Here is a 66,103-nt window from a genome sequence, read left to right as displayed (position 1 = left end):
CTCTCTCGCTCTCTCGCTCTCTCGCTCTCTCGCTCTCTTACTCTCTTACTCTCACTAACTCTCTCACTCTCTCACACTCTCTCACTCTCGCTCTCTCACTCTCACTTCCTTTTATTCTTTCCAAAATCTTGATGCCACACTAATATATCGATATGTTTACGCGTCCACGCATTACTACTAATGCCCTGAGACATGTGGCTCACAGTGACGACGCCGTCGGTCAAATTCAAGCGTTACGACGCGGCATTACAGAAAATTACGCATCCTTTAGTATAATGATCCTGCGACCGTATTTGCTCGTTGGGTTTCACGGCGAGGATGTTGCTTGGATGTTGCACGATCAAAGTCCAAACACTGTGTTCGTAAATCGTTGTTATTTTGGGCAACGATAAACTTATGTGATTTTATAAGATCCGTTACGACTGAATATAAACTCAATAGACAAATATAAATTAAATAGTAAAATTAATCTTGGCAATAAAGACAATACCAAAATTTTTACTGCTAATTAAGTCGTTGTGTAAAGGATATTTCGTATCGAGTATAGATTGCTAATTAATGTTTAAGGACGAATATCGAAAGATTTCTCGGCGAATGGATCGCGTATAAAATTGTCTATACTAATGTACGAAAGGGATTTACAATTGTAATATTAATAAGTGACAGAAACACTTTGTGTTCAACCTTGTATTTGCATTCGATATAAATGGCTCTAGTTAATATTCGAAATTATCAGTTCGTGATTTGAACTTGATATTTTAATAGTAGACAGTAATTTATCAAATAGAAGACAAGAATTTGTACGTAACTGGCACTTTTAATAAAGCACAGTTGTGTAAAAAAAAAAAAAAAAAAAAAAAAAAGCTATTGATTGCATTGGCAATAATTTTAGGCAATTATTTAAGGATCCAATTATATGTATTTATTCGATTATTTATAGAATGAAACATGGTAAAATTGTATGTAAAATTAATAAAATATTTTACACGCATAAGAATCCTTTTTGCACTTAAAGTCCGTTTAAAAATTAAAAATAGACGAATAAAACGTCGTTACGAAATTTCGTATTTTCAGCATTCGTATCGAACACTTTTAACAATGACAACAAAACGTACATTTTTGACAATCGATTTCAATAAAATTATTTACTATTTCAATAATTTGAGCGATAATATATTAAATAGACGTACACCTAAGCCTTCGCTTAATTAAAAATTATCCTAACGACTATCACTATGACATTCGCATAAAAATGCAAAGCATAATTTAATCATAAATGAATCCTTGTTGAAAAATTTTGTCCAACGATTTTTTAACGTAATCTTATTTATTTACGACCTTCTATCGAGTTGAGTTTCAAGTCTTCCGCGATTTATGCAACAGTGATTCAGTCGTCGAAAATAGAAGAGTGAGAAATAGAGAAGCGTAGGCGAAAATTTTTTTTTAGACATTCAGAATTCAAGTTTCTTTTTTTTTTTTGTTTTTGACTTCAATGTGAGAATGTGTATACCTCCAATAATCGTTAAGAAATGATATAATGAAGTCGTTACCTCCAATAAAATTGATAATATTGTCGTGTACAGATGCAAAAAAAAAACTTTCTTTGCACTTCATATAAGGCATAAAGAAGATAATAAATTTAAATATCTTAAATTCTCTCTGTCTGTTTAAAACTTGTACACTGAATTTCTAAATGTCAATTTAACGATATTTTTATTATGGAAATATATATTTACAAAATGAGTTTCAATTTAAAATGATGAGATGAAATGGTGAGAAAAAAAGTGGCGGTAGGTGTGTGGGGGGGGGGGGGGGGGGGGGGGGGGGGGGGGGGGGGGGGAAGAATATTATACAACCATAATGAATATCTAGTAGACGATTAAACTTAGAAATTTGTGTTTTATTACAAAGTAAGCAAATAGCTAATTGGCGAGGGTATTTGAAATGTAGACATAGACATCTATTAAGAATGTGTACTTAGTCAACTTTCATAAAACTGCTTTTCTTTTAAAAACCAGTAAAAGCAGCGAGCAATATTTTATAATTTTCAGTTCCCGAATACATGGAAAGTATTGTTGACGTAATATAATTTGTCGAATATTTACAAGTGGAGTTTCCTATGTAGATTCCGGTAATTATATATGGGGCAAATTTGATAAATTTTATCATTTGGCTTTTGTTGAATTAACGATCGAGTAATAACTCATTAAAGCATTTAATAACAATTTAATTATCACTTACATAAAACTTACTCCATAATATTTATAGACAAATTAACTTTTGAACGGATATGTAAATTGAAATTACGAATAATTTAAGCAATAGGAACAAAATACTACGCTGCAATAATGTGTTCCGAGTTAAAAAAAGAAATCTAACTAAGCAGTCCATTTAATTTATGTCAAATGCCATGCGAAACATGTCGGCACTGAAGGTTATTGAACGATTGCAACGATGAGCGGAGGTAAGACGAACGTAAATATAAATTTTATAATTATTCTATGTTGTTATGAAATATCTGTAATATCTTTGACTTTTCCTATCTGTGAACAAAAAAGTACTATCCATACGCCATTAACTGTTTTGAAAACGATTTTATGCTGTTAATGAGTATCTATTTTATTTACATATAGGTTGAACGATTGAAAATTTGTCTGCTGCCTTAAAGCTGATAATGTTTCTTGTTTATCTTTTCAATTACGCGACAGACGACGGGTAAGCATATTCAAATGTCTTTCCGAAGCTAGAATATTGTCTCTCAGGACAGACGGCTAGTTGCATTGCATTCATTCCTTATTTATTTACTTATTATGGTAATCATTTTAACAATAGATCATGACTGTCACGTATGTATTGTATATATATATATATATATATATATATATCGGTATGTGAATGTATGCATATTTTAAGAGATTTTAAATTATTGCATAGAAGACGGTACAAATTTTAGAATCTTTGCCAAATTATATTATAGAGGTGTAATAGTCTTCTATTTTTTTTTATTTTTTTTTTTATTTTTTTTTGTCATTGGTACGAATTTTTTGTTATAAGATATTTATAAATATATGTATAAAATTGCAAAATTCTTAAGTCTTAAATTCATTATTAATTAAAGAAGTTATATTCGTCAATACGTAATGTAGACATGTAATTTCTTATGTAATTAAATTACAATATCTTCTACTTTACTTATAACTTATATATATTTTTTATTATTCATGTGAAGTCAATTAAAATTATAGATTCGTTATAACTTTACATACGACAATAAAAATTGACATTTAAATTTTTGTCAAACATACTATCTCAGCTCATATTTTAATGACATTTATATAAGTACAACGTTCAAAATTATTTTTCTGTAAATGACACTTCATTTAAGTTCAAATATACATTCAAATATACAAATATAATTTCACATTATACATTCAAATATAATTTATTTGTCATTATTGTCGAAAATCTACGTAGTATCGATTTAATAATAATTTTTCAAGGAATATGTTATTATTTTTAGATATTTGATATCCTTACTTTATTAATATACAAATAAAAAATCTATTTTGATTTATGCGATTATTTATATTTCTATACATATGTATATATACATATATATAAAGTGCGTAAGAACTTTATTATTACAAATTATTTACAAAAATTTTATATCAACAATTTGTCTTTAATTCAAACAATTAATATAAAGATTTATGACATTACATCGATAAAAGTAAGACGATACTTTAAGCTATAAATTATAAAAAATAAAGAATAAAAAAAAATTGGAGCTCTGCGTTCATAAAGATTTTTCAAACATTCATCGCATAAATATATTTAAAGAGACGTTTAATTTCATTTCTCTTTCAATTCCCAATATAATAATGTTACGCGCTTATTCCGTATCATTTTAATAGAGTCGAGTGAATATAGAAAACAGTCGTTTAAGATAGTATTATATATCATTTGCTATACAATAGTAAATCATGATAACGTTTCGTCGGAATGACAACAATACAAGTACTTCAATATTTTAATGAGACATTGTAGCAACACCAGGATCACTCGTATCCAAAGATACGACGAATAGTAGTGGGACAATTTCCGCCGCGACAAAAAATATATTTCATATGAAAATAGTGTATATTATAAATATATATATATATATATATATATATATAGTGCACGGTTATAGAAATTGTTTCTCCTTATCGGAGCAGACGTCCAGGTGTCCCATTGAGCAACAGACTTCCACGTATTTCCATATAATTAGAGAAGTCGTATATACAGGTGGCGTAAGAAATAGTTAAATGGCTAAGCATATTAACATGAAAAAAAAAATAAATAAATAAAATAAAAATATTAGCTTTCGACTTAAAAGAACATTAGCGAAAAGCCATCGTTCGGCAATTTCACGATCCTCTCCGTGCACGCATCAACAAGCAGCGCGTGAAGAATCTTTAACGACGTGGGCGATCGTTCACCAGGAAGCTGCGCTAGGCTGACGCATCCGGGCTAATATTCGTATCTCGTCGACCCCGACGTAGATGCCAACGTGAACGGGTCCATTCCGCGCGCATACGACAGCAGCTCCTCTCTCTCTCTCTCTCTCTCTCTCACGTGTGCGCGCGCGGTCTCCCGAAATTCCAGAGCACAAGAGAGAAGCAGAGATACGCGGATAGACGGATAGATGGATGGATAGATAGATAGATAGATAGATAGATAGATAGATAGCGAGAGGGAAAGATAGAGACAGAGAGAAGAGAGTGAGTGAGTGGGCAGACCCCCTCCCTTTGTTACTTCACGCATCTCGCTCACCTGCCAACTAATAGCGCGCGATTTTCCTTCCTCTGCTTCCTCGGTCGCCCACAATCTCTTCGTCTCCTCTAGTGCTGGTCATGGCGGGGGATTTACGCGACCTCAGCGCCACCTGTGACTCCCTTCTCTCCGCCCCTCCCCGACTACCAAACACTCGCACGCACTAACACAAGGCCGTGGCGCACTCACACGCATAGCACGATGCTCAGCCTCGCGCTCCTGCGCCGTCGTCCGTGATCTCACCGCCCGGGTTCTCAATCCTCCCAGCGCCGCTTCCTCAGTCCTCTCGCTCGGCTCGGCCCGGCTAGTCGTTCGTATGTGCGCGCGCGCCTTGTCTTGTTCGCTGCCGCTCGTTTGCTCGCTCGTTCGTTCGTTCGTTCGATCGTTCGTTCGTTCGTTCGTTCGTTCGTTCGTTCGTTCCTTCCTTCCTTCCTTCCTTCCTTCCTTCCTTCCTTCCTCCCTTCCTTCCTTCCTTTCTTCCTTCCTTCCTTTCTTCCTTCCGACTTTTCTTTTTACAAACTTGCCTTCATCCCTAGTACTCCTCAACACATCTTCATCGTCTGGACCCTGTTAATCGGCCGCTATCCGTCGCCCCGTAGAGACCATCCACTGTGATCGAGGAAACGGAGAGACGAAGAGAACGACTCGCTTTTATGCGCGTCCACGGTGCCGCTGGACCGGGTCGCTCGACCCCCCGAGGGCCGTCGACAACGAACCGCAGCGAATGAGCCCAGTAGTGCGGAGGGGACTATTAGCGACGGAGCTGCGGCGACGGGAAGAGAGCAGCGACAGCAGCAGTCGCCGACATCGCCACCGCCATCGCCACCACCACTGTCCGCATACGGAGAGGAGCTGCTGGTGGAGCGACGGAGACGAAGATAGAGAGCGCGCGTGAAGCACTGCCAAGGAAAATGGCTGCGCGCCTAGCTGGACGGCGACCGGCCGTCCTCGGGGCCAGCCAACGAAGTCTGGCTGGGCTCTGGTTCGGCCTGGGGATCCTCGTCGCGAGGAGTCTCGCCGGTAAGCACTGCGTCCATTATCAAGGAGCCCTGCTAGAGCGCGCGTACATATCCTAACCTCCGTTGGTGCGCGTCCGCCTTTCTCTCTCTATCTCTCTCTCTCTCTCTCTCTCTCTCTCTCTCTCACTCTCTCCTCGCTTTTTATCAGCGCGACGCTCGTTCACCCCTTCCCTCGTTCCCGCACTCCTGCTGTCGGCCGTCAGCCTCGTCGTCCCGGAGAAAGCCAGCCTTTAAAATCCATCGGCTCCCCGCACCGGGGAGAGCCTCTTTCTTTCCCTCTCTTGACTCCAGCCCGATACCCAGCCTCGACCGATGGCAAATTATTACCAAGTGTTTTGTCAAAACAATTGTCGCAAACAAGCGTGGCGCACTCCACGTCCGATGTTCATCGTTACGTACACTGTTGCACCGTTGACAAGGCGCTTTTTCTCAATTCAGCGCAATGAACGCGCTCGCTTTCAAAACATACGAGAGGCATTTTTGTCGTAAGCTCGCTCTTTACGACAACATTCGTCCCCCGAAGCCGTGCATTCTAACCTAAAATTCATCTCCCCTCAATGACGGAGCGCCCGTCTCATGTGCTCGTTGGCTTGCTTTTATTTTTATTTTCGCAGAAACGCCGCTAGCGATAAACGCACACTCTATTATGAAAACGGCACACACGTGTTACAATGGCTACTAAATTGAGATGCGTTCTTGGCCAATTTATTAAGCACGTTATTAACGGTACTCGCAGCATCGTAGCGTCGCGCTTTATATTTGGTTATGAATGCGCTTTGACGACTGTGATATTGTCCAAAAATAAATTAAAATGCCAACCCGTTAATTCGACGTCGTTATAAACTTAATGCATCGCATTGGATTATATGGATCGATCGATAGATTATTGCTTCTCGTATCGTTAGGAACAGGAACGTTAATAACAACCGTCGAGTTTTATGAAAGGCGATTTCAGCATTTATGCCCATGAATAAATTGACGGAACCGAGCACCAGCCAAGCTCAAAGTAACGAGGAATTATTTTACTCCTCTCTCCGCGACAAGTTTGATAAAAAACAAAAATTAATAAATAACTAAAACATATAATATAATAATTGGCCATCGTATTAGAATCTATTAGTGATATTCTCAGAATTATCATTATTAGATATGTCACGGAGGAGAAAAGAAAAACATGCTTGGTATTCTCAAACGTTTAGAGTTTCATTCGCAAATATTTTTAGACCGTACTTTCGTACCTACGTATACATTCACTGGCAGTCGAAATTCATTTTCACCACCGACCGACAGCTTCTCAACTTTCCATTCCGTAGTTTTTATTCATTGGCTTGTATAGGCCGAGTGAATCGGATTTCATTACAAATCATATATCGTCAGTCAAAATAAGTCAGCGTGTTATTATTGTAATGTATATGTTTTTAGGTTTCGCCCTTCTCGCAAATTATTCACGCGCGTATTTGTAAATTCGATGGCGTTCCGCATTACTGCAACTCGATTTGTTTGGGCGCGCGGAATTTTCATTAATAAATCCGAGCGACAATGTATTGGCGCGGCGACTTGAGTTACTTCAATATATCCAGTTGCTAGTTGAACTTTATAAATAATTGGACGAGTCGTAAAAATATTTATCACGCTTAGATGGATTCGAGCTAATACCCCGTTTCAAATCTTCAATGCTCACGAAAATTAGTTTTACTTTGACGTCATCGTTTGAACGGATATGATATAGTGATGTCATGATTTAAAGTTTTTCAAACTTCTCTGATATCTTTATCGGTTTTATTGCCATTAAAACGAAAAATAAAAGAAAAAACCAACAATAAAACAACAACGACAAACAAACAAAACAAAACAAACAAACAAACAAACAAACAAAAATTTAACAAAACAAAAAAAATCAAGACGTCAGTAAAGTTAAAAATTTAAAACACATCTCGAACAAGCGAATCAAGAGCCTTTAATTCTAAGAACACAAAAAAATATTTCCAAGTACATAATTTGGCCAATGACGTTGTAAAATTTAAGTGATTCGAATATGTCTCTATTGGCTTTACTGTTGTATCTTAATGTTTAAAAAAAAAAATCCTTTTATGATTATAAGGCTAATTAAATACAAGGTTTATTAGAATTTTATTGGAACTATCATATTATATAATATATTTTAATGAGAAAAATTGGCTCGTATATTAATGCCACTACTACATGCTTCATAAAATGGTTGGTTTTTATTACCTACTTGGAACATTCTCTTACAGCACAAAAAAAAAAAACAAAAAAAAAAACAAAAAAAAAAATCAATAACAAAAAAGAAATAAGTGAAAAAGCTAATGTATAGATTACTTTTCAGTCAAATTTATAAAAATACCTGTATGCTATTCAAGTTTTTTCAACAAAATTGTCCTGCTTACGAATATTCATAAATAACAATTTTAAAGTCATACTTCGTAGAATCGTATAGTACCAAGAGAGAATAAATAGTCTTTTCTTCACGAGTACCCGAGCACAGTCGTCTCGCAGAACCTCCACCAGATATAGCGATTGTGGTGGAAGAAAGCCTCGACAATTTCTTCAAAAATGCTTTCATCTTGAAAATGCTTTCAAGTACCCACATTCGCCACGATGGCATTCCTCGGTTATACCAGTAAGATATCGATTGCGCTCAGATATATCCCTGCTCTCCCGGTTCCCGACCAAGTGATTGACGACGATTTGGGCGTGAATCCCCGGAGCCGGATAACACCCACAGTGCCGGGGAATACACGTGACAAGGAAAACCGAGCCCTGATTTTACATGGACACAGGAAATGCGTGCCGCCTGCCTCCGTCGCGTGTGTTCTTCGTTGGAATGTGCCCCTGCAGATGCGCATCACCACGCTCTCTGATAATTATTCATCTAAGAAATCATCCGACCCAAGGATACTTACTTCTCCCAGATGAATCCAATATTGCAATAAATTTCAGTCGCTCGTCGTGGGGTAAAAAGTGACCTCGTCTACGCATTGTAAATCTACGCGTTGTTTTTGTTTTGTTTTTTTTTGTTTTTTGTTTTTGTTTTTTGTTTTTGTTTTTTTTTGTTTTTTTTTTTTGTTTTTTTTTTTGTTTTTTTTTTATGTTTTTATTCCCATCTATGTGCCGCCGCTTCCCATGCGAAATGTGTCCAAGCATTTAGTCCCGATGCAGATGTTACTCACATTTGTGTATTACAATATTTCACATCGATCTTTATCATCATCCTCGGTTATTAAACGGTTATTGTCGCCTTCGCTCGACAATGTAGTCGACTTGCTTTTCGCTCATAAATGGCGAATAGCTTTTATGCGCTAATATGTCTATTAAGAAACATCGTTATTTTTTAACGCTACTCTTTAACCGGCCAAAGCAACCAATTCTCGTTCTCAAATAGCTACATTCGGCGCAAATGGCAGTAGATCTTTTTAAATTTCTATTGGATTGATGATTATTCTCTAAATAACGACTCTTATTTTAGGCGGACGAAATAAATCGTTTAATCTAAATTCCAAAAAGACTCGTGTGATTCCCAACCGTTGCCCCGAATGTATATTCGATCTATCTTAATTATCATCGTTCCTCGTTTTATTTAACTTCCTTCGTATTAAGGATCTTAAGAGTATTTACAAATGTTCTTAAATGGCTTACTGCTTTATTACCCTATTTCATTATTTCATTATTTCCTTAAATAAGTTATATCCATGAGCGCGCAAAGTATTGTAATGTCGATCATTAATCGATAAAATTAATCGAAAACCCATTGGTTTTCATCGTCTACGATTTCATCATTTGCTCGGCCGATTTCTATAATAATTAATTGAAAGAAGATAAAAAATCACGATGAAATAACTCTGAATGATTTTTTTTTTCTTTTTTTTTTTTTTTTCTTTTTCTTATATTCGTCGCCCCTCTCGTAAAGGATGCATTTTTGTCTTCCGGTGGCAGCCGTCGCGATAAGATCACGTCGTTGAAAATAAGGTGCAGCAGCAACAGATCGGCTGCTCTGTATTTCTTTGCCATTCCTTCTATTATTCTCTCTTCATTTTTTTCTTCTATCTGTTTTTTCATGTACGCGCGTCCCTGTCCGTATGTGTGCGGGTGGGTGTGGGTGCGCGCTCACGTATGTCACTATAGTGAGCAACTGTCGGAAGCCGCTCGCATAAGTAGCGAGTGTCTCCGCGCAGATGCTGCGATTAGACTCTCTCGAGCTCACTGACTTAGCCGTGACTGACGACGACTCCCTTTTGCTCATCTTATATTTCAAACCTTTTTATGGCCTGTGCCATACGTAAAGGTATTTCGTTTATTCTTGGCTATGCTCGGTACAACGTCAAAAACTATTGGGCTCGCGTCGGCTCGTGAAACGCCTACTAATAAAGCAGTTGTGATAATATAGCCTTCGATGTAAATTTTATTGGAGCTTTAAGGAACGAGCACAGGGATACGCACTTTCGCTTTCTCAATATAATTCCTACATACATTAGAAATGATCTAGCACATAATCTGATAGAAAAATGAAACTAAACGAGCCACGTACAGCCGACGATCAATAATGGCTCTTACACGCAATACTCGTAACGAGGCATTTTTATTTTAATGGGAGAATTTCACCGATACGGCCAAGTACAACTTTAAATGGATAATAAATACATTCACAGCAAATGCCTTATAAGAAAATGATTCACAATTAATAAGAAACTTCCTTATTTACATTTAGTTCTATTGAAAATTTGCATTACTCTCAAACATTTTATGTTACTAATTTTTTTTTTTTTTTTTTTTTTTTTTTTTTTTTTTTTTTTTTATTATTTTTTATTATTATATCGATTTATTTATTTATTTATTCATTGTTATGACTTATTTTATTTTTGACGAAGAATCAGTAGATGATTTAGCTACTTGCGATAACTTTAGCATCGGTTTTAATCGTAATGCACACCAAAGGGAATTTGGAGCAGTCGTTCAAAACAAACTCGTCTCGTGATTTTTCTCTACTTTTGGAACGTGTTGATATAATCGCTGTACGAACCCATTTTCTTACTTATACGCATCTAAATTAATATAGCTGAATGTTAATAATAAATAACACGAACCAAGACTCGTCATTAAAATGTATGCATTATTCTTAAATAATAAGACGTCGTATCGAGAAATTGCGTAAAAGTTACGATAATAAATTGAGTACATCCTGAAGAATTTTAATTAGAATCTAGAAATCAATTATTTGTCGTTGAAAATGATTATTTGTAATGGCCATTCGTAAATAAGCTTGGTTAATCGTATTTAATAACTTTGAATAGAAGTCACTGTCAACGGAATTTTCTTTTAATACGTAAATAAACATTCACCGCGGGAAAAATAACTTCGATATGGAGAAAGCGATGCTTCAGTCATTGCAAAATAGAAATAGTAGCGCTTGTAAGACATGCTGCGTATATAACATTGATTAGTCTACGTAAAAAAATTATTTTTATCACAGATATATATATATATATATATATAATAAATAAGCAGTGAACGGTTAACGCCACGTAATTCAATTAAATACGCAGGATTCGAAAGATTTAATTTAATACGTCCCACGATGTCTTTGCCTCTCGCTTATCAGTCAGTTCAAATCTGTAAAATTTTTTCTCGGAACATCTTAAATTATTATCGGACCGAGGGCTCTTTCAGCAAATTTCGACTCTATAATGTCAAACGACACCTAGTGAAACAACCTTATCAATCCATTAAGAATATTGAAATAATTTTACGCATACGCGCCACTCGCCACATATCACCACCACCCTTTCGATCAATTCTAGTTCAGAATCTACATTAAACGTAATAATCGCGTCAAATTTCTCTAGAGAAAATTCATACGTCGCGTATTGACACCGCAGGCTCGTTGTACACCGCCAGACTCTGACTTATCTCTCTGTCTGTCTCTCTCTCTCTCTCTCTCTCTCTCTCTCTCTCGAGCTAATTTTATGTAAAAAAAAAAAACATACGCTCGTGAGAGACGTCGATAACGTGCTAAATAATAACGCAAGATCAACGACACCCTACTTAGTAGGCGAATTATTTCGTATTTCTTTCATTCACCCCTCGTACGAGAAAAAATGCACTTTCGTTCATGTTTCCTCTATGGTCTTTTGGCCTTGCGATCGCTGCACGTTGTGCGATTGCGCTCGCGAAAATTCCACGTCTGACGTAAGAACAGTCGCGATAGAGACGCGCAATATGAAACATCTTACAACCATCCTTTCCTCAGCATTTCCTTAACATTTTCAACGAAAAAGGTTTCGCATGCCTAGTCGCATTTTTCGTTCCCGCTTCAGATCATCGAGCTTTCGCGCCTAATTGAAATAAACGATTAACTTAGAGTGCTATTGAACGTGGAGGGGGCGTGTTCGGTGCTTTGCATGTAAATGCACTCGGGGACGCGTATCGAGTAAATCAAGTAAAGGAGGGTGGGGACGATCGTTGGTGAATCGTTGGCGAAACAATTAAAAAAGCAATCACGTTAAAGTAAAAATATTCGAAGCCAAGTTGAACGGGGTGCGAGGGTGACGAGCAAATTGCGAGATTCCTAGGAAGAGGGGAAACGTGTCCGAATGGGGATGACGAATTAGTGAATCATTTGAATCGTGCGGTTTTTTTTTTTTTTTTTTTTTTTTTTTTTTTTTTTTGCCAATTCACAATTTATATTCGCGCAGCTTGTAAATCACGATATTTTCAAGTATTTATATAAGCGACGTAGCTCAACTGTCCGTTGGACGAGACAATATGTTTGCTCGTTCATGTATTTCACATATCAATGTCGTGTTATTCAAGTTCACTTAACATTATACGATCTGTTTATCCCGAAGATGAGCCACAACAAAATTACCACGTAAAAACGCGAACAACGGTTGACCTAAAAACGATATATCTGCCCTTCCCACCATTCTCTATAGTACAATATATGGACAAATCGAATTTGACGATAATTTATATTACCCGCGGGGACTGTAATTAATGAAAAGAGCAAACTCGCGAGTTGTAGAGAAGGTTGTGCGTGCGTGCGTGCGTGCGTGCGTGCCACGTACGTCCGTGTGCCCAGCTGCTCTCACCCAACAGCAGTTGCCATGATGATAACGGCACTGTTAATGCGCCGAGTGGGGCGAAAACAGCGCGCTATCAGCCAAATTCGAGGGAGCACTAATAAAGCAGCCGGCTACTCCCACGCGATGAATTATGCAAACGGAATTAATGCACGTTCCAGGACGGTCATTAGCGCCACGGCGACGAGGCCGAAATATACGAACGGCGACGGCAAGAGGAGAAGTGAGTGAGATAGCGTGAGCGAGAGGGGTGAAGAGAGCGGGGCGAGCGGAAGGGGGTGAGAAGAAGAGCAGCAGCACCAGCACCAGCACCAGCACCAGCACCAGCACCAGCACCAGCACCAGCCTCAGCCTCCCTTTCTCTCGAAATAAACGTCGCGGTATGCGCGCGCGACCCTCCACCGTCGCCTCGTTCCTAGGGAAACGCCCCCTCGAACGTGCCGAGGCTGCACCAGCGGGAAAATGGCCCCACGTCCGGCTATTCCGCGCTAATTAATTCCGGGAAATGTTGATCAATGAGCGAATCTTGACTTCGGCTGAGTAGCTGTCGATGAGAGCGAGAGAGAGAGAGAGAGAGAGAGAGAGAGAGAGATATTGGGAGATTGGCTAACGTAATGTTGTGAGACGGATGAAGTGTATGTAAGTATTGCCTTAAGTATGCGAGGTCGTCACGTCCCTTTGTTCGTGTAATGAGAAAGTGCTCGATGAAAAATCTGTCGGCTAGCTCGAAAAGTGCATTGTGAAAAATTGCTGGACGAGCTGCACTTTATTCATTAGAGAGAAAGCGGTAGAATAAAGAAGAAGAAAGAGCTCTAAGAGGGCAGTGAGGAGGAGTCTAGGCGCGAGGAATCGAGTCCGAATGAAACTGCGCAGACGAGAACGTTGGCATTGTGCCAGGCTTTCTTTCTTTCCTTCGTGCTTTCCTTTCTTCTATCATTCTTTCTTTCTTCCTTTCTTTCTTTCTTTCTTTCTTTCTTTCTTTCTTTCTTTCTTTCTTTCATTCTGTCTTTCATTCTGTCTTGGTCGTGTTCTTGGTCGCCTCGGCCCAGAAGCAACAGAAAAGACTCGCTGCTGCTGTTGTTGGGTCGGAAACGCCTGCAGCGCCGCAACTTGATAAATTGCATTTCCTTTCTCTCTCTCTCTCTCTCTCTCTCTCTCTCTCTCTCTGTCTCTCTCCTACACACATACATGCACACGCGCGCGCCCATTCTCACTCTCACTCCCTAACTCGCTCTATTCTCTCGCCCTCCCCCCATTTTTCATCTTCGACTACGGTTTAGGATCCTGTCGAACTGCTGCTGGGGCCTTCTTTACTTGATTCTCCATCCGTATGTTCTGGCTTCGGTTTTACGTTGCATTTTTTTCTCCTCACCTCCCTCTGCATATTCCTCTGTATATTCTTGTATTCATTCTGCCCAATTTTCTTTTCGAGCCCCCCCCCCAATCCCCATCTCATTCTTGCTCCGTTCCTAGCGTCTATACTATACGTACGACCGCTTTCGGAATTTTTCCACGCGTATACTCTGGCCTTTTGTTCAAATATTTTTCAATCACTAATAACGTGCCAAATTTGAAGCCAAACGATTCGACTTGTTTATTATCAACGTGCCCTTGCTTTAGCAAGTAATTTCTCATTTTATTCGAATTTATCTACAAAGTTGAGGTATTGTTATGACATCTAGGCCAATTAGTTTTCTCGTAAAATATTTAGTGATAATTTGCTTTCGTAAGAAATTAGAGAGATACTTTACTCCACGGTACAAACGTACACAAATAAAATTATAAAAACTTGTTGGAGAATATAATATCCTTAGTGGAAATAAGTCCATATACGTCACTTAACATTGACGATAAAATCAAAGTACCAATTATTATAATTGAGCCAGTATATAGATGTTGTATTATATTTCATGACCCACATTCACGTTTGCAATTTCGACGCATCTAAAAATTATGATTCCATAAATCGAAATAACAATCTAATAGTACAAAGGAACTTCTTTTTTATCGTTTATATAGTTGGAATACCTCCCGATGTATCTTTATCCACTAAAATTCAGTCTCCCTGAATGGTTTACAATTTACCGAAACAATTTGTTTTAATTTTCTTTATTTTTGTTTATTTTGCGTGCCAATGCCTAATTGCACTTATCGTAAAAATCATTGGAATGTTTAAAAGAGTGTCTAGTAAGTAAATTTTTCACTCGCGTTTTTCCACAATTTTTGTGGCCGATCCTTCATTTGGTTTTTTCCTTTCTCTCACATTACGTATATATGGTCTTGCGTGACTTTTCACCACGTTTTCAGGAATTCTCCCCTCATGTTCCGAAGCCCGTCTGTTCATCTCCATTCTCTTTTTACGCTCTCTCTCTCTCTCTCTCTCTCTCTCTCTCTCTCTCTATCTATCTATCTATCTATCTATCTCGTATCTATGCGTTGTTGTCGTTACGATCGTTTCTTTATCCGTGGTTTGTCAAACTTGCGTCTCGTTTGTTTTTGCACAAATTCAGCGATAGTTGCGATGACAAAAAATGCGCGGAGAAAATTTTTCGTTAATTTGCTCTCGACGCTATGTCGTCTTCAAGGGTGACGGATGAGCCGTTGCTTCAACATCCCGTTACAATCTCCAACAGCTTACTCTTGCTATATTTCAAATTTGTCCGGAGTTTTTTTTTTTTTTTTTTTTACTTTTTCCTTCAAGTTTTTAATGACAGATGCTCGATAATGTATGTCTAAAAGTTCGTGACACTTTAGAAAGACGAAGCTCAAAGGCGAGACTTTTCGTTACCTTTGGAAAAGTCAAACGAGCGCTTCAGATGTTTCTCGTCGTATATGAATTTATGTTTGGCCAAATAACTAAAATTCTTATCGGAAAGTCAATGCTTTACAACAATATACACAAAAAGATCATATAACATAGATATGGTTTTATTATTAACGATACCATAAAACCATTGCCAATTTCAGGGTGCAGGGTGAACAAAAGAAATCTCGAGCTCAGCTTGTTCTCTCTCGAACAAATGCGCGTAAAATTACATAGGCGAGAGCGATCGTCTTAACGCATTAACGAGACACTTTTTAAAAGATAAATACGCGAAATGTAATGCAAAGCCTGGGAAATAATGTGTGTTGAGCCTGCGAGCAAACATTACGTTTTTTTCTACTTCTCTTTCTTTTTCTTTTTTCTTTTTTTTCTTCTTTTATTTTTTTATTCAGGCTCCCGAAGGGAGATATAAAGCGCGCGTTATTCTCGTGCAGCCGTCCTAAACAAATATTATCGCTTTCTTTCAATCTTCATCCTCCTCGATATGGCCAGGATTTTGTTTCTTCAAACAACACGAGCTCACCACGAGTTCCACTAGAGGACATTCGAGGCGCGTCCTTTCTCGGGATTTACTGTTGGGAAAAAGAGTTTTTTGGCAGACGAGAGAAACGTTCCAGACGCGCGCACTCCCGGCAATCCGACACTTTTTACTGTCGAAATGTGTTTTCTCTTTAACCATAACTTTGCTTTTCTTAAAGGACAGATAGATAGAGTGCATAGAAAGAGAAGCAAAAAGAGAGGAGAGAGAGAGAGAGAGAGAGAGAGAGAGGGAGATAGCGCGCTACGGAAATGTGAATAAAGATAAAAAAAAAAAAAGTACCAAGATTTTATACCGAGAAGTCTTATCGAGTTTTGCTTCCTGTACTATATCTTTGCAGTCAATTCGGCTTGCTTTAATTTTGCTTTACACAAATTCATAACGAAATATCAAAAGGCTCAATAAAAAAAAAAAAAAAAAAAAAAAATTAAAGAAATAAATAAATAAATAAAAAAAAAATAATAAGTTTGTCGCATTTTTTACGACGACGTAATACATTTTGTACGTAAGGAAAAGTCAACCCTTGCAATGCATAAATTGAATGCTCGCTCAATTCGGCTTCCGCAGTAAAATAATCTATCGTGTATAATGTTTCGATCAACTCTCTTCAATGATTAGCGTTCATCTTTTTATAACAAATCGCTTATCAGAATTTGGAGTGAAATAATAAGGATACGCTTGAAGATTGCGTTTACGAACAGTGATAATGTAATGGCTCGCATGAAATTCTAAACGCGTGAGAATGAAAATATACTTTTAGAAACATGACAAACTCCATACTTTCGTAAGCAGCTACTTTCTATACAAAGTTTGAATTTCACCAAATTAACTTAACAATGATAAGACAATAAATAACTCGATTGCTTATGACAATAACAATTCGTCCGCGTCGTATACGTTAAACGATATTATCATCGAATGTAGACGTATTTTAATATTTATACTTTTGACGATTATATGCTAGAAAATGTTGTTCAAGTTGATTAATAGTAAATGCACTTTATAAGCGAAAATTACGAATACTTTATATAATCGCATAAACGTAGTAAATAATAAAATGAAACCACTCCATAGAATACCTAATAACATAGGCTATTCAATCCACCCCCTTCACCCCAAGGAAGACTTAAAAATTGTCGTTTCGCGCGAAAGAACATCTTTATCCGAGATAGTGGAGACGAGAGGCCGTAAAGAAAAAAAAAAAAAGAAAAAAAAAATCCCTGAGAAAGCAATAAAAATAGGAAGCAACAATAATGCGCACGGTCGAATAACCAAAAAGCAGCTTAGCGCTTGCGCAGCGGTCGCGGTGTAGGCGGGAAACAAGAGAAGGGAGATGGATCCCAGAGATAATCAACAACTACTCTCTCGAAAGTAATTCAACTATTTTTACATGCAAATCAATGCAGCTCCTTATATGCAAATTACAGTAGTAGAAGGTCTTTACACCCCGAGAGAAGCAAAACGACGCGCTTTTCGCTCTCATGGTAGGGCGAGGCGATGGTCTATTACAGAGCTCCTGGGGAGTTACTTACTTTTCTCTTATTACCCACCAATCCGTATAATTGAAAAATGTAAAATGAAATTCGATCCGTGGATTGGCTCGCTGGAAAAACCATTTCTCAAATGAATCCCAATCACTCAGTCGGCGGAGCGTTCCTCCCAGAGCTTTTAATTAAGACGTTGCGCTTGCAATGAGAAACGGTGCTTTTAAGAGAAGCGGTGCTAGCCCCGCGACCCGGAATATCGTTGCTTGCCGATACCAAAGTATCGAAGGTATTCGCGATCAAGTCCGGCCACCGAGACAATTAATTAAGGCCAGTTCACGAGATAATATCGATCATCGATCGGCAGTCCAGTAGAGCCGTGCGCTGAAATTCATCCGCTAGCCAAACGTACACTCGTCCCATGGATTTCAGCGATGGACACTGGCGCGTGTTGTACCCACGCACTGACCCGCATACCCTCCGCCTCTCAAACAAGCTTGAGCACGCGATAAAGGCTATGGGCCCCGGGCCGTTAACGTGGGTTAGTGGAGCCTCTGCTGGAGGGGCGGCGCGAGGCCTCGAATCCGTGGCCAATCGTTAATTTACAACGAATTAATTCACCATTGCCATCCGACCCTGCCAAATTACGAGATAAAGCCGAGATTGCAAAACTAGCGACAAAAAGCCGAACTTCACCGCTGATTTATTAGATGTATTTAAATGTAAGGGGTTACATTGTATCGCGAATAATGAATATCAAGTATCTTCCGTTATGAAATAATGTTAAAAACAAAAAATAAACGTTCATCTTCCTGGCTCGTCGTACGTACATCGCTGAAATTCGCGTTTGTACGTTAAACTAATGTTTTATGCACACTATCGTTCGCCGTTCGGCTCGCGTCCGATGTACGTTGAACGTTGAACGTTGAACGAAGCTGGAGAATCCGACCGACCGATCGATCGCCATCGATTTCCTTGAATGAGCCACGGATGTTGTAATTTACGTGATTCGAAGCGTATAAAGTAGTCACTTCTATGAAAATTCGTTGGGAAATAATTTTTCGAAATATACATATGAATGAATAGAGGAATCGCAATTAATCATTGTGCAATTAATCAATTCCGTTGAACGAACAATCGTTCGACTTTGTTGTTCATTTAAGCGTGCATTTCCTCCGCCTCGTTAACTTTCCGATAAAAACAAATATAAACAAAACGAACAAAACAAAAAGACCAACAAAAAAAACAAGAAAAGAAAAAATAAAAAATCAAAATAACTGCACACATTTGAAACATTAAAAATTCCGATTAACCGAAACCTCACGCTTGTTCACGCTTGTAAGAAAAAGAAGGAAGTCGTTTAGCTTTAGCTCGACGTGCGTTTTGTGAGCCGTTCGAACAGCCTCGAAAGACTGCGATTCAATATTTCGCTCAATATATATTGCCTGCGCACTGCCTCGGCTATCCAGTATTGAATTCGAATTAATTTCAATGTATACGCGCGCGCACCCACACGTATAATCGAATTTGTCACGAATGCACGCTGTTACACGCTATTTTTCGGTCTTTCGGCTTATAATGCAAATTTGTCCCTCTCTACTCGTATCCAATAAATCCCTCGACGTAAATCACCAGTACTTTTAATTGCACGTCCAAGAGCATAATAATCGAATGCTTGTTCCTCCTTGGACGCATCCAAGTATTATCGCTTTCGCTTTAAAGTCCACTTTAAATACTTTAAATTGTCGTATTTTATTAAAAACTGTAGCCCCTAATGGTTTTCGTTTCAATTCAAAGTTTTACAACTTTACAGTTGTCGCGCAGTGATGGACGTCACGACGTGTAAATGCCCGGAATGCCATTTACATTTACACGCTCCCGGTAAATTCCATAAGATCTCACGAGTAATATAAATCATTTGTATTGCTCTTAGTGAATGCCCGACGAGCGAAACAAAGACGGCGGACGTAGATAACCGACCGTCCTCCTTGGATTCGAAAGTTACGAAATATAATTACGGAGGCTGCATCGAATTAATCTTGAAAAGGTCGCGCTCATAATATTTATTACATATCATTGCTCAAAGTTTAGAATATGGACGGGAAGAGGCGAACATTCGAATGTGCCGCTCGAAGCTTTTCTCTTCAAAAGCTTCAAGGTTCCCATTTTTCTTTCATTTTTTGTTTTTGTTTTTGTTTTTTTATCCTACACGCGATCTACTTAGAATTGAAAGTAATCGCCAGTAATTTCGTTACTCGAAACGTCATTCCACCCATATAAAGCCTCGTATAATTTTTTTTATCCCGAGCATCGAGTAATTTGAAAAGAACGATAAAACAATAATGACATTTTCATTTTAATGGCAAGCGCGCGGATATTTCGTCCAGCATTCTCTACGATACAAAACAGCCCAGTTTGGCTATTAAAGGGGGGGGGGGGGGGGGGGGGGGGGGGGGGGGGGGGGGTTGGAGTGTTGTTGGATGTTCCACATTACGAGTGCAGTGTGTGGTGGTACAGGTTCGTGCCGGCATGAATGCGAGAACCAGGGCGTCATTGCGGCACAGTGACTTGCGCGTTTGGTTCTATAATACGGCGTGGGAGGAGGCGCGGGGTGCAACTAGTCAGCTGAAAAAGGATACCTGCCGCACGGCACAATGAAAAGAGCACCGTGTACATGTGTGCGTGCACGAGCAGGATGAAAGGGACCGCGCAATTAGCAGCCGCGCCGCGAATCCAAGAACGACGAGGACTCCCTTCCCCCTGTGCCACCCTCGCACGCGCAAATGTGACTTTCGTGTCGTCGTCGCCGGCTGTCGAAAAAGCTGCGATTACAAGGGGAGGGGAGAGGAACGGCATCGATTCAAAGACCGCGCTCTAGGTAGTCCCGCCGAGGTAGGAGAAAAAAGTCCACGGCTCCCGGAATCCATTGATTTATGCGCGCGAGATTTGTTGGAAAGAGAGGCATCGCGACTCGAGAATGGCATTAGTTATACTCTCGTAGACCTATGCGTTTTTGCCTTTTTGTTAGCTGGATGGTGATCGCATTACCTACCTCCCCCCTCCCCGGGTAGGATTTCGATCGAGTGCTATTGTCGAGTTGTGCTCGCTGCATCGGCAAGGGATTGAATAATTACGCTTAGACTTTGTTGTTTGCGCAAAGTAAATTACGACGCGGCGTGCACAGCCGCTTATCGTCGCCTATCGCGGAGTGCAAAAAGGACTCGTTTTAAAATGCGCAAACGCTTTTACCGCCCCGGCAGCCAATAAAAGCACGAGGCTCATGGACGTGCGCATCGCACCGCCACAACGAGCGCGCCATACATTTTCAGCGGCTGTTTACACAATGTGGTAAGCGTCCTCGAGTCACGTGATGGCAATGCGTTATTGCACGGGAGAAACTTGCTCGTAACAACAAACCCCGAACATTAGCATTGTTTATAACACGCTTCTTGCGCTGGTTATGGCCGTTTCGCTCGCCCCCGCTTGGCCTCCTCTATTACGCTTCGCAAAGCCATTCGTTCGGACGTCGTCCTCTCCCGACTCTCTCCTTGAGAGCCTAAAGGAGCTTAAGCCGTTATAAAAGCACGATTCCCGTGACGCCGAGTGGTTGATGTGGCTCCAGGACGAGTCACGCCGTTACGAAAAATCCCAAGATGCTCGATAAATAACTACTACCTCCACGATTATTAAATCACACTCTTAGCGCATTTAGCGAATTAATAAATGCGCGCACGCTTGGTTCGCATTTTTTTTTATGCGCACTGGTTGCAATCGCAGCTAAACTTTTGCGCATTAACTCGTATCCAAAGCATTAAATTCAGAATCGATCTTTTCTGCATAAATTATCATTGGAATTTATAGAATACGGCCGTAGCTGTTGCTTATCTCGGACACTCCGCTAATAAAAGCCTTACACGCTCATTCTCTATCGTTTCTCCAACATTCACCAGTAAGAATTTATTATTTGAAATTATTGCCACTCGTATTTGCCCTTTATTTATGAAGGTAAGGGTTGGCGCGATGGGGGAGGGAGGGAGGGAGGGATGAGAGAGAAAGATAGATAGATAGATAGATAGATAGATAGAGAGAGAGAGAGAGAGAGAGATGGATGACGGCTTGGCGGCTCGGTGGCTTGGCTAACATTTCGGTCGAATGTCGGAACAACTTTTTTCTTTTTTTTTTCCACTGGTGAAAAAAGACCCGTCACAGTCAATATCCGCGATTGTTATAAATAACAATTGATATGTTATTTTCGTCCATAGTCGCTCGTACACATTCTCGAGACTTTAGAAATAGATCGCATGAGAATGAATAGCCGGGGCATCGAAAAACTTTGATTCTCGATATTAGCCACATGAATAATTCTTCCCCTCCTTTCAATGAATTGCCATTTGCTCATCTCAATCAATCTCCGTACCCTCCGAATTTCTTCTTCCGCACATGAAGTGGAAATGTCCGGGCCATAAATCATTTGGCCGAAAGTAGCGCGTCGATAATGATCCATTCACGAGGAATGCCTGATTTTCCGTATCCTGCGCGACTCACGCGGCCAACCCGAATACTTTTTGATCATACGTAATTTTCAGTTTATAAGAGGGAACACCGCTGCTCTCTTATTCCTCTTCGCGTGTCTGTTATACAACAATATTTTACAATTTAATTACATTAATGCTCTATGTATGCCAGACACGATGTGTTATTGATAAAAAGGTCACACATTCTCCTAACGTCACGCTACTTTAAAACGTCAAGTCGCACGTAAGACGACGAATACGAGTGTGTTCGTGTACTCAATTGTTCATAGCAATAGTCAAGTATAACAACAATGTTGTAATTTACATGCAAACGACTTTTCGATAAGAATAGGCATAGAGCTAAGAGACGGGCTTGTGGCGGAGGAAGGGGGCGGGCAGGCGGACGAGATAAGCAGTAATTATTTTCGCGCAACGTGATATAGCACTAAAAGGCTTTTCCAATAATATCGTAAAATCAACGAGCTAAATCTAAATCCTCCATCTGCATCTGCTGCGTCTTGCCCCCTTCCCATCCACTTTTCCATCAGCCCTGGAAAAGTCGTCGCCCTCGCGTCTGCCACCTGAGCCGTACAATCGACCCGCGGAATTCCCAGTTCCGTCCAACGAAAAAAAAAGAAAAAGAAAAAAGAAAAACACGAAAATACACGAAAATAGTGGCGTTGATGACGGCGGGCTGGTGGGCGGTGGGCCGGGTGGTGGTGATGGTAGTGTGGTGGTTAGGAGGGTAAATAAGACGCTAACCGCGAAATTAGAAGGTGCGGGGCGCCGCAACGTCGCGCCTCCGCTCCGGCTTTCATTCGTTTTCGCGGTGCAGCGCCCCGCAATGGTGCAACGCCAATGACGCGATGAGTAACGCGACTCTTCTTTTTTCCTCCTCCTCTTTGTGTGTCTGGCTGTTGATCATCGCCTCCGCGACTAGTCGCTGGCTATTCTTAGGGCCGACCCCGGACGAGCGCACCTCGGTGATCGCCCCGACGATGGCGATGCCACGTACGAACGCCCGAGGATGCGACGACCTCGCGGCGACGACCCTTCTTCGTCCCTTCTTCGGCCCTTCTTCGGCCCTTCTTCGACGGCTGGACCGCCGCTGGTGAAATAATCCCCGAGTTCGTCCCGAGGGTCCGTATATACGTTTGCACAGCAGCCCTAATGTGCTGGCCGAGGTTGAGTGTTGGATTAAGAAGGAAGGAGGGTGGGAGGGAGGGAGGGAGGGAGGAGGAGGACGACGACGGGTCTACGCGATTTTTTCTTTTTATTTTCAAAGCGATCTATCGACGAGGATTATCGAGAAGTGAGTGAAATAAAATTGATGTTGCACAGGCTATTGTGAAATAAGCTTGAAAATTCATTTGGTCTCGTTGCGTAGAATAAATTAATACGCCATAGGTGGGGGTGGGGGTGGGTGGGTGGCTTGAATAGAATAAATTAAATATTGAATCAGAGCCGAGTTCGTATGGTTTGCATATTTCAACTATAATTAGTAATTGCGTTGGGATTTCCTTGTTACATCAGTCGGTGTGATTTTTAAGCTTCCCTAATAAATTTCCTTGATTAATGATTGTCTACGGTATTAAAGAATAGTGGAATAATAATCGAATAATTACTGTATGTGTTGGCGATTGTCTTTGTACCTGCATCTTTGTTTATGAAAATGTATGCTTGTGTCGTGCATCATACAACAAATCAATCATATCGATGATCGTAGTTGTTTAATCTCGTAGAATAATATAATATAATCATATAAATTGCAAATAATTATTTCATAAATGCCGCCAGCAGCTGCACGAGATAGAATGAAATTATTTTTCTTCTTATACGAATGTCCTACAATTTTATTGATTAATAAATTACAAAGAGTTATTAATGTTATACTATACATTTAATTATTTAGATAATTGTATTTTATCAGGTTTCCTAGCTCTAATGCACAGTTCTTTACTCCCAGCAGAAATTGGAACGAAATAATTTTATTAATATTTAAAGAGATGTATATAGATTCTCCTCCAGTCACACTGGCCAGTTAGGCCATATTATGATGATATCATGATATAAATATCAAGAACCTGCGGTTTAACAATATTTAACAATAAAAACTCTAAATTATAAGTGAATCTGGATCATTAAATTAAGATTAGAGGGGAAAATACTGAAGTTGGGTAAGTCGGATGGCTCGGTCATTAGCCATTCGTACGAATATATTGATGATTGGTGTTTGCGCACCACCAGGGAGCTCTTGCAAATATTTTCTTAAAGCTTTTTTATCCAATTTCTGTCGTCGATCAATATTTGCAGTTCTTATGGAAGAGCACGATACTTTTAAAGACTACATTAGACGCAAAATTTTTTAGGGCACAATAACGCAAAAATGGCGACTCTCGTGTATAATATTAAAAATAAATATCTTTTAACCAATTATGGCTCGTGTTCTTCGTGCATTTTTGCTTGTTATAGGTGAGATGAGCAATCGGTTGAAAAGTAGTACAATATTGAAAAGAGTGGTACTGGAAATTAACTAATAATATACTAAGATTTGATAATAAAATGCTGATTAGATATCAACTATGAAAATATGCATGCGATTGCCTTTTAAATAATGAATTCGCTTGTGCTGTAGACTGGAAAACTTGATTTCCAGATATTGACGTAAATTATTAGGTCGCGATTGCGTGTATGAGCGATGTAATGGGAAAAAATAAAAAATAAAAAAATAATCGATGACCCAGCTAGAGTCAGATTTATATTCATATTGAAGAAAAAAACGACACAGTCGATTAATTTCATAATTTGTTCCTATTTAATTTTTCTTATTTTTGATTCACGAATATACTTTTTATCCTATGGAAATTCGCACTCCCATGACATATAAAATATGCTTACTAATTATTACTAAATAGGTCATAGCTAAGTATTTATAGATAATTTATAGATATTTTTTTTAAGCGTTCGTTATCTGTAGTCGAACTTTAAAATAAATAGAACACTTTCTATACGTCGTTCTATTAAGATTTGATAATTTCACGAAATTACATCTTAATTGCAGATACATTGGAAAATTTTCGTAAAACTCCGATTGATTGATAAGTTCATAAAACATAAAAATATAATCGATAGAAATTGTAATTGAAATATCTCAACTCAAGCCATATATCGTTCTGATCGTACATACTTACGACATATTTTCATAATTGTAAAAATAATTTAATGACATTTACGTAATAAAAGTAATTTATTCAGATATTTAAGCTGGTTACTTTATTATCATTATCTATAAATCATAATAAAATTATAACTATACGAGCGGGCACATGCACATGCACACCTGTATGAAAAATTTTTTCAACTATGTCCATTGTATAATACGTTAGAATTTATGTAATTGATAAAGTACAATATGGCGCAAAAATCTTTGTAGCTTAAGCCATTTAAATGAATTTCATTGTTCCTTTTTGCTGCCTTTCCTCTTCATTGCTATTATATTGTGATGAATTTTTTTTTTTTTTTTTTTTTTTTTTTTTTTTTACTTATACTGTCGAGCTACTCTTTCACTCCACTTTCTTCTGATAAATTCAATTCCATTTTACATAGGAACTAGGGAGGTTTAAGTTCGTTACGTGTAGCATCTACGTCCTTCCTGCCAAAAACATCATTTTAAATTATTGTTCTCATAAAATTAACTACAGGCAATTGAATTGATTTCATACTAATTATATATCGTAAATGCCATTAAAAAAAAAAAATTTTTTTTTTTTAATTGCGAACGAGCATGTGTATGGAGTTGTAGCATCTACTATAAAACATATAATTATAAAAATTACGCTTCTTCATAACTAAAACATTTCAAAAACATATCATACGTCTGATCTTTAATATTTAAGTATGTAATTTATTATTATTATTACTAACACTTTTAAGTAATTTCAACTAATGTTAGTTTAAAGCATTTGATATTGATGTGATTGATTAATATTTATTATGTGTACTGGTATATTATTTATTCCCTTTAAAATGTTAGAAAATGCATTGTATATTATATAATGATATAATCATCGTAGTTTTATCACGTAGTACAATTTAAAAATAACTGAAGATGTCTGAATCATTAATTCAATGATTTATTGAAGTCTGAATCTAAGTACGAAGGGTAATAATAGCGTATAATGATTGTACGTCACATGAAAAGCCTCTTGAGTTCCGGATTTAAAAAAACAAAAAACAAAAAACAAAAAAAAAAAAAAAAATCTGCAAACGTTTATATCGAACTTGCATATTTTATATTATTTTTATCATATCGTTAATAGTATTATTCGCCTACGTCTATGATAATATTCACCTTTACTTGCAACATATCCAATCGTACGTTCAAACATTACTTTTTCTATAATAGAAACTCTTAAACGGTTAATTTATAGAATATTCTATAAATTAATATTGAATAACGTATAAAATATAACTTGGCGAGCGATCGATAAAACTGTTAACTTCCGTTTTTTTTTTTTTTTCTTCAGACCACTTGCTTACATGTGCGAATAAATCGAACATAAATAGTCGTCTATCGTTATATAGAGTTCGTATCATAGTGCATAATAAAATTAAAGCGACAGAGTGACAGAGAGGGGGGGAAAGGACGTAGAAGGCGTTAACCACACGTCATCGTGAGCACGTGTTCCCATAAGCGTATATACTCGGTAACTATTACATGATGGATATTGATTACTCGACTTCTATAAAAAAATCTCGAGTACTCCAATGAGATTTCACTCACCTACACGCGAGTTTACTTATTCTCAATGGGGCTTGTTGTCTTTAGAATTATCAATTGACGTTAATAATATGGATTATTTGGTTTTGGCAATTTACGGGAGTTTTGGTACGCCACTTTTTTTCCAACGTAAAATAATCGTGTTGCTTAGCTTATATTCCAGACAACTCTAAAGATTTATCATTGAAAAAGTGCATTTATAGATAGATAGACGCGCATTACCTTCGACATTTATTGGAAAAGTCTTAATTGGTTGAATTTTCTAACGTCCTTCTTATATTCTCGGTGACGTTTACAATTTTCATTCGCATTCCCGGTCTTTGTACATTGTTTTAAAGTAAATTAGAGTCAAATTATGAGATACAATTTTTAATAATTCATTGCGTATGGGCGTAAATAGTCGGGACGAAGTAAGACGAAAATCTAGTCTGAATACTTCTGTCATTCTTGGAATGTAAATTTACTCCTCCTAGTTGGGATTCCCATAATACAGGATTTAGCGTTTATACTGAAAATATAAAATGTACGTACGAATGCCTCTAGGACTCATATTATAATCATCGTCAGCGGATCATTTTTGTTGTTGTTTGTTATTAGTTTTTGACCAAATTCAACATTTTGACATACGTATTTTTAAGCATTTGAGATTGAAATTTAGATAAAGTGCAAAGTGAATTTTTTAATCAGATCGACTATGCGTTCGATGCAACAAGCGCACAAAGAGAATTTAACGTACGAGCGCGTTATACGAGAAATTTTATAAAAGTCTGAATAAAGTGAAATTGCCAAGGCCGCCTATCAAAATACATAAGTGCTTGAAGTTTTACGTAAATTTGTGAAGGAACATAAAAGCAAGTTTATACGTGATACGTTTGTGTCAGTGTCGTCACCTAACAAAGCAACCATATGCACAAGAGACACACAAGACCCCCCACGTACCTTCACACTCAGGCTATGACTCGGTCTCAGTTGATCTCTTTCTTTCCTTTACGAATAAATAGACTTGTATCACAAAATGCAAATGCACTTTATACAATTTCAAAAATATTACAAATCTCGAATAAAATTAATAAATAACTAATGCGGTTTGTTTTTTTTTTTTTTTGTTTTTTTTTTTGTTTTTTTTTTGTTTTTTTTTTTGTTTTTTTGTTTTTTCCAATGACTACGTACATGCTCATATCGATAAAAATAACTCTGAATTCATTGGCAAGACGAAAATATTTGATTTAGCAGAATCATGCATCATATTTTCTTGGATAAAATTTTTTATTTTTTCTTCTTTTCCTTTTTTTTTTTTCTTTTTTTTTTCAACCTTTTACCCTTTACCTTTTTCCATCTACATCGTAGATTTGGTAAATCGATTCGGCTCGGTTGTTTCTAGTTCTTCCGAGATACGTAAACGTCATGGGTTTTAGCGTATGGCACATGGTCGAGCACGTGGAAGGGAATTATCGACGAGAGCTTTACCGATGTACAAAAAAAAAAAACAAAAAAAAAACAATGGAACGAAAAAAGATTTAATTATTGGCGCATTACAAGTCGAGAAATTCCCATTTATATGGCACCGCATATAGTACGATTATATCTCATCTCGTTTACTCGATACATCAGACAGTTTTTATCTACCGTACGTCGTCTACCCGAAGATTTTTATTAACTCCGTACATCGACAATTGTATTTATGCTTGGAAGGCGACGTCACGAGTTTTTGCGATTACTCAGTCGTGCTCAGAATTTAAGAGACTCCTCGTACGTTTGAGGACAATTTTCTCGCATTAATCAAATTACATTTTCTGGCACCAAACACCGTGAAGCGATCGAAACAATAACTGCGTGAACGGCATACGTATGATCATCGCATACATCATCGACTATTTTGTATTTTAATGATAGTTGATGATAATTTTTTCATGGGATAGGGGCATACTTACATAAAGCTCTCCACCATTGCTTATCAAATGACTTTCACTATTATAAATAATACGCGCTCTCTCTCTCTCTCTCTCTCTCTCTCTCTCTCTCTCTGTATAAAAAGTACAATTATCACGTGAGCGATTAAAACATATAACCAAATATTTATAAATCCCAGATCATATTATTTCGTTTTAAGCCAATTGAATCACTCGCGTCGTATAAGCAAATAAATAAATAAATAAATAGCGATTGAATAGTTACGTTAAAGTATTATTTCGTGTAATAGGCAATTACATATTAATTCCTCTCCTTTAATTTGCCTCGTTGAAATTTCACTTTCCGTCAGATTTATCACTTTGGCCAGCAGCGCAGCCTTTTTATTGCATATGTCAATCTAGTTATCGAATTAATATTCGTTAATTCGAAATCCGTCTTTTAAATTTACTCGTCGAACGTATCATTTCCAACGTGCATGAAACGAGCATGAAACAATAATTTATTATCTCACATTTGAAATTCATCGTGCACGAGCAATCTGTGATATTGGAACATTGACTAACAATAAGCGATAATGTATGTATTCGCTTGTAGAATTCGTAAAATGATTCCTGTGTGTGTGTGTGCGTGCGTGTGTGTGAGAGAGAGAGAGAGAGAGAGAGAGAGAGAGAGAGAGAGAGAAAATGCGAGTAAATTAAAAGACTCTAGTGTCCAAATTACTCGCAACAAGAAATCAATTAAAGCCTCGATAAAATTGCAGTCGACGATTTTTCAAGTTTTCCCACACTATTCGCCTCGGAAAAAAGATGCTCGCGTTGCCCGTTTTTCGCAATTCCGCGCATGCCCACTGACAATTAGAATTCGCTTAAAATTGCAGCGACGTACTACTCTACGTACCAGTTTCTTCGCATTCGTTTATATGGCTCTCTCATGCTGCCTTTTGTCCTTTCGCGATACCCATTAAAAAGGCCATCCTAATCGGGAGTCACATTGGCTCGGTAACGCGTTAGGACGCCAACGAACGCCAACGAACGCCAGTCCATTCGTCATTAAGCGCTCCCCCGCGTTTCTCCTTATTTAAAGCGCGCGCGCGCGCTCCGTTTACATATATAGTAAACAAAAACAGAATCCAAACAAACGCGCCCATTTCAGTTCGTCGCTTACTCGTTAACTCCGACGACTTTTCCCACCGGCGGCCGGCCAGCCGGCGGCTCCCTTTCTCCGCGACAAAGATTTTTTCTCTTCCGTACGGCACGTACTGGCCGTACTCGCTATATTGGCTATATTGACTATATTGACTATATTGACTATATTGACGATATTGGCTATATTGGCTATATTGGCTATATTGGCTATATTGGTTATATTGGCTATATTGGCTACTGGCCACCGACACTCGACGACTCTCCCCAAGGTTTTCGCTTCGAAACTAAACTCGCCGCTAATTCAGAGCGAAACGCGGGCCAAACATCCATTAAAATTATTTTTGTCCTAATTCAGGGTTCCCCGACGACGCTCGCCTAGCTATTTCGCCTTATATCCTCTTGTCCTGATTGCCTTTCAAGGTGCATCCATAATCACCCATTAATCCTGTATTTTTAATACTAAAAATTGAAATGGCCAATCGATCCTACAACTGGACGATCCCTAGCGTTTCGTTAACCAAAACTGTTAAGACACCTTGCCGTCCTCCCTAAAAACAGTTGAACGAAAAAAATCAGACAAACAAACAATAACAACAAGTACAATAAAGGAAAGCGAACGAGCGACAATGTACCCGACAAATCCGATCGACGCCGAACCCTTAACGATACGAGCAATACCACGAGCAAAGCCATTAATTACGCCTCTGCATTAGAATTAAATGTCAGACGTAAGTGTGAGATATCGATGGGCAAAAAACATAAACAAAAACAAAAACAAAAAAGAAAAAAAAGAAAATGGCGTGCGACTCGCGACGTGTGTCTCGTTAGCATAAGATATAAAGAAGAGAATATCGTCATCGGCCATTCGTTCTCCAATATTGACGACATTGGCGCATTGTAATGCAAGCCAAGTACATTCGATCGCCGTGTAATTTTCCCACGCGCGCGCGCGCGAAACCCGATAAGGAAAAGCGTCTCGTATTCATAACGGAATTACATTAATATCCGCGCGGTGCACGCACACGCGACGCCACCGATGTTCGGCCGCTCGGTGCTCCAGGGGCAAAGAGTGGACTTCCCGATAGCTCTATTCGCCTGAAAAATCAGGGGATTTTATCTCAGGTGGACGACCGAGTAGTCCTCCGAAAATCCTCCCTTGTCCACGTGTCCGCCGAAAGAAGACGCGAGTAATTTTTCGGCGCTCCGCCGATTTCCGTGCACACTCACCGTAGCCAACCACTCCTACATACGTGCGTGTGTGTACGTGCAGTCTCGCGAACTCGTAATCGCTCGTTGCCGTATCTCCGAGGGGCGCACCCTTTTCCGTGCCTCTCTCTCTCTCTCTCTCTCTCTCTCTCTTCACTCCCACTTCTACTCTCTCACTCTCTTACTGTCGCGGTCGTCCGCCTACGCGAACAGCCTCAGTGACCTGACCATTATCATTCGACTGCTCGTATCCTGTTGGCTCTTTTATGGCCTTTCGCTCTCTCTCTCTCTCTCTCTCTCTCTCTCTCTCTCTCGTCGCCCGCTTTTCGTACCTTTTTTCTTGACGAACGCTCCTTAGGATCTCAATAGGAGCAATCTTTTCCCCTCCATCACCTACTACGTCGTCGCCACAATCATCGTTTGTACTTCCGTACTGTTTTCTTTGTGCTCCATTGTGATATGCACTCGAGCCCGTTGCACTCGAGGTTTATTTTCTAAACAGAAAAATGTTACGCTTTCGACATATCGAAATTTTTATTAAATTTTCATTTTCACACTCTGTCTCTCTCTCTCTCTCTCTCTCTCTCTGTCTCTCTCTCTCTCTCTCTCTCTCTCTCTCCATTTATCTATCTATCTCTTTTTCTATCTATCTAATATGACGATAATAATAAACATTGCTGATTTAAAAGAACTAATGATTGAATACCCGTGTAAATGTTAAATAACAATCTTATGGATTTCTATCTTCACTCTGTCCTATTGACCAACGTTTTTCAGCTGCATACTATAACGACTCGAATTTCAGTCGGGACCTCTTGCATGAAAATTGATTATATTTTTGAATTCTAGTCTAGACTATAAATACCAATGCACTGACTTTCATTTCACTTAAATCGCATATATATATATATATATATATATATAAATATATATAAAATATATATATATATATATATATATATATAGGGAATATTTTTCTTTTTTCTTTTAATAGTCCAAATTTTAATCCTATAAACATACCGATGCATGATTACTATTATTGTTACTTCGTTAGTTCGGCCGTTGTCGCGCAATTTAGAATAATTGCGTCCAATAAGTTTGGCTGCCAATCGCGAAACCCTTTAGACTTTACAGTAAAACTTTACGATTAAACGGCATTAAGGGAAGTGCTCCGAGGGTAATAATTTCTGCAGGAGGAAAAAGTCGAAGACGGCGGGGAAATGTATATTTGATGTAGATGGTCGAATCCTTGTGATAGGATGTAAAGGGGAACCGAGAGAGAAGAGGCACGCGTCCCTAGCTAGGGATCATCGTCATAAGGGCTCGGCCCATTCTAAAGCCTCGGCTTCCGTTTTCAGTTTCAGCGATAACGTGCTACTGCGACGGCCACTGCCCGGACGATCGCCAGAACGGGACGTGCGAGAGTCGCGCGGGCGGCCACTGCTTCAGCGCCGTCGAGGAAGTCTGGGACGCTGAGTCAGAGGAACTCGTTCCCGAGTGGTCCTTCGGCTGCCTACCCCCGGACGAGCAGGGTTTCATGCAATGTAAGGGCTACCTGGTGCCCCACCTCCAGGGTAAAAGCATAGTCTGCTGCAACGGCTCGGACCTCTGCAACAAGGACATATTCCCGATGTACAAGTCGAAACCGACGGTGCCGCCGGATCCTCGGGCCCTGCGTTCGGGGGCGCCCCTCGTTGTCCTCGCCGTATCCCTCTCGGTCTGTCTGATCGTCTTCACCCTGGCGATGGTCCTCGTGTATCAGCGCTATCGTAGAAAGGAGCGCGGCCCGTGCCTGGTGTCCTCCCAAGGCACCCTCAAGGACCTCATAGACCAGAGCAGCGGATCGGGTTCGGGGCTGCCGCTCCTCGTTCAGCGCACGATTGCCAAGCAGCTGGCCCTGTCCCAGTGCGTGGGCAAGGGCCGCTACGGCGAGGTCTGGCTCGCTCGTTGGCGCGGCGAGAAAGTCGCCGTCAAGGTTTTCTTCACTCTCGAGGAGGCTTCCTGGTTCCGCGAGACGGAGATATACCAGACGGTTCTCATGAGGCACGACAATATTCTCGGCTTCATCGCCGCCGATATAAAGGGCACGGGCTCCTGGACTCAGATGCTCCTCATCACGGACTACCACGAGCGGGGCTCCCTCCACGACTATCTCCAGACGACGGTCCTCGATCATCCCTCGCTCCTCGCCGTCTGCCTCTCCATAGCATCCGGCATCGTTCATCTGCACACCGAGATATTTGGCACAAGGGGCAAGCCCGCCATCGCCCACAGGGACATCAAGAGCAAGAACATACTGGTTAAGCGGAACGGCGAGTGCGCGATCGCTGACTTTGGCCTCGCGGTGCGCTTCCTCAGGTAAGAGCCGTGGTCGGACCCTCGATTCAGTGCCACGCGAGGCCCTGAATGGATGCCGCCGTCCAATCCCCCTCCCCTGGCATATTATTAATCTTGGGCGCGTGCGTTTGCAGCGAAACCGGCGAGATCGACATTGCGCCAAACACACGAGTGGGCACGCGCAGGTATATGGCCCCGGAGGTACTCGACGAGTCCTTAAATACGTCCTCGTTCGACGCCTTTAAAATGGCGGACATGTACTCGATTGGCCTCGTCCTTTGGGAGGTCTGCCGAAGGTGCGCCTCGGGCGGTAAGGTGTCTACGGCGGAGCCTTACGCCCTTCCCTACCATGACGTCGTGCCCAACGACCCCGACTTCGAGGAGATGAGACTAGCCGTTTGCATCAAGAGGTTACGCCCGATCATACCAGCGAGATGGGAGAACGATCCGGTGAGTGCGGTTGGGAAATTTTCTCTCTCCTCCCTCTCCACTCTCCCGCCCCTTCATTACGGATCCTATTTGCTTCCACGTTATCCCTCGTATATATCGTATATAACGTAAGGGAAATGATAATATGCACTTTACATAACGTAATTGCAATACTAATGTCGATCTGCGAATGTCCCTCCTATCAATTTCCAAAAATTCACCATGTAATGTTATTGTTTTATTTTGTTTTTCTAGATTCTTTCGACTCTCAGTAAACTGATGATCGAATGCTGGCACACAAATCCAGCGGTTCGCTTGACAGCCCTTCGAGTTAAAAAGACAATGTCCAAGTTACACATTGACAATGCCATCAAAATTGTGTAGTGATTTGCCGGCATTAGTTGCTAAAACTGTTATTATTATATTATTATTATTATTATTATTATTATTATTATTATTATTATTATTATTATTTCTTTCTTTCTTTCTTTCTTTCTTTCTTTCTTTCTTTCTTTCTTTCTTTCTTTCTTTCTTTCTTTCTTTCTTTCTTTCTTTCTTTCTTTCTCCTAGTTGGACTGTCAGACTCCTGTAAATACTCCCACCCTTTTCCCAGTGTACATAGCATTAGGTAATTGCAGACTGCAGCCGAAGACTGACAATGAGAATTGAATATTAATCGATTACGTGTAAATGAGTGAAGAGAAGATTATTATTATTGTCCGTGTGGTTTCCCCGTGTGAGTGCGCGCGACGTGCAATTATCGAGTAATAATATTACGTGAATGCGCTAAAGTGTTGTAATTTTTTAGGTTTTGGAATAACCGGGCCAAAGACTTACGTTGACGTGAGTTGTATATCCTGAATTTAAACTCAATCTCAACAATTTAATCTCCTATAATTATTATAGTAAATTAACAGTAGTGAAATCAGGTCTTACGGGGTCTCTCGTTCCGCTTGGCTATGGATTTTTGGATTTTGAGCGGATATGGTTTGATGCCAAATGGCATTGGACGCGTCAGTGCGATATTGACACTAGTGAGCTCGTCGTCTAGCTTTATTCTATAAAAAAAAAAAAAATAAATAAAAAAAAAAAAATAAAAAAATAAATAATAATAGTAAAATAAATAAATAAATAAAAAATAAAAAATAATTTGCATAGAGCCAATTACTCGTGTCCTGGCCTCTATCCGTGCAAATGATGCGCAATTTGGCCGGTTGGGCTCGCTCGACGAGCGGCAGGGAAAACTCGTTGCAAATCAAACATAATTAACACGTGTCGCGAGTTCTCGAATTTTACATCAGGAAATCCTTGCCGAGTGCTGGAGTTAGGAGCTTCGTCGATGTGCGAAATCCGCTTGCCTCGATCGATTGCACGAAATTAGAAAAAGTAGTATTGCGAGGCGAGAAGTATCCTGCACCACAACAACAACAACAACAACAACAACAACAACAACAACAACAGAAACAAACAAAAAAAAATGAAAAATGAAAAATGAAAAAAAGCAACTTACTTTCTATTTATAAGCGAATTCGTAAAAATTAAAACGGTAACGCTCGAAAGCTATCGATCGAATGTAGAATGTAAATGATAATAAAACACGAAATGACTATTACTTCAAACTCATTACTTATCTCACGTTAAAATCTCAATCCCCCAGGTCTTATTAACTCGATCATGCAAATTACTTTGAACAATTTTTCAGTAATCAAAACATTAAACTTCATTCCTATTGATTTATGACAATAATTATCCAAATCCAATCCCAGTTTTGATTAATTTAATTGAGAATATAATAGAATGATTATTGACAAATTATTAAAAAGTTGCATTATTAGATGTAAAGTAATATGATGGATAGATGCTCGCAATACTTATACTTTTACTAAAATATCAGTCAATTTGATTTGAACTACTATCGTGTCATAATATCAACTAATATCATAATCTCGTTAATATTATTATATCAATGGATCAATCATCTAATTATTCGGACTGAAATTCTAGTGAAACATTGTAGTTTAGTGAAACGAATGTAAAAGACAGATGGTTTCCAAAATTTGTTAATTGTTAATACAATATATATATATATATATATATATATATATATAACATCAGATCAGATATTTTCATTTGTAAAAGTTGTTGTTTTGCTTTGTTTTTTTTTTTATACATACCATATGATTAAGCACATAATATTATATAATTACGTTAGCTTGTAATATATTCTCAAACATTTTGATCAAAATAATTTGCCGATAAAAAAGTATTTCAATGGATTTTTGCTGTTTACGACGCAATATGAAAATTGTCACGTATACACGCACACGCGCGCACACACAAACACTCACACACAAACACAAACACACACACACACACAAAGTAATTTAATGCGTGAGAGCTAATATTAATCTTCATAGACCTAATATTAATGTATTAATACCAAAGTAAATTTTATAAATCATGCCGGTTTGCTTTGGAAATTACCTCGGCACAGAAAGTTACAAATAAATAATTCTTCTTGCATTTCACGTCACTAGTTGTATAATTGTTAACTAAGTTTATTAGAAAAAGCCGTCAAGGCAACGCCATCGAATGTTTACAATCGACACACAAGTTACATAAACGTAGTTTATTATACAAAAATGTTTGCTTGAGGCGTTTGATAACTACTTTACATCATTGTATGTCTTTATTGTGCCGTGGACCATGCCATGTTTTGAGACTGATCATTTTACACAAATGTTTTTTCTAATATTTATAAGTAGAGCTAAAAAATGTTTTTCCTACTTTTCAAGACGAGCATGTATTTTGTAAAGAGCGAGGTGCGCATATAAGGTATTCCGTAAACGACGAAAATGGAAAAAAATTAACAATTATTTATGTCTTTGTCATGTTTGAACAATTTTTGAGCGGCTTCGTCTAATGTTAACAACGCCGCAGAATTTAATCCTTATAACTCTGTACAGATGCGAATTATATATATATATATATATATATATATATATATATATATATATATATATTATATATATTAAAAAAAAAAGAAAAAAAAAAAATTTTTAAAAAAAAATTAAAAAAAACTTTCTTTTTTTCTACAAGTATCGAATGATAAAAAGAAAGCTACTTCGTATAACGAATGCATGAGATGGACGGTTTTAGGTAAACGATTAGCGGTTCCAGAATCAAACGTAAATATTCTTATCAAACGATAGGGTATGTCGATATCATCGGATTTGATCGACTTTTTTTTTTTTTTTTTGGTAGTAAAAAGAAACGATTCGGCATATCTTTGTGATACTTATCAATTTCGAGCAATGTGAGATAGTGGTAGAGACAAAGTTGTATCAGAAAAACTGGGCTCTCGATCACGAGCCAAAAGTCGTTGTGATATATAAGGTTTAATCAAAAAGTTCATGCATTGTTTCGAGTCTTTTGCTGTAAATGTTTTTTTTTTTTTTTTTTGGCGACGATAACCAAATGAATAAATTGTATTTCGTTGTTTGAAAATTTTTATAATTATAAACAAAAACAACACAAGAACGCCCATAATCGTTAATAATTTTGTTTGGCAAAATAGAGTTAAAATAGGAAAATTCGGGAAATATTCTTGTGACGAATTGTATGCAGAAGAGATAAAAGATGGAAATAAAGATAATAATAAATAAATGGTATTTTGTAAATGCTTCTGAAGTTCTAAAATTTTGATAAAAAAAGAAAAAGAAAAAGAAAAAGGACGAAAATTATTGTAAACTTAGAAAGGGTCGATAGACTAATTATCACGACGTATTATTTCGTATGATTCACGCTAAAGGATTTTCATTGAAATGTCAATGATGACTACCAAATTTATTCTAAAACAATTACATTTACATAAAGCGTTGTAACCTAAATTAGACATTATACCGAAGATGTAATAAATAAAGCTTCGTATGATTCATTATTGATAGTTTGTGTCGATAATCGAGTGGCTATTGCGCATCGAAGAAAAAAAAAACATCCAATCATATCACGGCGTTTTTCAAACGATTAAAACAAAATAAAACAAGCACCCAATAATATAAATTAAATGTTCAAATATTTTTTCTTTTATTTTTTTTCATCTTTTTTTTTTTCTTTTTTTTTTTCTTTTTTCCTTTTTTTTTACCTTCGTTTTTCATAATTCTAGCATATTGTCTTCCATAAATTTTTATCGCAAGGTGCTGAGATCAGTGTAAAACATTATTTGGTCATATCACGTTATTTACGCGAAGCTATCCACATAAACGACTGTATTAAGAGAAATAAATGAATAAAAGAACAAAACAAACAAAGAAAAGCAATCGATATAAATGGCATAATGATAATGTTACATCTTATTTATCTATGATTGTTTGGACACTCGGGACTTAAATAATTAATAATAGTCCAATAATATTATCATAAGCGTTAAATTAAAGCTACAATTTGCCTTCTTTCTTGTCTAAAAACAAAAGAAACAACAAAACGATAATTTATATTTAAATATTGAAGTATTATCGACGACCAAATTTGTAAAAGTTGGATCAGAGAAGAAAATACCAAAAAATGTTTGAAATACGAGAAAAAGAAAAGAAGGAAGAGAGAGAGAGAGAGACGGAGTGGGGGGAGGGGGGGGGGGGGGGGGGAGGAGAAATGTTGGAACAAAGCTGTTTAATACAATGGAGAAATAAATACCTTCAAGGAAAAAAGAAGAGTAAAAATATAAATATAAATGAATGGAATACATTTTTTTATATACAAATACAAACGCGAACTATTTGATTAAATCTGTGTTAGGCATTTGCACACTCTACACCAGAGAAGCTATTTGTTAAATACTATCCTATCTCTTCAATGTGAAGATCAATTGTAATTATTATAAATATGTATTGAAAACTACGGGCTAAAACTACGGATTGAAAGTACGAAATTTATATTTTTAACAAGTATTAAGCAAATATAATTTTTTCCAAACAGAGTCTGTTGATTTCAATACTTCCTGTGATTTATTAACATAAATAAGATAAATTATAAAGTCATTATTATAGAGATTATAAAAATAATGACATTATTTATATTGCCTTCGTTACAATTCTTATTAATGATCAATATGATTTATCGAATTGGCAAAAAGGTGAAGAAATATTTTTAATTGCAAGACTCGTGCTAGGAATGTTAAAACTATTGTACGCGATCTAATATAAATAGATATGCTTTTTTGTTTTGTTTTGTTTTGTTTTGTTTTGTTTTGTTTTGTTTGGATTTGTTTATAATAAATTTGCTCCGTATTTGTCTTGCGCTTTAATTTTCAATTTTTTTGAATTTTTGACATATTTAAGGCTTGCCGTATCTATCCTTACTTATCTACGGCATAATGAAAGTTTATATGTAAAAATTGATTTATTCTTCAATGATATGAGTAAATAAATATCACATAATGATCTGCTCACATTATCGTGAGCATTTTATAAAATAAATAATGAGAATATTTATATGAAATTTATTAGCCAAATTATTCGTTGCTTTGATCATTAAACAACACATTTCTTCATCTTTTTTTCTTCTTTCTGTTTTTCTTCTTTCTGTTTTTGTTTTTTCTTTTCTTTTTATCCAATGAAAATCATACGATACTGATCAGCGTTACCGATTTCTTAAATCCATATTTTGCATTTTCTATCGACCTATGTATAAAAATATAAGTCTAGAGATGTCAACAAAAAAATACGTTTGGTTATTTGAAAAAAAAAAAAAAAAAAAAAATAATGGGTAAGGATAAATGTTACTTACTTCGTTCACCTTGGGTCGATAATTTCGCACAAATGTTGTTAAATGTAGTTTATCATTTTCATTTTCATTCACGATTTGGCAATAGCAAGTATTAAAAATTGATAAGTAAAGCGAAATTGGGGCTAATCTAGTCTTAATAATCAATCGATAAAAGCTTATTATTTGAATGAAAAGTATTTCATTCAGCTTTGAATCTTTATTATTTCTCCCTCTCTCCCTCTCTCCCTCTCTCTCTCTCTCTCTCTCTCTCGTTTCTTTTTTCTTCTTCTTTTTTCCTTCTTTCCTCCCTCCGTCTCTCCTTCTCCCCCCCCCCCCTCTCTCTCTCTCTTTTTCTTTAAGCGCTTACAACATCGGATAGAAAGTCAATATAAATATGTTATTATTAAAATTATTCTGCTGATCTAAGAAATGCTTTCCGACTATGCACACTGATCTCAAATTTCCAGGATCGCGCTCCTTATTGCCTCTGTCCCAAATTTGTGCCTGCGGTAATGGATCGTAATCAATTTCGCTGTGTCCGATGTGTCGGACTTCCTTGTTCGAGCCATTATTAAGTGCATCCATTAAATATCTCGCAGTATTTGTAATGAGTGCATAATGGCAGACCAAGTTTTGATCGTTTCTCGATAAGAAACCCGATCGCCATCTAAATGATTGGGGAAACGAGCGATTGACAATTGACAATTGACAGTTAAGTCATTAAATGATCGTTAAAATAATATTGATAAATGGTTTAACGATTTTACATTTATAATTATATGTACGGATATGATGATTTAGCGATCGGCAAGAGTGTAAGAGAGAATAGAGCGGGTAACGGCTGGCACTGGTCGTACGTATTTGAATGAAAAAAAAAAAGAAAAAAAAGAAAAAAAAAATACAAGAAGAAGAAAAACGTCTCAAGGTCAACTCACCTAGAGTACGAGTAACTCTGTACGTTTGCATGATTATCGGATTCGTCGTAAGCGTGCATACGTGGATGGCCATGATAACCTTCCGGATGGCATCTCCCGACCTGGGAGTCATCTAGAACCATCTTAGCGTGGGAGGGATTCGATCCCCTGTAGCATGCCCCACCCCTCATAGCACTCATCATCGCCAGAGGATTAATACTGCTCGAGATTAATTTGGTAATCCCGTGGTGTCGCATAGCTCGGACGAGAAGTAATCTTAAATCCAGTGGATCGATGCCAATTTGCGAGCCAACCGCTTGGTAAAAGCAGTCGTTATGATTAGAGCTTTTCGTCGGTGGAACACTGCCGTTATGGACGATCCAGTGGCCAAGCTGCGACAGCCCAGTCGCTCTCGAGCTCCTTATAAATTCTATGTCAATTTCCACTTTTCCGTTTGGCTTGCCGAACATGTGAACTATCCGATCGTTTTGCCAGACGTTTAAGCGTCGATGCAGGATCTTGCTTAGTATGAAGGCGTGAAGTAAACCGGCTGGACCGTATTTTGATTGATCGATGATGTTATTGAGTGGCCGAGATTTGCCGTTGAGGTTCCTATCAATTCTTTCCGCGACTACATTGTTGGAAAAGATTAGTCGCTCGTTTTTCCGAAGCGCGAAATCGTCGTAAACTTTAACTCTCGTACGCATTTTTTTCTTTTCTTTTACCTTTTTTTTTCCCCTCTTTTTTTTTTCCTTCTTTTTTTCCCTTCTTTTTCTACTATTAGTTTTACTTTTAATTTACAAATTTCATAATTATATTGCTGCTACTACTACTACTACTACTACTACTACTACTACTGCTACCACCATCACCACCACCACCACCGCTTATTACTATTAGTATTGTTCATTGCGAGTGAGTGAGTTTTTGCAATTTTACTTGTCAATTTAATTTAATTCGGCTACATTCTATGCCGTTTGGAATTTGAAATCTAATACTGGAATTTTGATTCTCCAAAATAACCTAGAAATTTATTTAAATCGATGACTATCGATGCTTTATATGAATTTACTTAACTTCATGGGAATATACAATGATTAGAGGGATCCCAGTGTCGTTAGGTTCTTGTTTTCTAGACTTAATTTATAAATGACATTTTATTTTACAAGTTCTATTAAAAACTTGCGAATAACTTGGTTGCAAAAAAAAATTTTGTTAAAAAAAAAAAAAAAAAAAACAAAAAAAAAAAAAAAAAAAAAAAAAAAATAATAAATTGAATAAAATGCTTTAATCATATTTATCGAGATAATAATAATAATAATAATAATAATTAGCATTAATTTCCTTTATATACTGAATTTCAACACTAATTCTTTACAAAAGTAACATTATAAAATATATATATATATATATATATATATATATATATATATATAGTATTGTTTATTTTATTATTTTATTACATAATTATTTACAAGATATATATTTATCCAGTAGTTTTCATTAATTTTATATTATTGAAAAACAATTCTGGACGATAAATGTATTTAAGAAAAACGTTTAAATACGAAAAAATTACAATGTAAAAGCATCTTCATCGTACATTATTTTCAAAATAGGAAATAATTTAATAAGCCGCGATAACATTCCAATAAATATGAAAATTCCTTTTATTAACATTAGGCTTTTGGATAGAAAGTGCAGACAAAAACATCGTGTTTCTCATCGTTGTGTTTCTTATAAAAATGTTTCATTATTATGAGCAATTCGTGTATCTTATATGGATCTCCTATTTTATTTCCGTTCAGCCACTCTTGCATCTTTGGAAGCTCATCTGTATCCGCATCCAAATCTTTAGCTTTAATCGCAGTCGTTACTTGAAAGTTTTTACTATCGTTCAGTACTTCCATTTGATCCTGTGCAGAAACCGTACGCAAAGCCAAGTGGGCCAAGTAGTTTTGATCGGATTGAGAAAGGAAGCCAGTTTTCCATGTCCCTATGGAATAATTTTCCACGGAATCAGTGTGCCCGGTGGCTATTGAGTTTGACGCGTGTCCTCGAGGATGTCCATTTTTTTTCAAAGGATGCGACTCTCCGTTTTGCGACAAATTCAGTATTATTTTAGCATCGTTTGCAGATTTTCCACGGTACTTGGCACCACCCAGTAAATCTATTTGAAAACAAACAAAACTTTACGTATTTCGAAGATTTTTAAATGGGGGTTTTTTTTTTTCTTTTTTTTTTTTCTTTTTTAAATAATCTTCGCGAATTATTCACATTCGCGCGCAATGACATTCGTTCGAAGCAAGAAATGTAATGTCACATTTATAAGACTCGGTAACAGCAGTATGCTTATAATATATTCAATATCAGTTTTCATATTATTTAAGAATATTAAGTAATTACTTTATTAATTTCGTGTGTGTGCGTGCGTGTGCGTGCGTGTGCGTGCGTGTGTGTTTTTCCTACAAATTTTTCCTATTTTCACACTGCCATTAATGCGTAGAATCGTATCTCTAAGTTCATATTTCATAATATATTCAAATATTCTTTAGAAGAGAAAAAAACAAACAAACAAACAAATAAACAAATAAACAAGCAATATATTGCAACTACTTGGAAAAATTGTTTCTCTTAAATTAGCTTAATGAAACATTTTATTATTCTATTAGAACATTAAATATTTGTGTGTAAATTTTCAAATATTTTCCGACACAGTGACTTAGCCTCACAATCGATTGTACTTTAAACAAAATAACAACGAGCATTGCTGTAAAGTCAACATTACATTATTGCTGAATTCCCAAGATTTTCTTATTAATTTCAATTATTTTCATGATTTAGCTATATTGTAATTACTATTAAAATAGATAAAATCTTGGTATGGTAAAAATATTATTGGTTGATTTGTAAAAATTTATTCAAAATTTAATCCTTTTATCTATAGATTTTCATATGATGTATTTTTTAACGATTATAATAAAATTATAAAATTGTTAATTCTAGTAATTGCACGTTCATTGATAAATCGTACGAAGCTTCAAAATTTTTTATAATTTCGTATAATGATGAGTTTATTTTAAGTTCCATTGATATTGGATTCCGGTTTACGTATCAGTTTATATTGTCAAGAATATAAAAGGCTAAGCTGCTTTGAAGAAAAAAAAAAATATAATTATAAATATACTAGTTGTAAACATTTTCTTGAATAATCTTCACAATCTTTATTTTCCCGCGTACTTGACGCTCACAATTATCATACATACACTATGTCTGTCGCTCATTGTTTATCATTATACGTGATAATAAACAAACAAAAAGAAGAAGAAGAAGAAGAAGAAGAAGAATTCAATATTCTTTATATGAAAATTTCTAACCGAAATTTAACGACGGATTATTTTTCCAAGCAAAGTTAACGGCAATACGTTTCTTCTTAAATTGTCTTCTCATTCTTTTTATTACCATTTGACGCAATACAATAGCTTCAATGCCAGTTTGCACGGCCACGGCGTCAAACAAACAGTTATTTGGATATTTATAAATAATATTTGGTTCTAGGCTATTGTTTAATCTATAATGGCCGACGCGTGAACAATCGTTCTCTATGTATTCGACGTTAATTTGTAGCTTTCCTGAAGCTTTGCCAAAGGAATGTATCAGACATCCTTTTGACCACACATTTATCGATCGTTTTAAAAATGCGGCAAGTTCATTCAAATGCATCGATCCAACTGGTCCATAGTACGTTGTTGAGTCTTGACTACTTCTATTCCATTTCTTGTAATTATAAGGTCGCTCTATTTGTCTCATTTTAGTTAAAAAGTGATCTTTGCGATTTAATCTTTTTTTTTTTTTTTTAATTGAGATGTCAGAGTTATTTTGATATATATGGATTAAAAACGTTTTCTTTCTTCTTCTTTATTAAATGTATAGGTTAGCATAAATTTTGAAACATTTCTCCCCAATTAGACTATGAAATTTCATTACATTACGACCTTATAATTTATAACGCACCATCAACTTTCCAAAAAGTGTTGATTTTCATTATTCAAAATTGCAAAGGAACTTAATATTATACTGCACGATAATTTAATTTTTTCATTTCGTAATTTTTTAAGTGCACGACTGATCGACCGAGACTTTTAAGGCTAGAACTATATAGATCTGAAAATTTATGCAATAATTATAATAACTATAATTATAATACATTTATTAATTAAAGTGACGCAATTAAAGGATATTATAGAGAAAATAATGATCCGTTTTAATGATTACAAATATTTTTTAAACTTTTAATTAAATCGAACGATAAAAATAAGAGGAAAATATTTACAGTTTAGGGATAAGAAGAAGAAGAAGAAGAAGAAGAAGAAGAAGAAGAAGAATTATAATAATTGTTAAATGTAGGTATTGGCAAATTAAAAATAAAAGCTAAATTCTAAGCTAAATTAAATCTAATAATCCTATGTGTATAATAGTTATAAATAAACGAATAAATAGAAAAGGAACTTTGATAGCACAATATTATCTCAGTTGAATCTAACTTAATCATTTATATTTTATTTAATTAAATAATTTTGAAATATTATCCAATACATATATATATATATATATATATATATATATATATATATATTGAAATTAAGTTGTTTTTGGAGAGAAAATTGTACTTATCCCCTTAGATTATCGTTAATAGCGATAACTTGAATAGTGATAAAATAAAAAAATCGATCGTTGTTTGTTTACAATTTGACAAATAAAATGAAAAGATACAAGAAAGAAAAAAATAAATAAATAAATACAACTAAATGTAATTGGTAATATTAGATAGATTATTCTGAGTTCTTAATGACAACGAGCGAGATAACAGCTATTAGCTACAAGAATGGCTATTATTATTAACATATATATACTATTACTGTAATGTATAATTAAAATAATGCAAATTAATCATCGATTTCCTAATCGTTCTATAATCCAAGGGGAATGAATAATAAAAGCTTTTGTAAGAAATTAATATTAATATAAATTATATTTACAATCGTGTTATTTACAATGTTGAAAAATTTATTAATTACATTAATTAGTACAACCGTACCATGTTGTAATCAATTGGTACAAGCTCTCTTGAAGTGATAAATCAACATTACAATTAATATGATTTTTTTTCTTGACAAATTTACAACCAAATTGTAAAATGGATTCGCATTCATCTACATTTCCCAATAATATTTTACAACTATTAATTACAGATATCATTTTATCTTTTGTAAATGCATTACAAACAGCTTTATTTATTATTGCTTTCCTCAAAGCATCGATAAAGCTTTTCAAACATTCTAATGTTAAATTTTTGCCAAAGGACATCATCAAATACAAAAGTGTCTTTACCAGCATCAAATAATGATGCGTATCCTTTGATTTGCTCTCATCGAATGCAAATAGAATATTATTCACAATATCGATTATGCAAACGGTAGATCCTATATCGCCTTTGTTAAGGCTTTGGGTAATCGTAAGCAACCACGGTAATAAGGAATATCCATTTACAAGTATCATACACGGCTTTAACAATTTCGTCGCAGACCTTATTATTTGAAGAATAAGATTCTAAAAGCAACGAGCGGTAATATTAATGCTTATAATTTTATGGGCATTTAATATAATGAAAGACAATTGTTACCTTCGATTGTATATCGGATAATGTTGAGCTGTGAAAATCGAACAACATTTTAAATAAGACACATCTTAATGCAACATCCATGTCGAGATCGCTTTTCAAACCATCGGAAATAACTTCGAGTATCCAATGCCTATGCGCTTGATAGTCAATTTCCGAACTATAATACAATTGCAGCAACTCGGGTATTGTGTTAAGATCTAACGCTGATTTAGCCATAAGAAAGGATTGAAGGGTAGAGTAGAGGGGGTTCAGAGGCTGAGTCATGATAAAGCTTGTTCGAGCCAGAAAGGTCGCCAGGAAACCGTTAAGTCGTATACTTTCCAATGCCAACTCGTTTCGGAAAATTCCATTGCGCAACGAATCGATGAAATTCATCCACAATAACTTTTCCTTTGAACTAAAGAGTCAAAAAAGAAAAAAAAAAGAAGGTAAATGTTATACAATTAGTAGGAGTATTAAGAATCTATTATCTCGTGTATATATATATATATATATATATATATATATATATATATAAGTATGTATTATTTAATAGACCTTGTAGCCTCCAAATGGAAGTAAAATCTTGAAAGAACGGTAAATGCTGCTAAACGAACATCTTCGCACAGACTACTGCAGGCAATGATGGTCAGGGCCAATGCCCCGCTGTGTATCACTTTATGACAAGCGATTACATTATTGTCTGCGAGTAATTGAGTAAACACTGGCAAGTAGAATGCAGGATCGTACACTTGATCTCCAATACAAATTGTATTTGTAATATTGCACTAAACATAATTGAATTAAGTAAGAGTAGTAACTTTTTAATAAAATTGCCGATACATTGCGCGTAAAATATTAGGCAATTGAATATACCTTTAAATCGCGTTTAATTGGAAAATTTTTAATTGTACTTGTAACTAGTTCTGGAACAAGTATATCTAATACTTGAGACGTTGTGGGTTGACGCCACAAGGCTGTGTCCATTTCACCTTTCACGCTATACTGAAATGCAGCGGCATTGCTCCACAAATAAGGTCGATAATGATCTAATTTTATTCCATTGTTTTCGTAATGTTGAAGAATCTGATTTGAAAAGAAAAAAAAAAAACAAAAAACAAAAATTTACTTTTAGATGGATGTAATTTACAAGAGCGGACAATAAGGACGGAGATATGTTTGAGGTCGATTGTTGAAATAATTATTCGGTAATTTACCTTCAAAAGAAATTGATCGCTCGTATCTAATGTTGCATTATACGAGGCTAAATAAAGAGGGATATGTTTTATCAACATTATCGTATTATTTTTCCTAATTAAGATCCATAGTAACTCCGTGAGATCGTCTAGGTAATTAAAAATATTTTATTTAAATTAAGACGTATGCTCGAAGAATGAATAATATATAATTTCTCTTACTCTTAATGTTTGCATTGCTCAACATAATATTCGTAAATTCCGAGTGTGAAGTGGTCATGTCAAATATAGTTTTAACATATTCCTCATTACCATTATCTTTATAAGCAACACTGCAAGTTGCAACTAAAGCTTTCAATAAAAATGCCTTATTATTGTTGTTGTTGTTGTTGTTGTTGTTGTTGTTGTTGTTGTTGTTGTTGTTGTTGTTGCTTTCTTTTGTCACTTTAAGGCCTGATTTTAAGCTTATCCGAATGAATTGACACCAAAAATAATTCTTGCTCAGTTCTTCAAATTCAAAATTGTCCTCTAATTTCAAGGTACCGATAGAATCATTCAGCGTTTTACAAAGGAATTCTAATTTTCCAATATTTTTAGAATCCCTTTTCAATGACGTTACCGTTACATGAAGAACTATCTGGACAAAATCTTTTAAACTATCTGGTTTTATTTTTAAACCTTTCTTAAACACATTTGCAAGTAATTTTATACGCTCTTCTTGAATTTCGTCTAACTGATTGCCATTGGATAAAATCGTTTCACACACTTCGTCACATGCTTTTTGTTCTAAAAAAAATTTTTTAACAATAATCTTCCAAGAATACAATTGAATTGAGAATATTTTTTAAATTAATAAAGATCCGTTACCGAAACTATTGTCAATTAAATATGACACTGCATCTACATTCTCCATTATCCACGAATAATCGTTGGATTTTAATCCAGTTAAAAAATTGAGAATATCCATATTATAAATATTACAGATTTTTTTAAGAAATTCTTTGTCCCATTTATAATTTAAATTACTTGATAATATTGAAAAAATTAGAGACTTGTGAGAAATAATGTCTTCGTTGTCGTTTGCATAATTGATAAATGTTGGAATTAATTTAGAATTCCTTTCAGTCAGTAAATTAAGTATCTTAATAGTTTTTGACGTTATACCAGTTTTTATTATTGCCGTGAATGTCTCTGAAAACAATTAGATAATTATGTAATTTTTCATAAAACTTTCTTTAAAATATTGTTTAAAGGATTGATTTGGACTATTTACTTTGGTCGATAGATGCAATGCTGTGAGGAAATTTTAATAGATAAGTATAGATGCTACTTTCCCATAATTCTATATCTTCTTTACATGTCATTTTCAATTCTATCCAATAAGAAAATAACTTTTTTAGCAGATTATCATTTATGGTGGGAAACGAACCTCTTAATTCCATTCTAACTTCTTCTATAAAAAATTGCTCTATCAACTTGTGAATCATAATTCCCCAAATCGACAATTTTGGAATCTTATTGGAGATTACAAAATGTTCTTTCGGTAACTTCATAATTGTAGCCAATAAGCCGATAGAGACTTGAATATTTAATTGCAATAGCTGAATTAATTTTAGATGTGCCTGTACCTCTTTTTGTAAATTACTAGCTTTTTCTACATTAATGGCATGCTTCAACTGAACGATAAACTTGTCCTGATAAGGTTTCATAAATTGCGATAGTATAGACTGTTTGTTTAAGTCATAAAATAAAGAACAAATGTCTACAAATAATACTGTAATCATATTTTCGGCCGAGCTATTGCTATTATTTACATAAACTCCATTAAAATATTGTAAAAATATTGAATTTTTGAAAATCCAACCGGCACAATAACTAATTAAATTTGTTGAAGCCATTTCTTTTCTAGCCGCAATTTTTATGAGCGATAATAAAGTATCTGTATAGACTGTCGTATTATTAATTTCTGTATTAGCTTTCTGTAGCGATTGCGTCAGATAAAAAATTATCATTCGGAATGCAGCTTTTATTTCAAAATTAGTTGGCGTATACTCCAATACATTCTCATTAATTTCAATATATAATTGCATTTCGTTGGAATATACTTTATATGTTTGATCGGAATTTAGTAGCAATCTATTTATGCTCTGAAAAATACTGTTTGATTTGAAAGGCTTGCTCGTTGGGGTTATAAGAGCATCGTTCGACCAACTGATAAAGTATCGCTGCATAGGGATATTCAACTCTTTTACCAAATTAATAAACGAATTTGTTGATATTTGACAATGAAATAAATGTGTCAAAACAATTGATATGTAACGTTCTATAATAGATGAAGGCTTCTTGTTTAAATTCTCTATTGCGGCATACAAAATTAAGGATATTGAAGTAACCGGTAACATGGAAGATACCAATTTCACGTCATCAAAATTTCTTTCGCTTAATTCTAGAAAAACACAAATATCCAAAGTCAACGATATTAAAAGCATGCCTAACGTAAATTTATTTATCACTTTATGCGCGATTTTAATTAACATCTACGTACCTTTAAATATCTTTTCTTGTACATTTATATCAACTTTCTCTCCAGAATTTCGTTCAATTTCAAATATTAATGACGCATACTTATCATTATGCTTAAACACACGTTTAATGATTTTTGTAATCCAATTAGCAACTTCAACCTTCTCAAGACTTTTGAAATACGTGATGCCGTCGATCCAAATTTCAATCTGATCATTATACCCTTCAAATATTCCAGATTTCTCTAACAACACATTTATCGTTTCACGTATTTCATAATCCAAAGAAGTATCTTTATTTCCAATTTGAGTGATTAAAAATGATAGAGCACTGTTAAAAATTTCCTATTAAAGTAGCGAAAATTAATTAATCCCTTAATTTAATTTGATTGCAATTCATAAATAATACTCAGAGAAGTAAATGTATAATACCTCATTTGGTAGAAAGCTTAATATATTGGAAAATAAGAGAATTTTTATAGTCTTGACTTTCATAGTAATCAATTCCTCTGTTGTAAGATCTTCTATGTTAGAGAAATTAGTAAACAATACGATACATTCTTTTTGTATATTTGGAGAACTAGTTGTTAAAAAAATTTCAGGACAAATTTCACAATAAGCTTGTAGAAGATTTAGAATTGTTTGTAAATGATCTTTCACGTGAAAATCTACATTCTCTTGCATTTCAAGATTTCGCTCTTCTACATTGGAGGACAATGTTTTAGTCCATAAGTTTATAATGGAGTCAATATTTGGTATATGCTGTAATAAAAAATGATTATTTATTAAACCATATTTAAATTACATGTTGTGGAAATTTTTTTATAACTATTTAAACTCACTTTCAATATGTGTTCTGAAATAATGCCTTTGTAAGTGGAAATTTCAGAGACGCTAAACTTCATACTTTCAAAAATTGATACAAAATGTTCAACTTTCTTAATCATAACTAATAAAAGATTAATAATTTCATGATGAATTATGAAACTACTATGCTCCAAGGATGGTATTATTGCTGTTTTAATAACGACAGAGGGTAATATTAAATTTAAAATTGCATTTATAAATTGTATTTCTGTCATATCTAAAGAACAAAATCGTAAACAGCTTTCTATGTCAATGTTACTAATTATCTAGAAAATATTAAGAATTAAGTTACATTAAAAGAGAATTATAATGAACTTTTTGCAAATTTTCTATTTAATAGATGAGAGCTCTGTATGTATAAACGAAACGAAAATCTCAATTAAATTACCTTGCTAATAAAATGTATGGTATCGATCCATTTTTTTGAAACTCTAGGAACTAAGTAAGACTCCGTGCGAATTAACTGTAATTTAATTAAATCGGGACACACTGTTAAGATTTTAATTATTAAGTCCGACTGTTTCTCGTGTTCCCAAGGCTTATCCAGATTTTGTAAAAGTGTACTAATCAACTGATTGTGCTTATATTTCGAATCTGTTCCAAGAGTTCGATCGTGAAAAGCAATACCATGCCTTGTAGAAGTTAATAGAGTTATTAAAAAATCATGAACACAGTTTACTGTAATCTAAGCAACATAATATTATTAAAAATTTGATAATATAGTGGAGAAATATTTAAATAAAAATTTATATACCTCCTTATCTTCTGCATCGATACATTCTGTTACAAATTTTTGTTTCTTATGAGCTTGACTAGACCAATTCTTAGGACCTTTCCAATTGTATAAATTAAAAATCTCTTGAACAACTGTAGTTGAAAATACATGTAATTTTACAGTTTTAGTTATTGTAGGATTTTCTAAGACATATTTTTTAACAGTTTTTAATACGAGTTGAACAATGTCGGAATAATCGTATAGTAAACCAGAAAAAATACTAGATAGTACACCGCGTTTCTCAAGTAACGCTCGAATGTCAGTTGCATTGCCCTCGATCAAAAATGCGAGTATAAAATATATAAAACACGTTCTCACGCTCTCACGATCGGTAGGCTTAGAATGGGAAACTAGCATTTCAACGAGCTGCGAGTGCAGCGATAAATGATTTAATAATTCGCGCGGTAACTTTCCACCTAACGAAACAATTGCAGCTAATAATTTTAGAATAATTTTACGATGTTTCGCCTTCCCATGACTAGAGAGCATCGAATGTATCGAGACAAGATGGGTATTAATCAAATGACGGCATGCTTCTTCAGCATTTGATTGGTTCTGTGGAAATTTAGCTAATATTCTAAAAAAGAAACGAAGCTTTTTAATCATTGCTATATAAAGAAAATGCATAAATTATTTCTAATTAAAATTTACTTAAATTATTTTATTAAGTTATTAATTTCTTATGGAAATAATAATAATATAATAATAATATAATATAATAATAAATTCAGGCGTAAACCTTCGTTAAACAATAACAAAGATTTTAATTTTAAAATACTCACTTCATTATAACAATATGCATTGCTGAAAATACAACGCATGTATTGTTGATATTCTTCTTCTCCGATATATCAAGTGATTTCAGAATTTCAAGAACAGTACCACCCGCTCGCAAAAACTCTGCCGCTAAATCCCTTTTGCCATTTTGATGACATATTGCGACAAATTTATTAAGCATTAGAAAATCTTCCGATGAACTAAACGAATCTCTTAAAAATTTCCCAGTAAACCTATCGCTTTCCTCTTTAGAGACTACAATGTCATCCAAATCTTCGTTATCCACGACATTACTGCTATTCTTATCATTTTCCATAGTACTCTCAATTTCCTCGCTTTTTCCTTTTTTCTTAGGTTTCACATAAACATCATCTAATTTACGCTTCCTCTTTTCTTTTCTATTTATACTCATTTCAATATTGTCATTCCCTACCTCAAGACTTCCAGATTCTGAACATATCTCCAGATTTTCATTGAAAGAAACTTTTTTCGTCATTTTTAATTATTATTATCTTGAAAAAAATTTAAATTCCTTTTTATAATGATCACGTACGCACTCTTACTCCACTCTTCTTATCTATAAATATTATCAAAGAAATTTTTAAATCTCACCAACAACCCTCTGCTTAACGACTAAAAATATTTTAATAAACAAACCGATGCATTTGCTAACGTTCTTATTCGTTTAAAAAATAACTTGTAGTACTCGATCGTAATATACAAGTGTTATTCCAATTATTAACGTGGGCTCCTTGCGAACCACGTGCTATTAAACTTCAAAGCATATTTGAAAATATCAGAGAATAAAATTAGAAATGGCAAGACTGGAAACTCGAAGGGACTGTTCGTCGTGATAAGAAGAGTAAGGAAGATGAAATTATTAGTAGAATATTGTGTACCGCAGATGGCGCACTTGGTGCATTCGATTTCATGGAATTGTAAAATTTTCAAAGATATTGTAAATTTGAAAAAATAACGGTACATTGATAATTTACATCGAATTTAATTACTTTTTTTCACTACTCTATAATTTAATTTAATAAAATAATTTAACTAAAAATGATGCATTTATTATTTATTAGCTGCTCAAAATGTACATCAACTCATTGACTTTATTATAGACAATCACTTTTTATGATATATAATAGGGCTCATAAAGTTGAGATATTTTTTTATAACAAACTTAATTACCTTAAACGCTTATCTTCTGCCGTACACTCAGCGTTAATCATAAAATAATTTGTTCGACAAAACAGATGTCATTGATAAAATACCCATCGATGAAGTTGCCCTACGGAGAAATTTTGTTGAACCCCGACGAAGCGTCATTATTCATTATTGAAAGATTATTGTAACTGAACAAATCTTATTCGCTAAAAATTTGTATATTGCTAGGAAGGTAGAAAGGTAGGTAGGTTGCTGTTATAACGTCCACCCTCCCCCAACTCCGCCCCCACTCCCACCACAACCCCATCAAACACTTGCCTACACCCGCCTTAAGTAAATGAACTAAATAGTTGTTGAGATTTGCTGTCATTAAATGTATAATAAATTTACACCAAAATAAGTGGCTTAGCAAAAAAAAAAATTCATAACAATTGTATATAAAATAGAATATAGATTGTCAAGTAAATGTAAAGGAAAAACTTCGTTAGAAGCTGAAAAAGCGTAAATCTCTTCTCACATATAAATAAAGTTATGCTTCATTATTATAACGAATAAGATGTGGTTCAAGATAACAGATAGAACGATTAATTACATTCATTATGTAATTTAAATTGAGTTTGTTAGTTTAAAAAAAAAAAATAATAAAATATAGATGCAGCCGATTGAACGTAAATACGAACGAAAAATTTATTAAAAACTGAACTATTTAGAATTGGAAAAATATGTATTTAAAGTACGTAACTGCAATTTCCAAAATATTTACAACAACAACTAGTATATACGTAAAATGTATGAAAATTTCTATCAAACAGTAGCAAAAGATTATGAAATGAATATTCGATATTTTTTTCGTTGCCAATCGTATTGAGAGCGTTCCAACTTTATTTTTAACTAAATGTGAATAAATAGTTATTAATATTTATTACATAAAGTTATTATTATTTTTCTTTCGTTCGCTTTTCATATTGACACGCAAAGTCTCTTAAAGACATCAGGAATTTGTTTATATTTTCATTATCATAAAGATACGACGATAAGAAATAAATGCTATCGAATATATATATATATATATATATATATATATATATATATATATATATATATATATAAAACAACTAATTTTAAACATATTTATATGTATTAATAATTCTATTATATCTATCTGGTAATGAAATATATTAAAAATTAATTTCTAATCTACTGAACAACATATTGTACCAGCATCGTCACTATAAAAGTCTAATAAAAAAACTGGCATTTTAATCCAAAAGATTTGCTTATTATGTCAAGAAGTTCTTTTTAAAACCCAGAAATAGGCGTTTAATTCAAATACTATTATAGTTGTAATTGAAGAAACATTTTATTTCAATTATTTAAATTTTGGTTTTTCATTTAAAATTCTAAAATACATTAACTTTTTTTATTTATTTATTTAGATTTGCAATTCTCATAAATTTACTAATTTTATAAACGAGTAAATTAATCTTTTCAGTCCATACATAATAAGTAATAATTTTTCAAGCAATAAGAAATTTTAGACTGACTATTGACGATATATTCTGCTGTAACAAAAGAAAATATGAAAAAAAAAAAAAAAAAAAAAAAAAGTTGATTCTCGATCTTAATTCATAACTCTGCGTGTAATTAAAAAAAAAAAAAAAAAAAATTAATTTTTTCTTTAATATGTAATGTAAGATTTTTGTAATTTAAACAATCATAAATTAATTTTAAATACGTTTCTTTCATACCATTTTCATCTATAAATAGTAGATAAATATACTGTTACTCTATTTTTTGTTAGGAATGGACTTTTATAAAGTTTAATTTTTAATTATTATTTTCATTGATCATAAGCTATTAAATTTTAAATAAAATTTTCTCTCTTCTTAGTAGATATTCATTACATAACAATTGCGTTGAATTTAATTAGATGGATAATTGAGAGATTGAAATGAGAAATACAATTTCCATTCTTTGCTTGTTAACGATTTAAAAAATTTACTTTAATAATTTTCTCGTTCTATCATCTAATTGAGTTTAAAAATATCCTTCCATATCATCAGAAACAATATTAATTACTTATTAAATTGAAACATTTGGAATAATATCAATTCTCGTTTAATATTATATAAGTGAAATATTTTATGGTAGAATGAAGGTATTATTAGGTCGACAATGTAACTCTTACAACGCCATAATGAAATCTGAAAAGTTTACCATATTTTTAAGACGAGAAATAGAAATATTAAAAATAAATTTACAAATAAATACAAAAATAAAATAAATTAGACACATACGTTTAAAAGTAGTTATTATTCAGCATTAATTTAGCTACTGATCGTTCATAATAGTTTGACGATTTCCAATACAAGTAAAAAGACAGGCGTATTTAAAGAAAAGAAAAAAAAAAAAAAAACAAAAAAAAAACAAAAAAAAAAACAAAGAAAACAAAGAAAAAAAGATGCTCGGTCATTTACAATATTACACATAAGCATTTCAGAATGGAGAAAAGCGAGAAGGGACAACAAACATTTATTATGTATGTGCATGCGAGTACGTTGCTATGACATCGATTATAAATGAGCATGGTTCTGAAATCTTTATTCTCAATAAATATTTATATCACCATAGATGATTAAATACATAATACATTTTAAAATATCGGTGTTTAATAATAATAATTAATAATAATAATTAATAATATATAATTAATTAATAATAATAATAATATTAATTATTATGAAAGGGAAGTTGATCCCTTGCCCTACATCTTGCGCATACATCTCAATTAATATCAATTTTTTCTTTCGATTCATTTTTTTCAATTATTTTAATTTGAAAGTGTCATCCATTTATGTGTTATTAATTTTTATAATCATTTGCCTTTCGTTTGATAGTACAAAATTCAGCGAAATAATCGTTAAATTATCTACATCTCGTAGGATGACTAAAAACGATGCGATCCGTAAAATTACTTTAAAATAATCGATGATTATTTTTGTTACATATTTACAGTGAGGATTCGTAATATTAATAGTAATATTTTTAACACAATAAATATAGCGAAGTGACTTAATTAAAATGAGTTTCAATCAAATAAAAAGCGATACAGAGCGTACACTTTAAACCTTGTATTATGTCGTCGGTTGGTTCGTTTAATACTTTACTGCGTACAGTGTGTGACAGTAGAAGCTCTAGTAAGTCTTCCGATGTATATCATTTGATTTGATTATGCATTTTGTACTTTTAACTTTAATTTAAAACAACAAATTAAACGATTTTGAAAGATTTTGTTGTTTTGGTATCGTTCTAATCTGAATTAATCGCAATTTTCATAGTTCAATAAGAGCGGGACATAAGTTGGCAAGTGTATTCTAATGAAAACCTGGGTTGCTCGTTGCTCTAAAGAAAGTTTTTTACATAACCAATTGGTATTAATTGCAATATAATTGGAAAATAACTGAAAAAACGTGGTTTAAGAGACACACACGCGCGCGCGCGCGCGCACACACACACACACACACACACATATATATATATATATATATATATATATATATATATACACGCACGCACGCACGCACGCACATAGTTATGTTTATACATTTAATTATGTAACATACATATATGTTTAGCAGATTTTGTGAGATTCGTATGAAATATCAAAATATAAATATAAATGATTAAAGCAGTAATAGATTGTTTCTGAGATATTTTAAGCTGGAAATACTATAAATATTAATTTCTACATTTCTACATTTCTACAAGCCGAAGAAATTAGAAAATTTTTGTCACAACTTGTGAATGCAAGAAAAAAATAAAGAATCGAAGTATGAACTAATAATTAAGAGTCAACAATCGTGTCAATAAATGGTTGCACCTCAGCGTTCGCAAGTTCAGAATAATTAAAATTTTATCAAACGTTATATCTCTCGAGGGTAAAGTAGTATGTTTGTCATGGTTAAAGTAATGAAATTGCTCATCTTTACGATTCACGGTATAGTTGAATTATTTATAGCAGTGGTTCGTCCGAAGAATAATTTGTTTAAAGTATCGATAGTGAATATTCGACGATAAAAAATTAATGGAATGATTATTCCGTTAATGGAATGGTCTCGACGCAAGTGCGTTTGAAAACGTTTATAAAATTAATTTGGTAAGACAAAAATTACAATGAATCATTTCAAATAATTAACGCGAATTTGAATGATAATTAACTTTTAAATAGCAATTCAGGAGTAACGAGAGACGATCTAATAATGTGACCTTGTTATATGAGAGTAATTAATTTATTTGGACAATTGTTGGATATGATTTACAGATGTTTAGTTGAGTAGATGAAAAATTGTACCGATATGTAGCTTCGATCATTTTGTTCAAAATCGATAATGCACATTGCGTTTGGTTGAATTCTATTAGTCAATTTAAAAGTACAATTTTCAATCATAGACCCACTAATGCATTAAGCATAAAGATATCACAAATGCTTTGTAATTCGAATAAAATAGCAAATGCAGTATTAAAGATCATAAATTTGTGGAGGAGAGGAGTCCTTTTTGCAGGCTATTTTAAGAACGGTAAGTAATTTTGTAAATATAACGGATAACAAGGAGACGTATAAAATTTTACTTTTTGACTCGTGTAAGGAGAAGAATGACTTTGGTAGGCTAGCTTCAATTACAAAGTCCGTAAGGATTTTCAAATAAGTTGGGCATTTGAAGAAAGTGCTGTTGCGTCTGTAAAAATAAAATATAATATAATCGGCGCCCACGAGTAAACTTTATCATTGAATGTCGGCATCGGCCATAATCAAAGCTGCTATCAATGACGCTCGATAAACCGGCGATCGCTTGTTTCAGGAGCAGTAGATTGATACAAAGGCATATCGATAAAAAAACATTCTGAAATAAATCTGTTGTTTGTCCATTTAATCACTAATTATATTGTGAATAAAATACATATATGCAATAGTAAAACAATGGAGAACAATAGTGTAAGAAAATCGTATTGCGGAAAATAAAGTAGTGAAATATTAAACAATTAAGTTCTGAATCAGCTAACATCAACACCGAGGTAGATAGACACATGTTCGGCTGACAAAATTATTTTTAAACAATATGGGGGGAGGGGGTAGGGGGAGGGGAGTGCTGATTTTCACGATCCGTTATTCAATTATATTTCGATAATCACGAAATACTCCGATTGTGTTATCAGAATTTTTAGTAAACGTTAATTATCCGTGCACGCGTAAATAAGACTTCGATTCTTTCTACGTTTCGTGTCGAATGATCAATGTAATTGAACATAAGAAATTCGTTCAAAACAACGAGCACACAGTTTACATTTATAATCCATTATTCATTCAATATCGAAGAAATTGTGATTGTGCACTTCAACAATATTCAGAGGAATTATGTAATATTATCGCTCAATAAAGTAATTATTTTTCGAAGCACAAGTCTTTAAGCGTTACGAAGATAACACATAATTATATCTTTTGCGGTTATATTTCTTTTAACTTATGAATTATATCATTTCAACGATAACGCAAAGGCATTCGCTAACGCAACCACTACATAACGACCTGTGAGATCAATACAGCGGCAAAACCATGTCGCTCTTTGCTATTAACTTATATCTAATTAAAAAAAACAGGTATGTAAGTACATAGTAAAAGTGTTTGAAAGCTCGTCGTACGCTTAATCCCAATTGGAAAAAAGGATCGATCATTTTGTGCAGCAGGATTAAATTCTGAGACACTTTCCTTATCGAAAGTACTCATTCATTGTTATGCCATTATGCCTTAACGACAATTTAAAATGTTATGCACTGCCCATATACACACCTCGGAGACTAAAGAATCTATTTTTAAATAAAATCAATGATGAGAAATAGTTTAAATTTACTAAAATAATGGGCTTTATTAAACTGCATTTTTATTCTTTGTACTCCTCGGCTTAATGTAAACAAAATTAGATAATTAATAATATAATAAATAACTAGGCTTATGACAAATTATTTACTATAGTTATTAATCAATCTTTTCTATAATTAAATTCGTTTGAAATTTTTATGTGAGTTACCAATGCACTAGGTTCATTATTAAAACAAACGTTTAAATAATAAAAATCAAAAATAAAAAAAAAATAAAATAAAATAAAATAATAATAATAATAAAAAATAAATAAAAAAATAGAAAAAAAAAAAATAATAATAATAATAATAATAATACATTTTCTAAACTCAACGGAAAATGTTGTTCGTACAATTTTTATTAAACTAGTAATTACATCAAATTAAAATATTAATTTTTAATAAATATTTTAATTCTGCATATTCAATTGTAATAACTAATTATTGGCTTAAATTTCTAAAAAATTAAGTTTTACATTTATGTAAGAATGCTTTTCCGAGTATTTTATTGTCGCTTTTATGATTGTAAAATAATATGAAACTTGAAGGTAAACAATAACTAATCCTATACGATACCTGTTCAAGTCTTTCGAATAGTCGTACGGAAGCAGGCAACTGCAAAATATATTAATATTTGTGCTCGCTAGCTTCGGACTAATGTACTTATTATGAAAAATCAATGCTCACATTCATATAAAAAGTAATGTAAATGATAATAGATGAAAAACAATTAAGTACTCGTCTCGCTTAATGAACACTTGTATAAAAGTTTCTAACAGGGCTTGTATATTATGTATTGCCTGTTGTCGCATCAACGCGATATTCAGTAAGAATAAACATAATGATAATGATACGAAAAAAGTTGTACCGCATACATTGAGAAAAATATATCATATCGCCGGCCATGTCGAATTAAAGTGAACCGATTGTATATGATGGAAAGGAATCATTGGTGAAACATTAGGCTCGACATATAGTTAAGAAAGAAAATTATTTAACTTGAAAATAAATAATTGACAAGACTGAAAAACTACAAGCGTAGTTACAGTAAATTCGATTTGTCCTTTACATTAATAACGACGATGCTTAGTAGCCTTGTTTTGTTTTGTTTGTTTGTTTGTTTTTGTGGATTTTTGTTTGTTTTTTTTTTGTTTTGTTTTTGTTTTAAACGAACGCTTTATACATCCATTATTGATAACCATACTCGTAATTAAGACATTAATTAAGCTTATGCGAAACTAATAGGAAACGATTTCTTACATTATAATAACAACCTTGTACACTTGTATTATGATTGTGCTTCGCGAATGCCTTCACGCACTTAAATGAGGATGTTGTGCATGTATCCTTTACAATGCTTTATGAGAAAAATGAATGCTGCTCGAGTGGCATGAATCGTTACACTTTTCGTTACAAATTACCTTATCTCTCTTCACTCGCTCTCTTTCTTCTCCTTCTTCTTATTATTATTATATTCTTTTTGTCACTGGTTTTATTTAATATCTTATATTCTTATCATCGGATCGCATGAATATTTAGAAAATAGAAAAATAAGTCTGTTTCTGCCTATTTCATTATCAAAACGGTACGCGCGTGCGGATGTATGATGCGATTTCATTCTCTTATTTTGTAAAACCTCGCTTCTGAATTTGTTGTACTGAAAGTATAATTATTAACGAGTTATAAACGTGCGATGTTTCAGTCTGAAAGTATGAGTATATACTAATGAGGCAAATCGTTTCTTTCTTCCACTCATTCTAGAGTTAAACCAATTTTTTTCTAACATCATTAATCTAGAATATAAAATTATCAGCCTTGAATCTAAACTTGAATCTGGAAGTACACTAAAATTGGGAATAAAAATCATTATGCGGAGCTTTGCTTTCCTATGAGTTTTCTTTCCTATACTTTCATAAGTATAAGTCTTTTAATAATACAAGACTGTAAATCTTAAAAATTATATAAGTAAGAGAAACGATTGTCAAGTGGGTACGTAATTCTATATCATTAGCATTAAACAAATGATTCTGCATGGCAAGGAAAGGGAAAGATTACACTGTTTACGTAAATTTTATCCTAATCATATTTGTGCTTGCGGAACTGCTTTAGGTTGACTTTGTTGGCTGTGGTTTCGATTCCATGTCATTGTATTATGTTGAAAATGAATTATTATGAGCTGCTGTCGACAAGTAAGCACAGCGAAAAGATTATTGTTTGCCGAATTTGAATAATAAATTGAATTGCGAGAGAAAAAAAAAACGTAGGAAAAATGGGTAATGTGTATAGGATATTAAAATATTTACGCCCTTTCGCTGTTATCCTCACAATAACTTATAAAAATTTTATAATTTTACAAAATAGCCTAACCCAAGTTCGAAATCATAATGGATATAAAAAAAAAATAATAAAATTTTTTACCTTCCGCTACTGCAAATACATAGAAAACGCTATATCCGTTATAAGTTCTTATATAAAACAATAGGAAGGATAATATTGTTTATCGGGCGTTTGATAATTAAAACTGAAAACATGACAAGTTATAGAAGCGAACCACAATCAGAACCTTTAGCCAGAAAATTTTTAAGCTATTTGCGAGATTCGAGGATTTGCTAATTAAATATTCTCGAATGCCATGGAAGAGTGGCATAAAAACGCATAACTTAACTAATTAGTGTTAATTAATTTTAACTCAATCGCTTCTAATCGATGACTAATAATTCCAAGTTATACAAAATCGTTCCAATAGTTACTTATTTGTAAAGACATTTACAGGGAAAATGTATCAAGGCAATAAACAAAAACGTAATAGTCACATAATGAAAATGATAATGTAATATCGATAAAGATTGTACGTAATATTATTTGTGTATTTTTTTATAAGTATTTTAAAATTTAACATAATTAAATTACATTTGTAAAATAAATTTAATTAATATGAAAAGAAAGAATAAATAAATATGTTGTTAAATCAATGGAAGTTTGATTGTAGGTAATGTGATGCGCTTGCTGACGACAATTATGTAATTTGCCTTGGTATACTTTCTCTTCACAGCACAAAAAATGGTACCGATTGTATGTATGTCAGATGTATGTATCTCAAAAAATTATTTTCGACTGCACGGACAAGAGTCACTTGCTCTTTATGAATATTTTTATTTATTATTTGATTTTTGTTTTGTTTTGTTTTGTTTTGTTTTTCTTTAAGATTCATAGAAAGAAATGTCGAAGTTTGATAAATTGGAACGAGCAGAGTTGTTCGAGAAACGAACAGCACGACATAGTGTTAATTTCAATTAATATTAGAAACTTCCGTTCTTATCTTACCGATGAATTTTCCTTCGTTCAATTAGTGATGTGTTAATTTTCTACGCTTTACCTTTCCCATTATATGAATGATGTTTGTTAATAATGACTTATGACTTGTGATGGTTTAGTTGCTGGTTATTTTTAAAATATAATTTGTTTGATGGACTAGTTTCGGAATGCGACTTGTGTAAAACTTATTTAGCAAGCCGTCATAACGCGTTTGAGGCATATACTGTAAGATGATTTTATCAACTGTTATAAAACTTCTAAAATGGTAAATTGTTTTCTGATTTTATATTTAACAATTTTTCTTATGTACGTAATGAATTATAAGCTTTTGAGCGTTGTCAAGAGTTGTCGCGCCGACCTTACTTATGTAACTCTATTGTAAAATAAATAAAATCTAATTGTATGAATTAATTTTATCACAAGATTTTAAACAGCGCTTGTAAAATCAGCCCACAGCATTGAAGCTTTAAAGTCAAGTGACACTGGTGATTGGAAATTTACAATACCAGTGATTAATCATGTTCTATACATCCAGCATTTTTAATTATACTTTGGTTGTAGACAATATGAATCGTGTTTCTTAATGTTTTCTTGTGCAAAATAAGAATTATATAAATCTTCGATATTATTATTAATGTAAGTTTAGAGAGACAAAATTCCATGTTTCTTATAAATTAATGTTTTGACCTTAAGCGCATGATTATTAAATAATAATAAGTAGTAATTTTTATCGGTAAAATGATATTATCTCCAAACGAAACGCGCTTCAACGATCTACACCCTGCTCCATTGATGAGAGCTTTACCAATATTAGAAACGTGGTTTTCAAGCTTCGGTAGATGCTACCAATGATCCTTTAGGTGTATATGCTGTTGCGTTGGGATCCAAATTCGATACAGTACAGCCTGGGCAAGGACTTTCATTCGCACGAATTTTTGAATTCCCCATACGTACGTCATTGCCCAAACGAAGCTTTGACGTTGAACACGTAGGAGTTGGACCAAACGTATCTTGTGGCATAACAGCTAAGTCTTGTGCTATTTTAGCCTTTAAAATGTCAATCTCTTTCTCTTGCGATCGAATGAGACCTAATTATTATTCCAAAATGAAAGAGAAAATAGAAAGAGAGAAATATTATAATTTATATGCTCGTATTTAATCAAAATAAAAGAAATTAAAAGAAAATAAATAAATGAGATAATCATGCAATAAGAATAATTGTCGTTGCCATTAATTGGATGTGAAAGGAAGTGAAGAAAGAAGAAAATAGATAACAAGAGGGCAAAGATTTTAAATGGCCTTAAATTGTGATAAAAATAACAATTTTATTTATGCATGTACTTACTCTCCTTAATTTCTAGCTGGCGCTTGGCTTCGCCAAGAGCTGAGAAGAGATCCAGTTTAATTCGAGTTTCTGCACTTAAACTGTTCTCCAAATGAGTATTTTTGTCTTGAAGTGCATTCAGTGCTCCGAGTATAATTTCAGGTTCACTGTGATTTTCTTTACAACGAGTCGCTTCTTTCTCATAAGCCATGCACCTGTCGTACAATAAAATTATGAATTCATCAAGTTATCGTACATCGAACATGACATACTGTTTTAATTGAGTTTCCAAGCTTTATGAATTCTAAATCTCTCAGCTTATTAGAAAGTCAAGAGTTTTTTTTGCAATTGTAAATTATACTTAATGCATATAAAAATAATTGAATAAGATAATGCATAATAAGTATGGAAAATAATAATAGTCTTTAAATTTAGTCATACGCTATCAAGTAATAAGAGTGAATTGTCATATTTTTTACTTCAAAATTGTAAACGGTTTAATTACTGTAATAAAATAAACAAAATGATTTTTAATGGCCACACGTTAATAATATATAATTTCTATTTATTACTTAATGTTTTAAAAACGTTAACATATATATATATATATAATTATAATGAAAAATTTATTATTATATTAGAAAAAATATTAGAAAAAGGTTAACCTGTGAACATAAAAAATCAATGAGTAATTATAAAAATGAAAATTGTAAGTTTTTTTAATGAATGAACACATAATACGCACCTTATGTTTTTTTAAAAAATTTTGAGAAAAAAAAAAATAATAAAACTAAGGAAAACAATCGAAACAATTCGCGTCATTTCGCTTAATATTATATCCCCTTTTTAACATAAACTGTTACTTTAGTTAAACGTTAGACTCTGTAGTCAAGGCTGAAAGTATTATCCTCTGCTCGGCAAGAAAGCAATAAATAAATAAATCTTTATTAAAATTTTGAATTTATACGATGCTATATGTTGGTGCTTGGAAAAACGCACATCGATTTTATTCAATGAAACCATATATTATTTCATTAAGTAGTGGTAGGAGCTTAGGAAGACAGCCTATTGTAAAATTAAACGTTTCGTCGTTGGAAAGAAGAAGAAAAAAAAAAAAAAAAATAGCGCGCGAATAGGTGCTCCAGCTAATATTTAAACAAACAAACACTCGTGCTTCCACCTCCTTGTTCTAAATCCAATAAACGTCCTGCTGTCCGTCTTACCTATCTTCTTTCGTTTTCAGTTCTCGGCGTAAGCTTTTGAGATCTTGTTCCATTTGAGCTCTTCGAGTCTTACACGCGTCCGTGCATTCCTGGCGGACGAGGGTTGGTGGCGAGGGTGGAATCGCGGAACGTGCCTCCTCAGCAGCACGTCGCGCTCTTCTTTCGGACGCCAGCGAAGCTTCGCAGGCTGTGCGCTGTCTTCTCTCGTCGGCTATCCGTCGTTCCAGGGAGGTCATTGTCTGCTTGTCCAGTTGTCGGGCGCTTACCAATCCATGTACTCTGTTACGTAGACAATCGAGGGAAGAGAGAGAGAGAGAGAGAGAGAGAGAGAGAGAGAGTCAGTGACTATTTCGGATAAAAATTTAACGTAAACGTCAACAACCAATGGACGTTTCGCGAATGCGCTTTCATTAACTTTCATTAGCAGTGGATCACTAGGCTTTATATAATGGATGTGCGACGGGCAGTTTTGGACGTTCGTTAATTATATTTAAATTTTATTGATTATTGTCCTGATATTTATATGTCATTAACTTAGTCGCTTTAATTACTGCGTATTCGTGGCGTGTACGCTTGCACTGCGAGC

At 34.7% G+C, this 66,103-nt stretch overlaps 4 protein-coding genes across 4 annotated transcripts in view; 1 reads left to right on the top strand and 3 right to left on the bottom strand.

Moving 5' to 3' along the window:
- Positions 1–5,623: 5,623 nt before the first annotated feature.
- tkv (serine/threonine receptor kinase thickveins) lies at positions 5,624–35,019 on the top strand. Its single transcript, XM_011502238.1, has 5 exons — positions 5,624–5,835; positions 32,692–33,691; positions 33,805–34,120; positions 34,355–34,542; positions 34,652–35,019. The coding sequence occupies exons 1-4, from the start codon at positions 5,727–5,729 to the stop codon at positions 34,481–34,483; spliced, it is 1,554 nt and encodes a 517-aa protein (XP_011500540.1). The 5' UTR covers positions 5,624–5,726; the 3' UTR covers positions 34,484–34,542; positions 34,652–35,019.
- Positions 35,020–40,215: 5,196 nt separating this feature from the next.
- Positions 40,216–41,483, bottom strand: LOC105364410 (uncharacterized). The gene is made up of 2 exons (XM_011502323.1): positions 40,798–41,483; positions 40,216–40,529 (listed from the first exon to the last, which is right to left on the bottom strand). Exons 1-2 carry the CDS (start codon positions 41,481–41,483, stop codon positions 40,226–40,228), a joined length of 990 nt encoding a protein of 329 aa, XP_011500625.1. The 3' UTR covers positions 40,216–40,225.
- Positions 41,484–42,455: 972 nt separating this feature from the next.
- On the bottom strand, positions 42,456–53,089 carry LOC105364409 (nucleolar pre-ribosomal-associated protein 1). The gene is made up of 17 exons (XM_011502322.1): positions 52,581–53,089; positions 51,778–52,375; positions 51,412–51,708; positions 50,999–51,289; positions 50,589–50,918; positions 50,180–50,501; positions 49,499–50,080; positions 48,908–49,408; positions 48,502–48,825; positions 48,068–48,420; positions 47,857–48,025; positions 47,656–47,783; positions 47,315–47,524; positions 46,997–47,226; positions 46,460–46,856; positions 45,867–46,386; positions 42,456–42,946 (listed from the first exon to the last, which is right to left on the bottom strand). The coding sequence occupies exons 1-17, from the start codon at positions 53,069–53,071 to the stop codon at positions 42,456–42,458; spliced, it is 6,234 nt and encodes a 2,077-aa protein (XP_011500624.1). The 5' UTR covers positions 53,072–53,089.
- Positions 53,090–61,171: 8,082 nt separating this feature from the next.
- Positions 61,172–66,103, bottom strand: part of LOC105364339 (macoilin-1) — an 8,714-nt gene continuing 3,782 nt past the window's right edge. Inside the window, exons 10-13 of the mRNA XM_011502237.1 lie at positions 65,518–65,796; positions 64,316–64,509; positions 63,776–64,058; positions 61,172–61,312 (exon numbers count right to left, since the gene is read on the bottom strand). Coding sequence (XP_011500539.1) covers positions 63,796–64,058; positions 64,316–64,509; positions 65,518–65,796 — 736 coding nt within the window. The 3' untranslated portion in view covers positions 61,172–61,312; positions 63,776–63,795. The remainder of the gene's footprint in view (positions 61,313–63,775; positions 64,059–64,315; positions 64,510–65,517; positions 65,797–66,103) is intronic.

Source organism: Ceratosolen solmsi, unplaced genomic scaffold (assembly GCF_000503995.2).
Source record: "Ceratosolen solmsi marchali unplaced genomic scaffold, CerSol_1.0 scaffold31, whole genome shotgun sequence".
NCBI lineage: Eukaryota > Metazoa > Arthropoda > Insecta > Hymenoptera > Agaonidae > Ceratosolen > Ceratosolen solmsi.
The sequence above is the reverse complement of the archived record's forward strand: the minus strand, read 5'-3'. Positions and strand labels throughout refer to the sequence as shown.

Excerpts from the sequence above, each read along its gene's own strand:
- LOC105364409 (XM_011502322.1), bottom strand. The coding sequence starts at position 53,071 with ATGACGAAAAAAGTTTCTTTCAATGAAAATCTGGAGATATGTTCAGAA. Across the intron at positions 50,502-50,588 it reads TAAGCTTTCTACCAAATGAG|GAAATTTTTAACAGTGCTCT; the intron begins GTATTATACATT and ends CTACTTTAATAG. Across the intron at positions 50,081-50,179 it reads ACAAGAAAAGATATTTAAAG|AATTAAGCGAAAGAAATTTT; the intron begins GTACGTAGATGT and ends GTGTTTTTCTAG.
- tkv (XM_011502238.1), top strand. The coding sequence starts at position 5,727 with ATGGCTGCGCGCCTAGCTGGACGGCGACCGGCCGTCCTCGGGGCCAGC. Across the intron at positions 5,836-32,691 it reads CGTCGCGAGGAGTCTCGCCG|TTTCAGCGATAACGTGCTAC; the intron begins GTAAGCACTGCG and ends TTCCGTTTTCAG. Across the intron at positions 33,692-33,804 it reads CTCGCGGTGCGCTTCCTCAG|CGAAACCGGCGAGATCGACA; the intron begins GTAAGAGCCGTG and ends GTGCGTTTGCAG.
- LOC105364410 (XM_011502323.1), bottom strand. The coding sequence starts at position 41,483 with ATGCGTACGAGAGTTAAAGTTTACGACGATTTCGCGCTTCGGAAAAAC. Across the intron at positions 40,530-40,797 it reads CAGAGTTACTCGTACTCTAG|ATGGCGATCGGGTTTCTTAT; the intron begins GTGAGTTGACCT and ends CCAATCATTTAG.